Here is a 72,089-nt window from a genome sequence, read left to right as displayed (position 1 = left end):
AGCACTAGTTCAAAATAAGTCAATGAAAATGCATGTGGAATGCTGATACAAATTATCATACATATTATCATCATCTATTCAAATATTTATCTTTTCTGGGGACTCTATGCCTGTGGGGATTGGTAATGAGATACTGAGCCTTTTGCTGTTAATATTGTTTCAAATTGAGCCCAGCTTTACAAGGAAAAAAAACATTGTTGTCATCTCAGTTTTCACTGGCTGCTCTCTGTGGAGAAGCAGGAGGATGTGGTCTGAACTGACTGGGGCAAAATTGCAAGTCAAGGTTGGCTTTCACTCTCATTTCCTCAGGATCTTCCTTTTATCGCCACCCCACTCCCTGCTGCCACCCTGCCTCACCATTCCTGAGAGTTCACAGTGCGCTGTCCTAACAAGGGAGCCCTTGCCAGGACCTCCATCTTCCTTGTCTCCCTCCTTCCATCAAAATATGCTCTCTGTTATTTTTTATTTTGTTTTTTAAATAATGCTTAACAGAAGAAATCAAGACCTAGCAATGAGTACCAGGCCACCTCTTAGCACAGCAAGACTTATCATACCAGGCCACTTGGATGTCAGGAGCTCCTAGTTAGCTAGCTATTATCTATAGCTATCTATTTTTCTATAGTTCTATCTATATCTATATATGTATCATTATAATTTGTGAATATATAAAGTCTTAGATATATATGTATATATATATAATCTTATACATATACATGTATGTATATATGTACATTTTTTAGTATCTACATGATACATGATGCAAATATGATATGGGTATAAATATGGTATGGCTATATAATAGATAGACAAACAGACACAAAGTACCAGTGATTCCTAACTGGGGGTGATTCTGCCCCCACTCTCCCCCTGGCCAGGGATGCTGCTAAATATCCCATAAGGCATATAATAAATTTACACAACAAAGAGTTAGCTGGTCCAAAAATGTCAATGTCTGTCCTTTTTGAAGCCAAGAAACTGAGGAAAAACAAAATCTCTTTAGTGTGGCTGTCATTGTGTCCCTCAAAACCTTAGAAATGAAGTTGCTTTCTCAGAGTTAAACTATACATGAATTCCTAATGGATCAGAGCAGAGATTACTAAGTACCTTAACAGGACTAAATGGTTCCCAAGGCAGTAAGAATGGACATTAATCAGATGGAAACCAGTAAAATGTATCTAAATGAGGACAAGGGAAGGTTTGGTCAGCCAAGGAGTTAGAAATCACTTGTCAGAGACAAGACTAACTGTGCCCATCTAAGTAATAGTCGCATATGGGGACACTTCTTACTGTGATCCTGCATGAATGCCACCAAATATCCAAATTGTAAAACTCCTGCCTCCCACATGCATGCATGCTAAGTCACTTCAGTTGTGTCTGACTATTTGTGACCCTATGGACTGTAGCCTGCCAGAGCCTCTGTCCATGGGATTCTCCAGGCAAGAATACCGGAATGGGTTGTCATGCTCTCCTCCAGGAGATCTTCCCAACCCAGGGATGGAAACAGTGTCTCTTACATCTCTTGCATTGACAGGCAGGTTCTTTACCACTAGTACCATGTGGGAAGACCCTCCCACTTGTACGCCTTCAGTTTATTCCATCCTTTGCAAACAAGTGTCTGATAACTGTTTCCCTGTGTGGCTTATCTACATGGAAAAAAAATTCATTGATCAGTCTGACACAAACATTCAGCATGAAAGTGAAAGTGAGAGTCGCTCAGTTGTGTCCAACTCTTTGCAACCCCATGGACTGCACACTCCACAGAATTCTCCAGGCCAGAATACTAAAGTGGGTAGCCTTTCCCTTCTCCAGGGGATCTTCCCAATCCAGGGATCAAACCCAGGTCTCCCACATTGCAGGCAGATTCTTTACCAGCTGAGCCTCAAGGGAAGCCCAAGAATACTGGAGTGAGTAGCCTATCCCTTCTCCAGCATATCTTCCCAACCCAGGAATCGAACTGGGGTCTCTTGAATTACAGGCGGATTCTTTACCAACTGAGCTATCAGAGAAGCCCTACATTCAGCCTGTCTCATGCTTGTATTTCACATTAAAAATTAAAAGCAGGTACCCTAATTATAGGGCTTTCCTGGTGGCTCAGTGGTAAAGAATCTGCCTGCAATGCAGAAGACACAGGTTTGATCTCTGGGTCAGGAAGATCCCCTGGAGAAGGAAATGGCAACCCACTCCAGTATTCTTGCCTGGAGAATTCCATGGACAGAGGAGCCTGGTGGACTACAGTCCTTAGGGTTGCAAAGAGCAACATGGCTGAATGACTGAGCACAGCACTGCACACCCTAGTTATATGACAGTGCAGGGTAAGCTACATCATCACCTCTGGGATCCCAGGAAGCTTCTGAGAGTGCCAGGCTGGTATCGAAGGGATATCCCAGGGGGACCAGTCCACAGGGGTCACATGGTCTGGAATTAAAGGAAATCCAGATTGCGTGCTGTTATGATTTGAATTGAGTTCCCGAGAAAGATATGTTAAAGACCCAGCCCCCACCACCCCCTCCACCCCACCCCAGTGCCTCAAAATGTGATTTTATTTGGAAGGAAGATCACTGTAGATGGAATTAGTTGAGTTAAAATGAGGACATAAAGAAATAGCGCTGGGCTTCAATTCAGCATGCCTGGAGGCAAGATTGGAGTGATGCTATCACAAGCCATGGACCACCTGAGGCTATCAGAAGCTGAAGCAGCAAGGAAGGATTCTCCCCCATGGGAGGAACACGGCCCTTGATTTCAGATGTTCAGCCTTTAGAACTGTGAAGAATGAGATTCTTTTGTGTAAAGCCCCTCCGCACCCCAGGTTGTGGTCACTTGTTGTGGAAGCCCTGGGAAAAGTGCACCTATTTAAGGAGAGAGGGAACACGGTGGCTTCACAGACCCACGGCGCAGGGAGTGATGTGTTCCTGGAGGAAACAGTCCCTCAGGTCTGGAGCTGGGTCCGAGAGGAAGTTTGAGAATAAGAGGGCTTGAGATGGAGAAGTAGGGGAAGTCAACTCTTAGAAGTAAAATCTCAAAGCATGGAACTCAACTGGGCTTACATTTACCATGACTGAATACAAGAAGAGAACCAGGAATTGGAACTTTTAAAAAATTGGAGTATAACTGATTTACAATGTTGTGTTAGTTTCTGCTGCCCAGCGAAGTGAATCAGCAGTAAGTAGACATATATATATATCCCTTCCCTCTGGGACCTCCCTCCCGCCACCCCCATCCCACTCATCTAGGTCATCCCAGGGCAATGAGCTGAGCTCCCTGCGCTACACAGCAGCTTCCCTTTAGCTTCCCTAATAGAGATTAGCTATTTAATACGCTACACATGGTAGTGTATTTACAAAGTTCTTAATATCTGTCTATTTTCCCTTTGTAGTTAGCAGTAAAATCCTTCAGAGCTACAGAAGTAGCAAGAAAAGTAGGAGGGGCTATGGTCTTGAGAGTTAGGTAACTAGAAAGGCTATTGCATCCTGTAGCCTGGTTTGAGGGGGAGGAATTCCAAACAAAAGAGATCATCTGAGATAGGAAGGGAAAATTAGGTACCCGTCTCACAGTCTCCCCCTCAGCTGACTTCCTTAGCAGGGCATCACGGAAAACCAGTCAACAATTACCACTTCAGTTGCCTCATGGGCAATCTTTCCTTAACTTCACACGTCTTACATAGGCCTCTAAGTTGCGTGACTACTCCCTCCATCTCTGAGAAATCTAGGAGTCATCCTTGATTCCTCCCTGTCCTTCATTCTCTCATCCCCATTTTTCATGAAATCCCAGAGTTTACCTCTAAGTACGTTTCCTTTACTTATCATCTGTCCTTTAATCAACATCTCCACAACCCCGCTTTTACCTGATTTGTAACATTATTTGCCTGAACACCACAATGCCCTTGTCCCCACTTCTACCCTTCCTCCTCTAAGGCTGCACACAACAGCAAAAGTGATCTGCTTAAAACAAAAATCTGATTATATAATTCCCCTGCTTAAAACCATCCGTGTCATTAAGAATAAAAATCCCAATTTTTCACAAAGGTTTACAAAGCCTTTTACTATTGAAGCATGCATCTCTCACCACCGTTCCCTTGGTTCTAGATGTCCTGTTCTCTCTTCAGTTTCTCCACCTGAAAGTCATTTCCACCTCAAGGCCTTTGCACATGCAATGTGCAGAATGTTCTACCTGCAGTAGCATGGCTAGCTACAACCTATCCTCAGTTTTAGCCTAAATGACTCCTTGGAGAGGCCTTCCTCAGTGATCATTCATGTCTGTTAGTCTTTATCTCAGCACCCTATTTGTTTCTTTATAGTAGGTATTGTAACTTCCTATTACTTCTCTCTCTCTTCTTTGTCTCTCTCTAAAAAAATGTAAGCTCCATAAAATTAGGGATTATGATTGTTTTGTCCATTGCTGTATTTCTGTCATCTAGTTCAGAACTATAGTAGGTACTCAATAACTATAGTCTTCCCTGGTGGCTCAGAGGTTAAAGCATCTGCCTCCAATGCAGGAGACTGGGGTTCAATCCCTGGGTCAGGAAGATCCCCTGGAGAATGAAATGGCAACCCACTCCAATATTCGTGCCTGGAGAATCCCATGGATGGAGGAGCCTGGTAGGCTACAGTCCACGGATTCGCAAAGAGTCGGACACGACTGAGTGACTTCAATTTCACTTTCAATAACTATGGTAGGTGAGGGAGGTGGAGAATGGTCAGAACCATTCTCTGGGAAGAGGATATTTTATAATGTGCATGTGGTGACTAATTTTATGTGTCATCTTCACTGGATCAGAGAATGTGCAGTTATCTGTTTGAACACTATTTCTGGGTGTATCTATGAGAGTGTTTCTGGATGGGATTGGCATTTGAATCAGTAGACCGATTCAAGTAGATGACCCTCCCCAATGTGGCTGTGCATTGTCCATCCAATCTGTTGAAGACCTGAATAGAACAAAAGTTGGAGGAAGGAGGAATTTGTCTCTTTTTTCGGCCTCACTGCTTGAGCTAAAATTTCTCATTTTCTTCTATCTGTCAGCTCCCCTGTTTCTCAAGATTTCAGACTCAGATTGAATTACACCACTGGCTTTCCTGGGCCCAGCTTGCAGTTGCCAGATCCTGGAACTTTTCAGCCTCCATAATTGCATGAACCAATTACTCTTAATAAATTTCCTTTACATTCTATTGGTTTTGTTCCTCTGGAGAACCCAGGCTAATAAAGTACATGAAGTGTAATTTTGCTCAGTATGACAATAGCTATATTTGTAATCCAAAACTCTGTGAAAAAATATTATACCCAAATATATTCATTGAGGCATTACTCATAATAGCAAAATGTTAAATAATCTCTTGGCTACAACATAGAAAAGGGCATATTTACTAATAGTCACCATATAGGACTTTGAAAACTGTCAAAGGAGATATATAGAAGCATAGCTCAGTGTGATCTTTATTTATGATACTAATTTGTCAAATAAAAGGTCAAGTTTTGTGGGGGGTTTTTATAGCTTAATAGAATAACATTTGACTTTGGTTAACAAAAATATTGTTGTACATTTATCCTGATGAAACCTAAAGAATGGACATGTCTTTTACAAAGAATACAAGTGGACTCAGAAGTTTTCAAAGGATATTATAGTGGCCCAAAGACGCTGCAACTGATTTATTAATATAAAAAAGGAGAGCCCCATGGCTCTTTCTAAGATAGCCTTAAGCAGAGATTCTCACCAGCAGAAAGAGTAAATTGTTAGGCCCCCTTCACACAAAAACGTGAGGTGGAGGAGGTCAGTAACCTAGGTTTTAAAATTTCCTCTGAGTCATTCTGATGCATGCTAAAATTTGTGCACCTGCAGTAAAGCATCAGTCCAATGACCAGTTTTCTGTTTACTGAGATCTGATGAAGCAGTGAAATTCTGGTCTTGGGCAAAGAACAGGCCATGCATCCTGATTGAGTAGAGCAGCTCCACACGCCCTTCTTCACCTTGAGCAGGCCCAGAATTCACCAAGAGTGGGGAGATTCTCTGCCCTTTAAACCTCCCCTTTTAGTCAGGGGTCCTCCCCTTTCTTCCTCACCAGGTCTCAGGAGGATGGTTATCAGCAACACAACCAGCAGTGCTTTCTCCTTGTTCTGTGAATGTCTGTGTGTGTGTTGGTCGCACAGGTGTGCCAGACTCTTTGTGACCCCATAGACTGTAGCCTCCCAGGCTCCGCTACCCATGGACTTCTCCAGGCAAGAATACTGGAGTGGGTTGCCATTCCCTTCTCCTGGAACTCTTTCCGACACAGGGATTGAACCCGGGTTTCCTGCGCTGCAGGCAGATTCTTTACCACCTGAGCCACGAGGAAAGTTCTGTCTTGGGGTAAAAAGCCATTTATTTAGGAGAGAAATCTGCTTTTAACACCTCCTCTGGAACTAGAAAACAAGTTCTTCATCTAACACTCACCCCACACCTGCATTTGGATTAAATTGAACAAAATCAGCTCTAGAGTTCCCCAGAGCTGAAACAGAAACCCCCCACACTCCCACTGTGCTCTGTAACTAGGGAGGGCACAGAGATCCGGACAGCTTGAGTCTCTGAGATCACACAGCTTGTAAGAGAGAGACCTCAGACTAACTCCTGTGGTTGCTGCTTGTAACTCCAGATTTTCGTGGCTCTTCTCAGTCTAGTTCTCCTTCTATTCCCAGACTTACCTTTGGGTTTACTTTCTTTCCACCTCTGTGGAGTAGGACTTTAGAAGCAGAGCGACTATGAATGCTCATACAGTTCTGTACTGATCCAAAAAGGCCCTGCTGAGATGTAGGAAGCAGAGCATTACTGGAGCCAAACCCTGCCCCTGGCTGGGGACGGCATCCACCTAGTAAAAACCCTTTGCACGGTTGGAGATCTCTTCAAATACTAATGTCAGAGCCACACCTTGGACCAATTAGATGAAAACTTCTGGAAATGAGGACTGTCACATATGCACTATTTAAAAACTCGTCAGGGGACTCTCCTGTGCAGCCAGAGCTGAGAACCACTGTTCAAAATTATCTCCAGGCTTCCTTGGCGTGCATGGTGTGCTAAGTCACTTCAGTCATGTCCGAATCTTTGCAACCCTATGGACTGCAACCCGCCAGGCTCCTCTGTCCATGGGATTCTCTAGACAAGGATACTGGAATGGGTTGCCGTGCCCTCCTCCAGGGGATTTTCCTGAGCTTGGGGTAGAACTTGTGTCTCTTATGTCTGCTGCATTGGCAGGTGGGTTCTTTTACCACTTGCACCACCTGGGAAACCCAAGTCTAGCTTTATTAGCAATAAATTCATATTTTGATCATCATTTGACTTCTGAGTCTGCTTCTGAACTAATTCAGCAGAAGGATGTGACTAATAAGCCCCCTTGAATTCTAGCAGTTTCATCTACATCCCCAAAACGACCCGTTTGACTCTGATTTTTCCCTTTTCCACAAAAGCCATGCTGTGAAGTGGCACTACAAAGCACTTGCTGTAGATTTATGACTCCAGCTTGCAATCAAGCCAGTTGGTTTTGGCTGAGAGAAATGATAGTGGATTACTAGAGACTGGGAAGAATTGGTCATCCGCATTGTACTCCTGTGTTGATGATCTGAGGCTGATTAGTTCACTGGAATGCTTCCTTTGTAGTTTTTGTAAGTATTCTAGACTGAACACAGGAACACATCCTGAATTGATTTATAACTCCCACGAATTGACAGAATTAGTTTGCTGTTTTTGGTTTGTTTTCTGTTTTTTTTTGGAATGGGGTAGATAGGACTGGTATAGTCAGGAATTTATAGGAGCCTTCATAACCTTCATGGTCTGACTTTCATTATTCTTGCTCTATTGGAAAGAAATGGTTGCTACCATTCTTAGAAAAGGGCTAGGATACAGAAGTTCTAGGTTTATTGACTAAAATAACTAATTCAACCATTTTTGTGCTGAGATGTTTGCAATTGTAAAATGAATTTTTATTGGCCGAGTAATCTTATAATCATGGCTACCATGGGACTTAAATTACTCATAGATGCAAAATTAGTACTCTAATAAAACTCTGTGCCCCAAATTCAAAGGAATTTTAAAACAATGTATAATACACTTAGATGCTCTAGGTACAGAAATAGATTGCAGATACTACCTGTATTCTAGAGAAACCATAAATTAATATTTAAAATAACAATTCACTTTCATTTTAAAGAAACTGATGTGATCATAATGTTTCTAAATGATAGTAGGCTCAAGTTTGAATCTTACAGTGAAGTTCAATTTCTCAGATTTTGATTTCTGAGGATTTCATTCTGGAGAAAATTGGATGTTTTCAGCCACAATAATTGATCAAAAGAAATTTCTGGGAAGAGAATATATTAAAGAAATTATGTAGCCAAAGATTTGGGTAAATTAATGGGCAAAAGACTCTTTAATGTCCCCGGCCTACATGATTAATAATTGAGAGTCAAATTTAGGGCACTCCACCAGGAAAGAATTACATTATCCAATTTCTGTTCTATTATCCTGAAGTGTAAGCAGCAAACTCATTAAAAATTAATGATGTAATCAGACAAATTCTATGACTATGCGTGAGCTTCTCATTAATGTTTCACTAGACAGCATTAAGAAAGACTAAATAGACTGCACTAGATTTAGAAGTAATAAATGGACTTCAAAAGCAAAGCAACTTAATGACCTTCCAGTAAACACAGACTTGAAACAGAAAGGATGAAGGATTTTAGCAACCTATCAGCTTCACTTTTTGACGGCATCCACAATGGAAAAAGGAAATAGAGCATGATCAATTACCTGCTTAATTTGATGAATCAAGAGGCCAGGTTTAAATATTACTCTGGAGCCTTAAGTAACCGATTGGACTATCATTAACCATTTAAAGCGCCCAATTTTCCCTTCACTAAGTACTGCTGGACTAGAGCACGGTTTCTCAATAGCAACACAACTGACATTTTGGCTTGGATAATTCTTTGCTGGGGAGAGCTTTCCTGTGCATTGCAGGATGTTTAGCCACAGACCGGTGTCTCTCCACTAGATGCCAATCACAACATTCAGCTGTGATAACCAAAAACGTCTCCAGACATTGCCAAATGTCCCCTGAAGACATTTGTACTCCACGCTTGGTAAAGGGAGTCAAGCCTGTTAGATAAAGGCCGAAAGCTCTGAGAGTACAAACAGCATGTTTCCAATCAGAGTGGGAGGATCTACACAGCATTAAATGAAAGGATTAACTTGCAATTATTTGGTCAATTTGGATTTCGCAGACAATTAAACTAGTTAATTCAGATCAAAATTTCTTTTTCAGATTCTGACTTATCAGGATTGGCACCTACATTAATTTAATTAGTGGACCAATGGTTAGGCATGTTTTTTATTTCAGCTTCAGATTTCAAGCTCAGAAATACTTTGAGTGCAACAATCAGGGCTAAAAAGCAAATGGAACAGTACTCATCAGTTTGATGATATTTCCTGGGCCTTGTAACTGCATACACATACACACATACCTCTCCAAGGGTTCTTCCCCCCAGCTTCTGGCTGCCTGGTTCTTGCTCTGGTATTTGCATGGTCTCTTCCCCCCACCCCCACTCCCTGACTGCTTCCTAACCTTAACTATCCTAGCTTGATTTACCAGATAGCATGATACTTAAAAGTATGTGGTTTACAGACAGACAAAACTGACTTTGAATTCTGGTTCCATGATTTACCAGTCCCTCATCATGTAAAAAAATAGGACTGGGGACCTCCCCGGAGGTCCGGTGGTTGGGACTTCGCCTTCCAAGGCAGGTGTGGGTTCTATCCTTGATCAGGGGTGCTAGGACCCCACGTGCCTGGAGGCCCAAAAAAATCAAAACAGAAAACAGAAGCAATATTGTAACAAATTCAACAACGAGTTTAAAAATGGCTCACATGAAAAAATATTTTTTAAAAAATGGGATCAGTCATAGTAATACTTCCAAGGTTGTTGTGACAGTTACATAAATTGATTAGGAGATTAATACTTCTGCCAATAAGAAACTTGAACCACTTAATTTGTCATGTAGAATTCCCATGGAGGCAGCCTGAACTGCTATGGATGCCCCAGGAAGTCACTAGCAACCATCTCTTTCTTTATTTCTTCCCTTTTTTTTTGAAAAAAAAAAAAAAGTTTTTTTCTTTTATTTATTTTTTATTTTAGTTTTGGTTGCACTGGGTCTTCATTGCTGGACACAGGCTTTCTCTAGTTGTGGCAAATGGGGGGCTACTCTCTGTGGCTGTGCATGGGCTTCTCTTTGTGATGGTTTTTCTTGCTGTGGACCACAGGCTCTAGCCATGCAGGCTTCAGTAGTCGCAACACACGAGCTTCCGTAGTTGCAGCACATGGGTCCCATAGTTGTGACTCGAAGGCTCTAGCCAACAGGCTCAGAAGTTGTGGCACATGGGCATAGTTGCTCCTTGGCATGTGGAATCCTCCTGGACCAAGGATCAAACCCATGTCCCCTGCATCGGCAGGCAGGCTTCCATCTGCTATGTCACCAGAAAAGCCTAACTTCCTGTATTTCTGCACAGCAATCTTTAGTAACCTTCTGGGTTAAAAGATGGTTGTTGGATTCCAGATGTCATTCCTGGAAGGAAGAAGGAAAAGTTCTAGAACAAAGGAAATTTTTCAGAAGTGTTTCTCAGCTTCTTTTTATTCTCATCCACCATACACATGTGAGAAAGATCAGGTAATGTATTTTTTTTCAGGCCAGGTACAATTGCCTTCAATAACATAGTTTTGCTAGTGAGAAAGAATGAATATTAGACAGACACAATCATACTCCCTCTCTCTCTTCATTGGATCATAAGAATCCAAGAAGGTATTTGACTCTGGGAAAACAAGAAGGGCCCTGATTTTATGATAATTGCCATCTTTCTTTTTTTCTTTTTAATTGCCATCTTTCTTGAGGCTTCTTTAACTACATGCTCTGCTACCAAGTAACAGTGTTCTGGGTGGGATCCAAGACTGCTGCCACAGAAATCCATTGGCTGGAGGCAGTTCTTCAGACTACAGTGCTAGAGATCCAGTGTCCATGGGGCATCCATCAGGTGCCAAGTCACCCCCAGAGTGCTGGGTGAGAGTGGATCCCACACCTTGTAGAAGTTGCAACCCTGTCCCACCACCCTACTCAGTCTGATGGAATTTAACTTTCAAGGTAGGTTCACTTGTCTCTCCCTCAACCCGCAGAAACCTCTCTTTCCCCAATCCAGGATAACCTAAGTCTGAAACCCTTATCAGCTTAGATTTTTGAGAATTCAGGTCAAACAGTTCTTCTTGAAGCTAAGGAAATTAAAACCTTCAACACAGGAGGCTGAGTTGCTTAATTTGAGGTGAGAGGAGTGATGCTTGCAACAGAGCACAAAAATGTTATAATTGAGGGGAAAATAAAGGGTAATTTTACCTTGACCTGTTCATGTCCTTAGCAGTTTAAATGGAACATCCAATGAAAATATATCTTCATCTATGTGGGAGAAATGCACATTATTTTATGATTATTTGAATTTTAGAATAATTGGATTTTTGGTCCTTTCCCTCAACACTATTGTAATGCTAAATGTCTAACACTTAAAGAATACTGGTACAATCCTTTTATTTTCTACAACTATAGGTATAGAATGAGATGGTTATATAGCATCACCGACTTGAAGACATGAATTTGACCAAACACCTGAAGACAGTGGAGGACAGAGGAGTCTGGCATGCTGCAGTCCATGGGATCACAAAGAGTCAGACATGACTTAACAAATGAACAGCAACAAATAGAAATGAGTCTCTGTGTTAACGCTTAATGATTCATTGTCCAATCTCAGGCTTGTCTTTTGCCCTTTAGAAAGAAAATGCTATTTAAGTAATCAGTCAGATATCATGGAATTTCCCAAGTTTTCACTACTCAGGAAAGCAGTTGTAAATCACTGTGTTTCATAAAACAGAAAAAGGATGGCAGATGCAAACCTTTATCTATCCAATAGCCATTTTCCCACTGCCTGACTACCTCCTTTCTTCCTTAGTAGGAAAACCCCGATCTTGTAGAATTACCTTCCCACACACTCAGCCCCAGAAGGGAATCACTTTAAACCACTTGTAATTCCATCACTCTTGCTAATGATTGGTTTAAGCACGGACATGTGACACCCCGTGAGTCATCTAGGTGCTTTTGACCCTGAAGGGACACAAATGAGAATTTACCCTTCCAATGTCTGGATGTTGTAATGTGAAGTCATGGTGCAGCCATCTTTTGAAGATAAAGAAAGATGTCCACTCAGTCACAACTCTTTTGTGACCCCATGGACTGTAGCCCACCAGGCTCCTCTGTCCATGGAATTTTCTGGCAAGAATACTGTAGTGGGTTACCATTTCCTACTCCAAGGGATCTTCCCGACCCAGGGATTGAATCCACGTTTCTTGTGTCCCCTGCATCTGCAGGCAAACCCTTTTACCACCTTGCCACCTGGGAAGCCCTAAAGAAAGATACTGTTGATATATTATGAATGGCATAGCAGAATGATGGAAGGTGTTTGGGCTTTGACAACATCCATGAGCTTCTCAACCAGCCTGACTTAGTTTTTAAGACAAAATTTACTGTTTCAGCCACTTCAGTTCAGTCACTCAGTGGTGTCTCACTCTTTACAACCCCATGGACTGCACCACACCAGGCTGTTAAGCCACTTACTATTGGATATTTGGTTATGTGTAGCCAAAAACATAACCAATAAATGGCATAAAAGGCTATGCTGTGGAAGGGAGACTGCTAACTACCTGTATGGTATCTGTTGTCCATTTTTGTTTCAAATGAATAGAACCCTGATTATATTCTCAGTAACAATTTCACACATTTCCCATTTCTCTTGAGGCTAGGACTTCACTGAGAAGTCAACAGAAATTGATGGGTGTGTCTTCTGAGATTGCTCCCTAAAGAGCACTAACTTGGCCAAGATGCTCTCTTTTCTTTCTCCCACTCTTCACGCTCTTTCAGTTCAGTCACTCAGTCGTGTCTGACTCTTTGTGACCCCATGATCTGCAGCACGCCAGGCCTCCCTGTCCATCACCAACTCCCGGAGTCCACACAAACCCATGTCCATTGAGTCGGTGATGCCATCCAGCCATCTCATCCTCTGTCTTCCCCTTCTCCTCCTGTCCCCAATCCCTCCCAGTATCAGGGTCTTTTCAAATTAGTCAGCTCGTCGCATCAGGTGGCCAAAGTATTGGAGTTTCAGCTTCAGCATGAGTCCTTCCCATGAATATTCAGGACAGATTTCCTTTAGGATTGACTGGTTGGATCTCCTTGCAGTCCAAGGGACTCTCAGGAGTCTTCTCCAACACCACAGTTCAAAAGCATCAATTTTTTGGCACTCAGCTTTCTTTATAGTCCAACTCTGACATCCACACATGACCACTGGAAAAACCATAGCCTTGACTAGACCGACATTTGTTGACAAAGTGATGTCTCTGCTTTTCAATATGCTGTCTAGGTTGGTCATAACTTTTCTTTCAAGGAGTAAGCGTCTTTTAATTTCATGGCTGCAGTCACCATCTGCAGTGATTTTGAGTCCAGAAAAATAAAGTCAGCCACTGTTTCCACTGTTTCCCCATCTATTTGCCATGAAGTGATGGGACTGGATGCCATGATCTTAGTTTTCCAAATGTTGAGCTTTAAGCCAACTTTTTCACTCTCCTCTTTCACTTTCATCAAGAGGCTCTTTAGTTCTTCCTCATCTGCATATCTGAGGTTATTGATATTTCTCCCGGCAATCTTAATTCCAGCTTGTGCTTCCTCCAGCCCAGCATTTCTCATGATGTACTCTGCATATAAGTTAAATAAGCAGGGTGACAATATACAGCCTTGACATACTCCTTTTCCTATTTGGAACCAGTCTGTTGTTCCATGTCCAGTTCTAACTGTTGCTTCCTGACCTGCATACAGGTTTCTCAAGAGGCAGATCAGGTGGTCTGGTATTCCCATCTCTTTCAGAATTTTCCACAGTTTATTATGATCCACACAGTCAAAGGCTTTTTGGCATAGTCAATAAAGCAGAAATAGATGTTTTTCTGGAACTCTCTTGCTTTTTCGATGATCCAGTGGATGTTGGTAATTTGATCTCTGGTTCCTCTGCCTTTTCTAAAACCAGCTTGAACATCTGGAAGTTCACGGTTCACGTATTGCTGAAGTCTGGCTTGGAGAATTTTAAGCATTACTTTACTAGCGTGTGAGATGAGTGCAATTGTGCAGTAGTTTGAGCGCTCTCTTTACTTGCCTGGAATATACATGTAAATTGTACTCCAACAGCGATTTTTGACTGTGAGAAGACTTTAAAGATGGCAGTGTTCATGAAGATGGTAGAGCAGAAGGAAAGAAGGAGCTTAGTCTCCAACTGACCATGGAACCACCATGCCAGCACTGAACTGTCTGTCCCTTTACTTTTTCTTGTTTAAACTGCTATTATTTGCCATTATTGATGTATGCAACCAAACCCAATTGTGACTGTTGCAGCTGCTGAAAGGCATTCCAAGTGATACTTTCTGGAAGAAACTAAGTTAGCAGAAGAAGCCTTGTTTCTTAGGAGACAGGTCAGTTCAGTCGCTCAGTCAAGTCCAGCTCTTAGTGACCCCATGGACTGCAGCACACCAGGCCTCTCTGTCCATCACCAACTCCTGGAGTCCACCCAAACTCATGTCCATTGAATCGGTGATGCCATCCAACCATTTCACCCTCTGTCGTCCCCTTCTCCTCCTGCCCTCAATCTTTCCCAGCATCAGGGTCTTTTCAAATGAGTCAGCTCCTCACATCAGGTGGCCAAAGTATTGGAGTTTCAGCTTCAGCATCAGTCCTTACAGTGAACACCCAGGACTGATCTCCTTTAGGATGGACTGGTTGGATCTCCTTGAAGTCCAAGGGACTCTCAAGAGTCTTCTCCAACACCACAGTTGAAAAGCATCAATTCTTCTGCACTCAGCTTTCTTAGGAGACAGATTCTTTTCAAATTTAAATGTTGCTGTTGAGTTATTTTGAAAGAGCAAAGAGCTATTCGAATTGTATTTAATAATTCTATTATGTATTTTTCACACAATCATCCTAAAAAATGATTATCTTTTGAATTTGATTGAGAAGGCAAGAAATAGAAATTATTATAATTTGTCACTATCTTTCTGTGAAAGCCTAGAAAGGAATCCAAAATCAGTCCTATGATACATTTAGTCTGCACATATTTATTGAGTAAATAAAATAATAGAGGTGCTCTATGTTAGGCACTGTGTGTATGTGTATGTGTTTCTGTGTGTGTGAAAGAGAGAGAGAAAGAGAATATTATGTATAGATCCTGCATTCATCAAACAGACTGTTTTCTGGCAGGAAACAGTATGAAAAAGATAAGGCCAATTTTATAAAAAGCAAAAATTAAAAAAATACAAATAGTTGCCTAAAGAATAGAAAGATATAAGACAAAATGCTGAGTTTATGTCTTATGAACATAGTTTTTTCCCCTTTGTATATTCCTCACGTTTCCTATAAAGAATATGCAGTTCTTAGTCATAAAAAAGTTTATTAAAATTTTTATTGTTAAAAAAAAGATGTAGCTGTTACAGGCAAAGCATTTAGAGCCAAAGTCCTCCACCCGTTTTGTCCCGGGAATTCTTGGCTTTTTGCAGTTCACTTCCACAGCTGCTTAAAATTCTTCAGTTGATCATAGTGATTTTATTTGCCAGTTTGAACCAATTAAAGGGCAGATACAATGGAAGGCCGATATTTCTTAATCAAGAATGTTTATGGGCTTTTACAAAATAAAAACTCCTGGTTCGCATTCCTAACGATTCTGATTCACTAAGACTGGAATAGAACCAAACCATGTGAAACTTTACTCCCCATGTGATTCTGATGTGCACTCTGGTATGAGGACTATTACTGTAGGTCGTGATCAGTTATTTGAACCTTCGTATAAGTGATAATCCAAAGAAAAGGTTGAGAGGGGGTGAGGGGCCGTGAAAGGATAGTAACAGATGTGAGGCCGTCAGCTTTGGAGAGAAGCACTAAAGCCTGCAGCCTCACCATTCTCCCAGGACCCTGTATGCAGAGGTTATAAAGGAACAACATGTATGGAAATATACCCTCATGATATTTCAGCTTGTTGGAACAATGAAACAGCCAGGCTCAGAGAGGTAGAGTACAATAAAGAGAAAGAGAGAAATAGTTTGGATCTTCTGATAAAAAATGTGAAACCATCTCAACTGGGTCTCAGTTTTGAAAGCTTAAATCAGTATCAAAGGCCAGGAGACGGTCACTGGAGACACATCCAGAAGGTGTGATCTGGGTGTCTCTGGATATCACTAAAGAATTGAGAGATGATGTTAAACATAGGACACTGCTTCCTAGGCAATTTAGGGGACTCAGCTGGGGTTCATTACAGTTTCAGTGTGGAGCCAAATTCTGCTCCAAGCTTTTCATAAATGACTTTTGCCATGACTGGTGTGTTCACATGCCAGGATTGGTCCAAATCTTTGTCTTTATCACTGACAGAGGATGTAAAATATAGAAATAATTTTTCTCTCATGTCTTGCCAGAACAAAAGAAGATCCATCACCGACCCTAAATAACCAGTTGTTTATACTGATAATTTTTTGAAAGCTCTTAAAGTTTTACATTCCACTGTGTTATAGTCATTTCTTCCTCAACTATTAATTAGACTATCCCTGCTTGAAAAATGAGAATATTTTTATTGCAAGTAGAATGATCATAAATCTTATAAATTTAAACCAGGAATAAAAGCCCCATTGAGTTAGGAGGAAATCAAAGGACTGTAAAATATATTTCATTCATTTTCCCCTGGGTGGCCTGATTCTTCCAATGTCAGGATCTGCCTGCTATCTTGTCATAATATGAAGAACTGTGCTGATATTCGAGATGAGATATTACACTGTACATTACTAATTATACACATAGACTCCTGATAATCACAAATGTTTAATGCTTTGAAAGGGAAGAGACTTTATTAAAGACCTTGTTGTTCATCCACTTTTCTAACTTATCTTTTGGGGTTTAGTTTGGAAGGACTTATACAATTAAAGAATTGTTTTCTTTTTTAAATAAAGGAAACTAAAGAACTTGGCAAATTCCACATAATGAAAATGAGAATTCCTTGTAGGAATGGAGACTGATTCCTTAGTGCGCTGGTAAGCCTACACATTTTCCTTTAACATCCCTAGAAATAAAAGAGACTCATTTCAGAAAAAAAGCAGTCATTATCCATTCTATCCAGAGAAGTAATTGCCACAGTGAGTATTCTCACAGCATAGAGCTTCGCAGTATTGCTGATGGGTGAATATTTTACTTTAGCCTCAGTAAAAACTAAAATCTTCCTCTTACCAGAAGTACCAGGCCAAGTACTTAAAACAATCACAGAAAAGCTTGTCTTGTAAGTCCAAGAAAAAGAACATTGTGTTATAGATTTCTAAGCAATACTGAAAATGGTGATTCTTTCTCGGGAAGAACAAAATGTAGTTTCTCCAGTGACAGCTCTTCCCTACGAAAGAGAGGCGAAGCAAAGGCTGTAGTCTTAAAATGAATCATTGAACACTAATACCCAATTACAGGTTTTATTACCGTAATCGCAAAAGGCCAAAGACCAAGATCATTTCCTATCACAGCTGAAGCCAGTTAACAACCTCTTAGAAAAGAACACACACCAAAATAATTGACGTCATCTGTGAAAAGGACTCGTACTCCGAAGCTTCCATCAGCAGTTCTGAAGCTGCAGCAGGTTATAAATAACCCCACTCAGCCTACACTGCCACTTTTGTCTGTGAAGCAAACTAGACTCCACTAGATCGACCTTCTAAATAATGATACCCAACTTCACTTACATGTTAGAAACCATTGACACACTTTAATTGTTCATCAAAAACTGCTAAGTACGTTTCTTTTTGGAGCTATGGCCAATTTCTAATTTTCAAGGTGATATTGAATTATGAAATTGTGTCCCCCCCCTTCCCCAATTAAATAGGTGTGTCCCAAGGTCACCCAACCTCATGCTCTATATGCCTAGCAGGGATACCCTGCTGGGGTACAAGGGCTGGATACCTTGTTCAATAAATACCACTGATTGATGGATTGTTCCATGACTGCATGTGGATTAACCCGAGTGGATGTCTAATGCCAGATGAAAGATAGTGACCCTACTTTGAACCCTCATTGGCAGCTCACCAAGGAATTTCCGTTTCATCCATTCTGATTTCTGCAAGTTATAATGCAGCACTTTCTGAAACTCATTAAAGGGAGGAAATCCTTGATTTACCATGGCCAGCAATCTCTTCCTCCTTTGCTTTCTTTTTTCTTCCCTTCCTTCTTTTGTACTCCCGTTCCCTTTCCCTTTCTATTTACACCCAGAAGCATTTATTGCTGGCTACTGAGCTAGGAGCTGGGAGACATTCCAAGAGATGTGCTTTTTCCTCCAACCTGCTTCAGAGAAGCTCCCAGTTTAGTGGACTATGTTATTGTACATCCGCTTCATTTCAGATGCATTTTATCCATTGTTATGTTTTTCTTTCTTTTTCTTTTTTGTAATTTAATTGGAGGCTAATTACAATATTGTGGTGGTTTTTGCTATACATTGACATGAATTAGCCATGGGTGTACATGTGTTCCCCATCCTGACCCTCCCTCCCACCTCCCTCCCCATCCCATCCCTCAGGGTCATCCCAGTGCACCAGCCCTGAGCACCCTGTCTCATGCATCGAACCTGGACTGGCAATTGTTACGTTTAACCCTTGTAACAGTCTTGAGAGAGTCATTTGCCCACCACATTTTACAGATAGGGAAGAAGCTTAGAGTGGTTAATTAACTTGCCAAAGGTCACACAGCTAGTAAAAGACAGATTTGGGATTCAAATCCTGATTTATGTGGACCCGGCTTCCCTGGTGGCTCAGAGGTTAAAGCATCTGCCTGCAATGTGGGAGACCTGGGTTCGATCCCTGGATCAGGAAGATCCCCTGGAGAAGGAAATGGCAACCCACTCCAGTATTCTTGCCTGGAGAATCCCATGGACGGAGGTGGGCTATAGTCCATGGGGTCGCGAAGAGTCGGACACGACTGAGTGACTTCACTTTCACAAAGTCAATGTTTATTCCATGATAATATTCCGTTCCTAGAAAGATAAAGATAAGCTCCCCGTTGGAGGTTATTTTCCACCACATTGAAGAGGGATCTCTCCTCTCTGAGGTTTCTCTGAAAATGTTTACATCTCAGTTTGATTATAATTCATAAAAGCACACATTTAAAACACATAAGGTATTTCAAGCACAAAGATTATGACTTAGGTCAGAGCTACTTTAAGCCTGATTTACAGACCAGTGGTGATACGGGAAAAAGATTGAAGGCAAAAGGAGAAGGGGGCAACAGAGGATGAGATAGTTAGATAGCACCACCGACTCAATGGACATAAATTTGAGCAAACTCCAGGAGACAGTGGAAGACTGAGGACCTGACAGGCTACAGTCCATGAGGTCACAGAGAGTCCAACACGACTTAGTGACTGAACAACAACAACAAAAAAAACAGACCTGTGCTAGGTGACCTATGTCTTATCAGTCTGTGATGAGTTAAATACAGAAATGGAAAGCAAGCATTTAGGAACTTTTTAGCGGTTTGACAGAGTAATAATAATTTTATTATAATACAAAATAGCATAGTAACTGTAATAATACATAATAATAAATCACATGGCATATTTGGTGGATTTTTTAAATTTAATTTTTCTTGTAGTTCATTTTTTTAAAAAATATTTTACAAACGTATCTATCCACACGAATTGTGTCTGTGTGCTTAGTCCGTCAGTCATGTCCATCTGTTTGTGACCCCATGGACCACAGCCCCCACCAGGCTCCTCTGTCCATGGGATTCTCCACTGGAGTGGATAACCATTTCCTTCTCCAGGGAATCTTCCCATGCCAGGGATAGAACCCATGTCTCCTGTGTTGCAGGCAGGTTATTGACCATTTGAGCCACCAGGGAAGCCCCTGGAATGATTTTTCTGTAAGCACCACTAGGATACCCAGAAACAGATCTTTTCTCCCTCCTGTACTGATAGACTGCTAACCAATTCCTGGGTCTGTTTCTGAGGGACTTGGGAGCACTGCGCCATGCCAGGGAGCACGTGTATGCCCCCAAGCTCCTCTGGCCTGCTGCCTGGAACAAAGGGAGTTGCAGGAAGTGCTTGATGAATGTTAAATGGAACAATTAGTGACCAGTGACCCATGAGGTAACGTTGCTTCTGAGTTTTAATTCATGGTGCTTGGTGAAAAAAGAATTAAGTGTGGACATATCATTGAACCTTCCAGTCATTTTGATCATGGCCCTTAGTTACAGACGTTGAAGATGCTTTTAAGTGGTGCGATTTACACAGTGTTGATTGAGAGTGGTGCTCTTTACCCTGCCTCGCCAGAGCATTCCAGTGAATAATGCAAGGCTGTAAGATAAGCTCAGGGCTCTTCTGTGGGCAGAAGATAGACATATAATCTGGCACTTGGAAGAGACATCCTGGACAATTTATGTACCCAGGAATCAGAATTGGCTTATTCATGACTTCCAAGGGAAGACATGCATTTAACGAGTAGGTTATTGCAACTGGTGATAAAATGCTGCTGCTGGCAGAAAAATGTTATTTTATGAAAGCTTTTAAAAGAAATCTTTCCCCCACACCCTGAAGGATACTGTATTTAAGATTTCAATGGCATGTGTCATTTCCTTATTTTCAGAGCTGTGTCCAGGCCATGAAAACATCTTCTGCTTATAGTGACACCTTAACTGACGTTGATAGGGTTGATTTTCTGCTGGTTGGTGACAAGCATGAATCCTTCGTGGAAAAATCGCAGGAATCGAGCTGTGTGGCTGGCTCTGCCCCCCAGAGACCCGCTGCGTGAGCACAAGACTGCTCTTTTATCTGTGACCAAAGAAGCTAACAGGATGATTCGGAGGCCAGGGGAAAACATGCTCTAGGGATTTCTCCTTTCAGACTCTAAAACGGGAGGAAGATTAATGGCTGGCAAAGTCACACTGCAGATTATAATTCTCTTCAGGCAGGTTATAAAGGTGCCCTGACACCCTCTGTGAGGTGGGGGAGATGAGGAAGGGGAGGGCCACACAGCTGCTTTCAAAGCCATTTATCAGCAAAGAATGTATCTCTCAGTAAAATGACACCATGTCTAAAAATCATTGCCTGGCATCCCTATCTATTTTATGTTGGAGTGTGAACTAAATGTGTCTTCATGGTAATCAGAAAATAGAATTTATGCATGTGAAATACTTAAATATTAGACACATATGTTTAATAAAACAAGCTGGCTTGTTCAAAACTCTGAAAGGAATCAAGGTTAAAATTTCATATGTGGGTTTGCTCATCTCTTTGATGAATTACACAGACTGGCAGCTTTATGAATATCATAAGTACCCCAGCTTTCTGATAAAATATGGAATATTTATTTTGTTAGATGGCAGGATCTCAATATTATTTTTAAAACTATATGTATTAGAGAGAAAGAGACTGAAAGAGAGATGTTCCCCTGGAAGAGGTATTTATTAACAAAGATACATTTATTTGTTGGTTATAATGGGGCTCAGGATATGCTACTCCAAAATTTGTCACCTTGCTATGCTGAATATCTTCAGCTGAAGGAATGTGAGAAAAGGGCAGAAGCGAGAAGGTCACTCTGACCTTACCACCTTGTTTTTCTTCCCTAAAAGCAGGAGATAAATCTCCCATGTGAAAGGTACCCTCTCTGTGCCAAGAGGAAAGAAGGCTTTCTTATCACACTAGAGCCAAGAATCTGGGGCCTAGAAATCTGTACAAAACAAACCTTGTTAAACTAACCTTTACTAGTTATTTCTTCACTATTTACCACCCCAATCCCAAATCCCTTTGCCTTGTCAATTATTCATTGCTTCTTTGTTTAACAGGAGTCTCCAGCCTTCAGGATCTAATGCCTGATGACCTGAGGCGAAGCTGATGTAATAATAGTAGAAATAAAATGCACAATAAATGTAATGTGCTTGAATCATCCCCAAACCATCCCCACCCCCACCCCCAGGCCATTGAAAAATTGTTTCCCATGAAATTGGTCCCTGGTGCCAAAAAGGTTGGACAAGGTTTATACTTTGTCTGAAAGGTATAAAAGCCTCCTCTTCTGGTCACTTTTTTGGGTCTTCATTGTTTTAAGAAGTCTCCCACATATATAAAAATTCAGTAGAATGTATATGCTTTTCTCTCATTAATCTGCCAGCTTAATTTTCTGACCCTGTGAGGGAACCTAAGGAGATGAAGGAAAACTTTTCCTCCCCTACAGGTAGGATATAACCTTTAGCAGGATAGTTCGACCATTAGCTGAGCGGGCATGATTCATTCACAAACCAAACATAAACTTGAAGTTCCCATCTGATAGCTTAAGAAACAGATCAATGCCCAGTAACACTGAGTTTGAGAACGATCTTCACCAAACTGAGAGAAAATTGTTTTCTTTCCTTCTGTTACTGACCCTCCAGAGTCAGGCCCCAGCTGCGGCCCTGCTGCTCGCTGTCGTTCGGTTCAGTAGAAAAAGATCGAATAGTGTTCAGAGGCAAAGGAAAGCTTTAGTCTTTTTGATTTAACAAAACAAAACGGAGAGGTGCCAGTCATAGTTCCAGGGCACACACACTCTCCGGACTGGCCATGGGTGGACTGCTTTATGGGGATCTCATCTGTGGGGGGAGGGATGAAGGTCTGTGGGCAGGGCAGGCGCAGGTGTGTTGCTCAGGGATCCAGATTGCAGCGCCAGGTGCAGCATCTCTGCACACCGCTCCCTGTTGCCATGGTGACTGAGGTGTCAGGTGCATCACCTCTGCACACGGCCCGCCAAGGCACGTGCCAGGTGCTTCAGTTCTGCACTGAGAATGCTGATCTCACGTGTGAGAATGCTGATCCCACGTGTTAGGCGCAAGGTTACTGCAGGTGCCGCATGTAGGTAAGTGAAACCAAACTAAGCACAGAAGAAGAGGTTAGCCCTTATCCTATCCCCCACCCCTATGCCAGTGGGCTTTGCCAGTGACACTTTAGGAAACCCTGTGAAGTAGACTTAAATTTTATTTCTGGGGAAAATGACCAGTGTGTTCATAGTGAGTTAGTGCTTATTCAAAGTGGGAGAGTCAAACAGAAAAAAGAAAAAAGACGAAAAATTATTATGGACTAAGGTCTTATTCTTGAGATTCCTATTATGAAGTCTATAGGGTAATGTCAACAACAAAATCAATCGATCCAAGAAACAGAAAAAAATTTTTAGGAGTGTAAATTTTTCCAGTTTTACTAAGAAATAATCAACTTACATCACTGTATAACTTTAAGGCATACAGCACAATGGTTTGATTTACATATATTGTGAAATGATCATCACAATAGGTTCAGCTAACATCTGTCTTCTCATATAGATTATAATTGAAAAAGAAGAGAAGAATAGGGACTTTCCTGGTGGTCCAGTGACTAAGATTCTGAGTTCCCAATGCTGGGGGCCTGGGTTTGATTTCTAGTCAGGGAACTAGATCCAACATGTCACAACTAAGACTGGGCACAGCCAAATAAATATTTTTTTAAAAAAGAAGAAAAGAATAAAGGAAAAAAATTTTCTCCTGTGATAAGAACTCTTAGGATTTGCTATCTTGCTTATTTACTTATTTTATTGAAATATAGTTGATTTTACAATGTTGTCTTAGTTTCAGGAGTACAGCAAAGTGATTCAGATATACATATATATATTTCAGATTCTTTTTCCATATAAGTTATTATAAAATATTGAGTATATTTCCCTGTGATTTACAGTAGGTCCTTGTTGGTTATCTATTTTATGTATAATACTGTATATGAGTGTATTATATATAACACTGTATATATGTTACTCCAAAATTCCTAATTTATCCCTCCCCTCACCTTCCCTCTTTGATAACCTTAAATTTGTTTCTATGTCTGTGAGTCTCTGTTTTGTAAATAAGTTCAAGAAATGGAAAGTATTATTTGAGCCAAACTGAGGATTATAACCTGGGAACAGCCACTCAGAAAGGTCTAAGAACTGTTTCTCAGAACCTAAGAACAAGTTTGGGGCCAAAGAACAGTTGTATAAGGTTTTGAGACAGAGAGCTGTACATTAAGTGATGTATTATTGACAGTTTATACAGTCTAGTGAGTAGTGGGTCATTGGGGTCCTTTACAAGATCAAGAAGAAATGTTATCTTTTAAGGAGTTGTCTTACTAATAGTGGAGAAGGGAACAGTTATCCAATCTAGTATTCTGGCTTGGAGAATTCCGTGGACTGTGCAGTCCATGGGGTCGCAAAATGTCACACATGACTTATTAATAACTGGCCTGGAAAATCCTATGGACAGAGGAGTTTGGCAGGCTATGGTCACGGGGTCACAAAGAATTGGATATGACTGAGCAGCTGAACACGCAGGCACATACTTGCTGATACTAGGAGAATGTTGCTCTTTATGTTGAGCAGGTATTTCTGCTGATGGGGAGGTTTGGTCAATACCTAATATAGATACACAGTGCACAGTAGCGGGGAGAGAGGAGGTCAAAGAGAAGAGAAAACTTTTTCACGTTTAAGTTTTTAGGGGCTTCCCTGGTGGCTCAGTGGCTAAGACTTTATGCTCCCAATGCAGAGGGCCCAGGTTCAATCCCTGGTTAGGGAAGTAGATCCCGCATGCTGCCACTAAGAGCTCACATGCTGCAGCTAAAGATCTGGTACAGTGAAACACATTTTTTTGAAGTTAATAGTACTTTAAAAAGTTTGTTTCTCGTTGATATAAAATATTAATTTTATTTCATAGTAATAAATGTATAACATACTATATGTTATCCAATGTTTAATAGTAAGAAGTAATTTCGGGATTTCATACTCAAGCTTTGCTTTTTTGAAATAGTTTTCCATTTTCTTCAGGCTAACCACAAAAATCAAGAACTTTTTGGAGCCAAGGTATATCTACATAGCAAAGAAACTTAAGCAGTTGTGCTTTGGCTCCAAAGTATGAGAACATACTTTTATTTTCCAACTTAGCCAAAACATTATAATGTTTTAAAATTGTGGAATAGATAGCAAATCACAGACTAAAGGAACATATCCAAACCTTCTGCAGGTCAAAAAAAAATCAATTTTACATGTAAAAATATGTAAAATATTTAAAAGGAAGAAATCATAATTTTCTAAATTCAATTAAGTAGTAAAAGAAAAGGTTGAAGCTTTCAGGAATTTTGAGATAACAAATGACCGGGCAAAGCTTTCTTGTTCAGCTAGCCTCTACGCAGAGTCCATGCTAAATAAGAGGCTTTTCATTCAACCTGGTAATGGGAATCATCCATCACCTTTGTCTCTGAGTCCAGCCTTAAACCCTTCCTCTAGTGGAGAACATTATTAAACGTTTAAAGAAAACTGAAGTCATAGAACGACATTTCCCCAGCTTATGATAGCATCGTTAATCAATGAAGACAATTTGTACATTATCTTTGGAATGTGAATGTAGAACGGGTTTAAATATTTCAAATCCTCAGAGCCCACTTAAAAACAGATACTGATAACACTTTCTCCAAGCTGTTTATAAATGACTTTGTTTGCAGCTGTGGTCAATATGAAAGTTATTTCACATGCATATCACAGAGCAAGTGCATAATAAACATTTGTTGTACAAATAAGTGTTAAATAACATACAAACAATCAGATCTGCTGTGTCACTTCTGCAGCATTAAAACAACATTTAACCAACTCCAGAGTAATCTGTTCTTCTGTATTTGTAATTTGCTTAATATAAAAGTGAAAGTGAAAGGGCTTCCCCTGTGGCTCAGCTAGTAAAGAATCCACCTGCAATGCCGAAAACCTGGGTTCGATCCTGGGTTGGGAAGATCCCCTGGAGAAGGAAAAGGCTACCCACTCCAGTATTCTGGCCTGGAGAATTTCACGAACTGCATAGTCCATGGAGTCGCAAAGAGTCGGACACGACTGAAGTGAGTTTCACTTTCACTTTAATACATATATAAAATCACATATATTTAGTTTACATTAAACTATCAACTTTATATTATTCATACCATTTAATAAAATTTAATATTTACAATTGTGTATATTGATTTAATTTGAGAGTTTATTAAATGTCCTTAATGTACCTTGATAATATTGTATACATTGTAGGGAATCAGTTGTGCCCTTTTAATGAAAATTCTGAGAGCTCAGAAGTAGTTACAATTATCTTTTTATAGACCTAAAAACATAACACATTAAGTACTCTTATTTTATACATTGTAAGATATCTGTATCATCCCAAGTCTTTCTGCATTGTCTCCTCTTTTCCATTCCTTTGCCCTTTACATTTTTCACATTTGTTTAAACTGAACTACTACATTGGGCAAGAAATGGTATATTGCTCCTTCTTGCTTATTACTGTGAAAACATGCCTTTTTTGATAGAGAGGTCATATGAGCCAGCTAATGCATTGGCATATGAACTAGCTTTTACTGCCAAATGAGTCAGCTGAGATAGGAACATTAATTTATTTGAATGGACATGAGTTGACAGGGCCATAAAGAGATATTGGTATAGCTTAATGGAACAAACTGTCAAGAAAACATAGGCTGGGTATGGTGTACTTTGGCAAGCATCAGAATGTTTCAAAGTTCACAAGTTTCTGCCTTTCTTGATTTGAAATGTTGTCTCATGGATTTCTACACTAAAATGCAAATACCTCTAGAGAAATGACACATTAAATTATTATTAGGTGTTTATATTAGACTGAAATTGATGATATTCAAACATTTTGACCTACATAGGTAGTACTTGTATCTGAGTCAACATCATACCTTCATAGGAATAGTTTATCAGATTGCCTTGTTACTGAACTAAAACGAAGGAGAAGGCAGAGATCTTTGCTAAAGGGAAAGATTTGGAGTGTAAAACACTACCTAGAGTCTGCCATATTATCAGGGCCAGATAATACCTCCCTCATTCCAGACATATTAATTCTGTGATTGCCTCCAAGTTTACATTAGTTGTTCTGGTGGCCATTTAATATTCATATAAAGTTTATAATGCACTTGTGTAAGGCTCACTGTAGACAGAAATCCCTCCAACTTTTTCATTTAGGTTGATTCCATATCATGTTTTCTATGACTTGCCCTTGAAAATTGATTTTTGGCATCTATATTCTAGGACTTAATGTTCATCTCTGTAAAAATTCACTTGAATTCAGCCATCCATTCTGATTACTGGTCACTGAGAACTGGTTAAGATTATGGATTTTGGAGTCAGGCAAACCTGAATTCTACTAAATCGAACTGCCTTTTATTAGCTGTTGGAACTTCAACAAGCTGCTTAATCTTTTTGAGCCTCAGTTCCTCATCTTTACCTTGCAATAATACTGCTCAGGGTTGTTTAATGAGTTCCATGTGGATCAGATGAGTCATTGTGCTAATTCTGCACAGTCAAAGGAAAGACTAGCCCTTGTCAAGCTACTGGGAGATAACCTCTGAGCCCTTGGTGTATCTTGCCTGACAAGGATGCTTCCCTGTACCTGAGACCTTAGGCTACACTGAATCAGTCTGACATCTGGAAGGCCAGAGACTGAGCCCCTAAGGTTAGTCATACAGGCACTGCATGTGTGTGTTAGTTGCTCAGTCGGGTCCGACTCTTTGCAACACTAAGGACTGTAGCCCACCAGGCTCCTCTGTCCATGGGATTCTCCAGGCAAGAATACCGGAGTAGGTTTCCATTCCTTTCTCCAGGGGATCTTCTTGACCCAGGGATTGAATCCGTGTCTCCTGCTTTGCAGGCAGGCTCTTGACCGTCTGAGCTCTTAAGGGCTCTTAACTGAGCTCTTCACCAGGGAGGCCACAGGCCCTGTATCCCTACATAATTGATCCCCAGTTAAACTCTGGTACCAAGTCTCAGATGAGCTTCCCTGATGGGCAACACTTGACGCATATTGTCACATTTCACTGATGGGAGAGGTAAGAGCTGTCCTTGGGACTGCACTAAGTGAGGACATCTGGAAGCTTGCGCCCGCTTCCTCCTGGTGCTTTCATTCCATGTGCCTTTTCTTTTTCCTTATTTTAAACTGTATCCATTTTCTGTAATAAACCATAATCATGAGCATTATAGCTCTTCTGAATTTTGCTGGTTCTTCAAGCAAATCCAGTCTAAGACTGGTCTTGGGGACCCCTGGCACATTCACTTTATGCAAACTATATATCCTCAATGAAATTATCTAACCTCATTTAGTTTCACTTTCCTCTCTGTAAAATAATAACACCTGCTTTGCAGTGAAATTCTGGCAGCCAGCCTACACTGTATTTTCTTCGCAAGCATAATTTGAAGAGTTACTATAGAAAACTCCAGGAAAATGTAAAGTACCAGCATAAAGCATAGGTATTCAACAAAAGTTAGTTCTCTTAAGCAATATTGTTTGTGAGTTCTTATATCTCTCCTCTCTCCCCACCTCTAGATGCAACTGTCTGGACTAGGAGATTTAATTTCAATGAGTACAGTGATGTCCTCTTCCAACCCTTCTGTCCCCCACGGACATCCTTCTCCTCCTATCAACTGATTACTCTTTATTTTCATCCAAAAATCATTCTTGATGGAGAAGACAGGCGAAGTAGAAACTTTGCTTGACCTTTATTATTTATTGGCCTCAAGCAGTAAATATATCTCTTTCTTGATCTTCTTTAAAAGTTCCATTTTATTTTCCTGTCTCTGGTATTTTTTTTCCTGTTCCCAATAAACTTTTCTGGCCTTACTCCTACATATTTGTGGTACTTTCTCATATTCATCTTTTATTATCTACCCTTTTAAAAAAATTATTTGCCTAATTAAAAAAATATTTTATTGTTACATGTTTTTCCTAATTACAAAGAAATGTATAGTCAAAATTAAAATAATTAAAATACTTATTTAAACTTTCTTAGAAGTTCTACTCTAAAGAAATCACAATGTATTTCTTTTATCTACTTCAGCTCACAGCAGAGATCCTTGTGCTACTGGTTTCTTTAATTATCTTACCATATTCCTCCCTATTAAGACAATTCTTGATGCAATAAACAGAAGAGTTTCTTTCTGGAGAGTTTCCGGCTCTCTCAAATTTCATGCAATGAAACATATCCATCTTTTCTCTAAACTTTAAAAATCTACGCTTTTGTCAAGTCCATGGTATAGATTTGAGCTTTCTCTTTTGGGTATCAGGAGCACATTTTAAAATGAAAGACTCAGGTTATATTCTCTGTACGTCCTCATCAAGTACTATTTTCTAAGATTCTGTCTCTATAGAAAGTGGCACAGATGACCAACAACTGCAGAAACTTTTGTAAAGAATAGCTCTCTCAGGCATTTGTGCTTAAAGCAAGAACCCGAGAAGTGCCCCGGCGATGCAACCAAGGCAGAGCCAGGGACAGATTTGGAATAAAACCTGAAAGTCTTGTCAATTTTTAATTGCTGTTAATTAACAATCCTTCAAGGCACACGGGTAGGTGAGGACAGCATGGAAGCTTGTCTAGAAAGTTGGAGTTTTATATAGCATTAAGTAATCTTATTTTTCTTTGCTTCAGTTCCACACATATAAAATGGAGATTTAAAAATTGAAGCCACATGAGATAAGCTGCAGGGGGAATATACATATTTTTTGTGTCCAGCACTCTACTTCTCTGGGAACTGGTGCTAATTCTCCTCTGTCTACACGGTTTCTGCTGAAGCTGTCATGTTTATTCATTCCTTTCTTCAACTACTATTTATTGAGTGCTACATCTGACACTAGCTCAGGTCCTGCAGATACAGCAATGAATAAAACATACAAACATTTCTCACAGAGCTTACGTCCTGATGGAGGAAATAAGACAGTAAGCAAAATAAGTAAATATTTGGTATGTCAGATAAAGCATGCTATGGAGAAAAAGCAAGCAGGAAAAGCAGCAAGGAAAGTGCTGTAGTTGAGGAATGAAATTAGTGAAGTGCTATGTTTGGTAGGTGGCCAGAAGTGGCTTCATCCAGGGTATTTTTGGAATTGGATCAAAACAGGATAGTCTGAATCAAGAATGTAGAGTAAGGAGTAGGGGGGGAAGTCTGTTAGAAGCAAAAGAGAAGAACGAAAAAGATACAAGAGAGTAGCATGAAAGGAGAATGTGGGGAGAGAGGGACAAAAAGAACCTCCAAGGTTCTGCATAATATTCTGTACACTTCTGATTAACTTTTCCAAAACAAATCCTTCTGATAAATTCCAAGCTGAAACGAATCAGTTTTGGTCACTCTCAAATAAAGAATCCTAACTCACACATATATTAAAATAACTTATAAATGCAATGCTCACCCAAAGTGGGAGCTGCTGGTTACTTCAGAAAATTAGAAGTTGGTGCTTCTGATGACAAGAATGAAGATGTGATACAGAGTTGAATTAATTCTCCTGTTCCCTGCATATGCAAAGTCACTTCAGTCGTGTCCAACTCTGTGCAACCCCATGGACTGTAGCCTGCCAGGCTCCTCTGTCATGGGATTCTCCAGGCAAGAATACTGGAGTGGGTTGCCATGCCCTTCTCCAGGGGATCTTCCTGACACAAGGATCAAACCTGCATCTCTTAGGGCTCTGGCACTGATAGGCAGGTTCTTTACCACTACCGCCACTTGGGAGGCCCTCTACTGTTCCCTGGCATCCAGGAAATAAAATGTACAAGAAACACTTATTTCGTTGTTTTCTTTGAATCAAATTACCTCTGATCCTGCACTGGGCCTGTGGAAAATTCAAATGAAAGTGTTATTTTTCACCCCCAGTTATGACCTCCCTCTGCTCCCCCAACCCTAGAGTCACAACAGAATTGGAGAAGCTTACTGATGTCTAGACGACTAGTATAGGCTCTCTAATCTCCACGTCATCATTGTACAAGCCTGCTTTATACTTTCTCTCAAAGTCCCTGACTCTCCGCTTCTACGCCAAGAAGAGAGAACAGAAACTTTACAAAGGTCGAAGAATGCTTTCCTCCCTAAGTTGTAGCCATCCCATCTGAAGTCAAGCAAACTTTCTGAAAAAGGGAAAATCCTGAAGGAGTCTCAGATGTTCACTAATTACGGGACCTGTCAATCTCAGTTTCTCTCTTCTGATTTTCAAAACAATTCTCTTCTTTTCTGGCGTCCAAGGTAGACTGCATACAATGTTTTCATTTAGCTTAGGTTTTTATAGTAGACCACAAGAGTAAGTAAATTCCTTCTAGGAATTTCAGCTTTCCACCCTACAAAAACTCTCCCTCTTTCTCCACTCCTCCTCAGATATTGGGTTTTTTTCCTCCTTTTTTTTTTTCTGGTATAATATATATCATAAAATCTCCCATTTAACCATTTAAAAGTGTACAGTTGTGTGGCATTAGGTACATTTACATTGTTGGGCACCCCAAAGATTTAATGAGGGTCTGGTGATCTGACTGAAGCAGGGGAGGGTTGGAAATATAGGAAGAAATAACTATTGTATTTTAAACATTTTTTTTTCCTGTTCTTGAAGGAATGGGACAAATTCAAATGAGATCCCATAATGGGTGATTCTGAGTAGCTAAGAGGCATCATTAGGATTCTAGACACTAATGGGAAAAAAGATGATGCAGAGAAAGGGTGATTGTAAGGAATTTTCTAAGAACAGTGAACACAAACTTGATCTGTCTCACAATACTCATAATACCATTTAATGTATCTGGGGAAGTAAAATGAAGAATTTTTCTTCATTTTGCCTTCTACCAGGATCAGAACAGTGTTCCTGAATCTTGTTTGGGAGTGAATAACTTCGAGAGGTCTCAAATCAAAAGGAAAATTTAATTTTATGAACTGCAATAATGCCTAAGCAATGTGTTACTAAAGAATGCAATCCATAGAAGAATTACTATTAAATGTCTTAGAATTCTTAAGAATTGAATGTGAGTTGCAGGATTTAAGGTGTGGAAAGGCTTGCATGAAGGGCATCAAAATAAACCCACAAGATTTAGCACTGGCTTGGCCTTGAGTTTTCTTTTAGGAATTTGAAGAATTCGTATCCATTTATGTGTTCCCAAATATTTAAGTGCCTACTCTGTGTGAGGCACCGAAATACAACAGTGAACTAGGTAAAAAAGATTCTTTGCTCTAATAGAGCTTACGTCTAGGTGTATTTTAATTCTGAATTATGAATCCAAGAGCACAATACATTGAATAAAGCAGTTAACCACGGGAACCGTAGTTCTTCACAAGCTGCAGCAGAAGTCAGCATTTTATTAGTAAATTTTCTGTTCCTGGATGCTGGGTCTTCTTAATTCTTAAAAGGGATAGGGGAGAGATGTGAAGATATTTCTCGCCGAAAATCTACATAGGCTTGGTGTTTGGGTTCGGAAACTGGGACTTACACCTGCGGCACCGAATTAACCCTACTTAACAAGCAAACAGGATGACAGAAGGAAAACTACTCCATCAGAGCCCTCGGACGGGTCAGCGACTCCCAGCCAGCACGAGGAAAGCAAAGACTACAATTCCCACAAGCCCTTGCGATTCCACCCACCCGGGTAGCTTCGAAGCAAGGGAAAGGCCGGGGGGATGTCGGCCGCACTGCTTGTTGCGTCATTAGCGTGCGACTCCAAGCTACAAAACCGGTGTGGACTACAAAAGCATGGCAGCTGCTGAGGCGGCGGCGGTGGTGTTGTCGTCCTCTTTGAAACCAGACCCAGCCCCAGTTCCCGAAAGTGCAGGGACAGCTGCAGCAACGGCCGCCACATCCTCAGCGATGGCTGCAGCCGCGGCGCTTGCGGCCGCGGCCAGGACCGGATCCGAAGCCACGGTCTCCAAGCCCGCGTTGGCTACTAAGCTGCTGTCGCTGAGCGGCGTGTTCGCTGTGCACAAGCCCAAAGGGCCCACTTCAGCCGAGTTGCTGAATCGGCTGAAGGAGAAGCTGCTGGCAGGTACTGCAGCCGGGTGGGGACCAGGCGGAGGCCATGCGGTCTCCGTGAGAGCGGAAGCCGCAGGGAGCACGCTAGGCTTTTTGCCCTTTCAAGGCTCACGTGATAAAAGGAAGGGAAAGGGAGAACGACCGCTGTATAAACTCTGGACAGAAATCTGGAGCGTCTCCGGCTAAGACTTGTCCTAACGTAAACTCCTGTAGCCTAGTTGGCAGTTGTCTTTCTCAAGGGGAAAAAAAAAACAAGAAAAAACAAAATCTACGCACCCACAAATAAACCTCTGCTCTTGGGCATGCAGTCCAATTTTCTATAATCGAATCCCTCAGAAACCTTTTGTTTGGCTCACGTAAGTGAACTGTACCCAAATGAATCACTGGCTCTCTACACTCCAAAGCTGCTTTCTTAAAAATGTTGGAAATGTGGATATTACTTAACCAAGACTTAACACAGTGTTTTTCACAGAGTGGACATGAGAATTATTTAAAGTCCCTTCCCTTGCACAGATGCCGATGCCGATGCCTAATCCTTACCCTCTCAGAAATAGTGATTCTGAGGGTATGGGGTGTTTTTAGGAAACTCCATCTTTAAACTGTTGTTCCTGGTGATTTTGGTGTAAGCAGTCTATGGACCACATTTTATTGAACACTATAACTTGGTCATTTCTAGAGCATTCTTTTTGTTTGTTTCTTTATATACACTGGGAGAATATTAGAAAATTCTAAAGGATCTCACAGCTTGTCAATCCAGTAGTTCGTTTCATACAGTGAAATCAAGGAACTTTTAGTTTTTTTTTTTGACACCTGCAATAAGCCAAATCTGAAAGACACCGATTCCTCCTTAACTGAGCTCATAGTAGTAATTTCTGTAGCCTTTGGTGATAAAACTATTTAACTAGCTTTTCAAGGCCCTCTAGAGTCTGGCCCTGGCTTATTTTTCCATCAAATCAGTACAGGAAATTTCTTTGAATAGTGTCCCCTGGCAAATGTTACTGCTTCCCTTTTTATTGCAAAAACAAACTCTTCTGGTAGGAATTTGTTAATTAAAACTGACACAGGTTCAGATGTTTGTTGGTAAATTCCTGAAGATATTTAATACCTGTGTTATATCTGCTCATTCTTTTGTTATACTTTCATTATACTTTGTTACCTGTAAGGATGTTGAAGGAAGGAATTACATCAGGGACAAGCCTTGTGGTGTCATCATGGAGTTGATTCCTTCATAGAATTGCTTTCCTTTGGCCTTCTTTGTTAGCTAAGCTATGGCATTTTTGTTCCTCAAAGTAATAATTTCTGTTCTTTCTTTCAGATGGGTTTCTCACAGGATTAAAGCCATAGCCTGGCTTTCTGGTTAGTTGATCTCCAGGAACTGAAATTTCTTGTTGAAACTTAGTTAAAATTGATGGTTTCCAAGCTGTTGCTGAACTGTCTTCTGGAGGCCACTCACTCAGAAGTAGACATTCTCATCACTCTCCATTTCTATATTGCTTGTGATTGGCTGATTCTATATTTATGTTAGCTAGACCAGGGCTTTCTAAATGCTGTTCTGACTGGTTGTCAGAATTTACCTGGAAGGTTCTCTTAAAGATACAGATTCCAGAACACAACATTCTAATGCCAGCCGGGTTTGACAATCGCTGATTTAGGCCACAGTTAGTTGTCACGGCCTCTATTAATATTCCTTGCTTTTCTTTACATTGATTCATCTGGCACTAAAATCTCTGCTCTTCTGTCTTTTTGAAACCTTCAAGGCCTAAAACATAAAAGAATTTTATGGCTATAAAAGATCTTGGTAAATATTCATCATCCATGATGCCAGTGGGGTGAACCAGATTCCAACATAGTAGAGGCCAGGTGTCTTCAAACTTGGAAAAAGGGAAAAGCACAAAGGGAAGACAGTAAACTTTAGGGCCTCCATTCTCCAAGCACCTTTAAGTTAAAAATGCAAAGAGTTCCCAAAATGTTTCTATAAGTACAGTATGAGAGAGCCATAATGGGTTACAGGTGAAGGTGAAGGGTTTGAAGTCTAAGCCTAACCTTACAGGTTCACGTTAAAGCGTATCCTCATGTCTTTCCAAACATGGTGATGTCGTAATCAGAGAGTAACATTAGGATCATGTCCCAGACACTGGAGTTCTAACTCACTAAGGTGATAATTAAGTGGTGATTACAACCCAGCGCATCCTTTTGGCCATTTCAGCTGGCTTCTCCACTGTGGCTCTGCCTTCTCTCCTTACCTTGCTCTGTCCTTGCGTTTCAGTTTCTTTTACTCTGTTTTCCATCTTCTCTGTGTCCGTGGTAATGCATGCATGCTCAGTCACTTCAGTTATGTTGGACTGTTTGCAACCCTATGGACTGTAGCCCACCAGGCTCCTCTGTCCATAGGTTTTCCAGGCAAGAATGCTGGAGTGGGTAGCCATTTCCTTCTCTAGTGGATCTTCCCAACCCAGGGATCAAACCCTGGTCTTTTACATCTCCTGCATTGGCAGGTGAGTTCTTTACCACTAGTGCCACCTGGCAAGTAAGGAAGGTTTTATGGATTTGGAAAGGTACAGATCAAGACGGCTCTTCCTGCTTCTCTCTCCATGCTCATTTGAAGTCTGGTGGCCAGTATTCTCTCAATATGTTGTTATTTACCATGATGATGATGATGATAACAGCATATTGGTATAGAGCTTTGAGTTTCCAAAGCACGTTCAGGTAGCATTATTTGATTTTATTCTTTACAATAGGAATATGAGATAGGCCAGGCTAGCATCTTTTGTTTTTTTCCTTTTCTCTTTTTAAAATCTAAATGCTTTGGCGTGTAAGTGGCATCTTAAACTGTTACCTTCTTCCCATGTAACCTTTTGTTGAGATTAGCTTCTTTAAGGAATTGGTGACTTGATTAGGAGAGGAGGGCAGATATACAGATAGTCTGGGGACTTAGTATTCTCAGAAGTAACCCTGTATGAAATATACTCCAGATGTTTAGGTAGCTGGAGTGGCCAGCAGAGAACACCAGGGAACAAGAAAGATTTTAGAGATGGAATTGAGGACTTTTAAAACTAGCTTCCTATGTAAAAACTTCTTTTCATCATCCTCCATCTACTAGCCTACTACTGCTAGGAATTTACTAGATCTTTGTGGATTAGTGTGGATATTTACCCACTTAAAAAAATTTTTTTTCCCTTAGAAAATGGGTTCTAGTTTTTCAACAACTAATTTGGGAATACTGTTTCTTTGTAATTTAGATAGTGTCTGTATATTTAAAGTCTGTTCTTCAGTAATGTTGTAATCAGTTCAGTCACTCAGTCGTGTCCGACTCTTTGCGACCCCATGGACTGCAGCACGCCAGGCTTCCCTGTCCATCACCAGCTCCCAGAGCTTACTCAAACTCATGTCCATCGAGTCAGTGACACCATCCAACCATCTCATCCTCTGTTGTCCCCTTCTCCTTCTGCCTTCAATCTTTCCCAGCATTAGGGTCTTTTCAAATGAGCCAGTTCTTATAATCTTAATATATAAAGTTTGTACAATGCTTTTTATTTGTTTTGAGTATTTCATCCACGCCGCCTCATCCCATGGTAATGGAATTCTACTTTGTTTCTCTCAGTAATTACTTTCTTTTTTTTTTTTTTTTTAATCCCATTTACTCTTAAAGAAGCTGGAATGCCTTCTCCAGAATGGACCAAGAGGAAAAAGCAGACTTTGAAAATTGGGCATGGAGGGACTCTAGACAGTGCAGCCCGAGGAGTCCTGGGTAAGAGATTTGAATGGAAATTTGATGTAACTGCCACTTATATAGAAAGAAATATTGATTAAGAACAGACAAAATTGACTAAAGCTATGCCATTTTCAGTCTACTTGGAATATTTCACATCTACTAGATTCACAGTGCCATCTTCTCAAGAAGCCCTTCTACAAGGTATAGAAGGCTGTTAGAAATAGCCACTTTCATGTGTGGAGTGTGGATGGACCTTGAGAAAGGGTGTGTATCAGTGCAGAAAAGAGTTAACACAGCAAGCCTGAGTCCACTATCTTTCTGAAGGCCTGCCTGCATTTGGGGACCTGGATTTGGGGTTGAACCCATCCTTCCCCATCCAATAAGTGCAGTTTGGTGTGCCTCAGTGGTTTGTGTAAGCAGTGTGATTTATGCTGGACACCTGCTCTCCATCTTGGAATCTGTAATTTTTGTCCCACCATGCAGTGAGAGGGTGCCTGGATAACCATTCCTCTCATCCCCTCCAATAAAAACTTTGGATGTTGGGTTTCCAATGGGCTCCCTTGAGCAGGAACATTGTACACATGTTATTCCTTTTTCGATTATGGAAGGATAGAGGATGCAGCTGTGTAACCTTAGGATGTCACTGTAGGTAAATCTTAGCCATGGAAGAATCTTTCAGCGCGGGATGGTCTTGGGGACTCCTGACACAGTATATGACTCTTTTTGTTTTTTTGCCTGTATCTTCAGAAGATGAACCTTGTAGTTCCTCAGAGGAAGTCACTTTCTCTTGGGGACATTAGTTAAGTGTCTTACTACATGTGGAGGAAGATTGATAGAATTGATTGAGGGAAGAAGAGTCATTTGTCTTTTTTTCTTCCACCTTTTTAATTTGTTTGGGGTTTTTTTGCATCTAGTAGAGGTTCTAAAGGAACACCTCAGTGGCTCTATGGTAAAGAATCCGCCTGCAATGCAAGATCTGCAGGAGATGCAGGTTCAGTCTCTGGGTGGGGAAGACCCTCTGGAGCAGGGAATGGCAGCCCACTCCAGTGGAGAATCCCATGGACAGAGGAGCCTGGCAGGCAACAGTCATAGGGTCGCCAAGAGTCAGACACGACTGAGATGATTTAGCACACATGCAGAAATCCTGAAGTCTATCTTTTTAGACTGCCAAAGTGTGTATCCGCAGGATGGGGTATGTTTTTAGACACCTTTTTATAACTGTATCCATAGTCACAGAAATACACATTTGGAATTCTCCCTATTTCCCCCTGCCCCACATACTAGAAACAAACTTTTATGGAACAAGCCTACGTTTTTACATGCCCTGGTGTTTTTTATTTTACTCTATTCCATTTTTTTTTACAATGTTGATCATAATCCCCTAAATTGATTTCATGCTGCCCTAATGGAATGTGACTCATGCTTTGAAAAATACTATGCTAGAGCATCCAATCCATTTTATTTGAGCTAAAATTAGATGCAAATAAAAACAAACCTGATCTAAGCCAGCCAAAGGAAATGAATGCTTATTTAGAAGAAAAGGATAAAATTGGTGAATAAAATTATATTTTTCAAGAAAATTGGAAACTATATGATTTGCATTTTCTAAAATTACAGATTTTATGTGGTGCATGTTGGCAGAAACATCTTTACTTGAGGTTAAAACAGGAAAAAACACATGAAAATTCATTTTCTGAGTTAGAGAACTTGAATAGGCAAATTTTGACACGTTAACTACTGTTTCTTACCATAATAATTGATAATCACTTATTGAGCACTTACTGTGTGTGAGGTCCTGTAGTTAGTGAGTGGTGAGATCAAAAGTTGAACCTGGACGTGCTAAGTGTTAAAGTCTCTGCCCTAACCTGGGATGGCAAATAGCTGGTACTCCTGCCCTTGTTCCCCATGTCCACAGCAGAAATTACTAATCAGTCAGCATTCTTTACCATTCCTTCCAGAAGTGGGTTCATGATTCTTGTCAGTTCAGCTCTTCTTAAGCTCTCCCATCTTCTAAGGCGTCCATGCGTGCTCAGTCGCTCAGTGGTGTCTGACTGCGACCCTATGGACTGTAGCCCACCAGGCTCCTCTGTCCATGGGATTCTCCAGGCAAGAATACTGGAGTGGGTTGTCATTCTCTCCTCCAGGGGATCTTCCTGACCCAGGGATTGAACCCATGTCTCCTCTGTCTCCTGCACTGGCAGGTGGATTTGTTACCACCGAGCCGCTTGGGAAGCCCCTTTCTAAAGCACAGGAACATAAGTCCAAGAAGAAAGGGAATAAAATGTGCGTTTATTTATGAATAGACCAATTGTATTAATGTATGACTGTTGTTATTCATTGGCATGCAGAAAATAGTGATATTCAAGGCACTGGGTAAAGAAGTTTATTTTTTACCCTAAAATCTAAGGGATCTTGTTGAAAGCTTCCATTTTAGTATTGTGAAGGGGTGGCATTTGGCAGAGATTTGTGTGAGTGGAAGAAATTGTGTTGGAAATAATTTTCTTTTTTTTTTTTTTGGAAATAATTTTCTATTTAGAGGGTTAATTTGTATTTGATCACACATGTCCTTCAATATGATATAGTGTGTTCGTATGTCAAAATTATTAATTTTTTTCCTAATACCTGTGATTTCTATTGAGAAATAGTTTTTTAAAAAGTAGATATTTAGTTACAGAATAAGGGAAGTTTGTTGTCTAAATTCTACAGGCTGTTAAGCAAAGTTGATTTTTGGTGTATGGTGAAATGAACACTGGGCTGTAATCATCATGGGTTGTATACTGGCTACTTTATTTACTAAGTACATACACCCTGAGCAAATCCCATAACCTCCCAGAATTTCAGTTTATCTCTTAAAAAGTGATAACATCTACTGTAACTCTCAGAAGGTTTATTGGAATATCTTAGGAGATGTCTCAGAGAAGGCAATGGCACCCCACTCCAGTACTCTTGCCTGGAAAATCCCATGGACGGAGGAGCCTGGTAGGCTCCAGTCCATGGGGTCGCTAAGAGTCGGACACGATTAAGCAACTTCCCTTTCACTTCACTTTCATGCATTGGAGAAGGAAATGGCAACCCACTCCAGTGTTCTTGCCTGGAGAATCCCAGGGACGGGGGAGCCTGGTGGGCTTCTGTCTATGGGGTCGCACAGAGTCGGACACGACTGAAGTGGCTTAGCAGCAGCAGCAGCAGGAAGTGTCTATAGTATCCTGATATATACTCTACCCTGTGAAGAGCTTTGTTAAAGGGCTTTTTGTCTTATTGTTGTTGTTTTTAACAAAACTGGACCTAGTGGAGAAATATACTTTTACTTTCAACATTTTAGGCTGTTTTTGCTGTTTTGAGGGGGAAATATTGATGGTAAAGATTTAAGAGTTTAGCTGACAATTTAAAATATAATCTGAAATTCAGGTTTATAATTCTATTAGCCTATATTTTATATAAGTACTAGAAATAGTTATAAAATGTTTTCAAATGTTAAATAATTATTACATATAATACATATATATTATATATAAAGCATATATAATTCTATAAAGAGGGCTTACAAAATTCTGAAAAACTCTGTGGTAAGCAGAATAATGACTTCGCTGAAGATGTCCGTGTCCCAGTCTCCAGAACCTATAAATATGTTAGATTACATAACAAGGATGCGTTACAGTTGCACGTGGAATTAATGTTGTTGATCAGTTGACTTTAAGAGACATCCTGGCATATCCTGGTGGATCCAGCGTAATCACAAGGGTCTGTAAATTGGAAGAGAAGGCAGAAGCATGTCAGAGAAGATGTGGCGATGGAAGCAGAGGTTGCAGTGATGCGGTTGCTGGCCTTGATGAGGAAGGGGGTCCTGGGCCAAGGAAGGTAAAGAGCCTCCAGAAACTGGAAAAGGCAAGGAACCTCCCCTTGGAAGCCTCTAGATAAAGGTTCTCCCCTCAGGCCTCCAGAAAAGAAGGCAGTGTCTTGACCCCTTGATTTGTACCATAGTAAAAGTCACCTCAGATTTCTGACCTCCAAAACTGTAGGATAATAAGTTTGTGTTGTTTTAAACCACTGTGTTGGTAATCTTGCACAAGCAGTAGGAAGATGATATTCAGTATAAATTACTTAAAATGGAACTAAGTTTTGATATACTATTTTGAAGTTTAACTTTAAAACTTAGAAAATTATGGTGAAAAAAGTTAGAAAATACAAGAAAACATAAAGTGTAAAGTAAAAATTATCCATTTTCCACCTTCCAGCAATAATTTTTGTCAACATTGTGGTTATATTTCTCCCTAGCTTTTTGTCTATGCGGATTTTTTTAAATTGAGCTATAATATATATACTCTGGGCTTTCCCGGTAGCTCAGCAGGTGAAGAATCCACCTTCAGTTCAGGAGACACAGGAGACGTGGGTTCAGTCCCTGGGTTGGGAAGATCCCCTGGAGGAGGAAATGGCAGGCCACTCCAGCATTCTTGCCTGGAGAATCCCCACGGACAGAGGAGCCTAGTGGGGTCGTAAAGAGTCAGAAACAACTGAGCCCTTGACAGAGGAGACTGTATACATGTACAAGCTGGGTTACTCTAAGATGCCTTCTTGTTTCACTGTGGATCACTGAAGCTACAGAGAAATCGTCATCCATCCAGCCTTTTAACTATGATAGAATCAGACACATCAACCTGCTCTTAAGACACCTTGCACTCTGGCTGATAAACCCACTGTGCTCATCCTTGTGTCTGAGAATTTGTCAATTTGTTCCTTCTTTAGAACACACTTCTCTCGTCTGCATGTTCAAATCCTGTACATTCTTTAAGGCCTAACTCTGAATGCCTCAGTGAAGCATTCTCTGGACTCTGCGGCCATGTAGAGTAACCTCCTACAGTAGTTATCTGTGTGTTCATTTTGACACATCATGTATGGATGTATTGTTATTTAATGTTATTCTCTCATTAATTGAGGCAACCTTTTTTTTTTTTTTTTTTTGAGCACTTGCAGTTTCCCTTGTCTGTATTGTATTTTTCCCATGAGATTATAAGCCCTTTCAAAGTCAGGATATGTGCTATTCCATTAAAAGTGTTCTTGGGATGGAGTGCCTGGTAGCTGCTTGCAAAATATTGATTGGGGTTTCTTGAATGGAATGAAATTGAATTGAATCTTTGTTATTATTATACAAAGTTTTTGCCTCAGCAGCAGGTGCTCTCATTTGAGCTCAACAGAGGATCCCGAAGGCAGAGAGTGTTAATGTTAGCCCTTGAACCACTATGACTATCAAAGAAGCTGAGAGGGCCTTTGGGATAGACTTTATGAAGGAATGGGGATGTGAGCTGTGTTTCAAAGGATGGACTTTAAATACTTTACCAAGAAGTTGGTGCTGTAGGCATTGGGACCCTATTGAGGATTGTTCAGGAGCTTTGTGCCGTGGAGTTTTCGGAAATGGTTGTGAAATGGTATGAATTGGAAGAAGAAGAGATACGATATAGAACAGGGAGGTTGATTTGGGCTGGTGGCAGTGAGAGGAAAGCCTGGATGAGTAAGTTGGCAGGGGGATGAGGAGAAGAAGGTCTGCTGTTAGTCTGGTTGGAATTTTAATTCCAGCATGTACTGGTTGTGAGATACCGGGCAGAGTTCTTAGACTCCTATGCCTCAGTTTCCTCAGCTATCATAGAGGGATAATCGTATCATCTTGTTTTAAGGATTAAATGAGCTAATGAATGGAAAGCACTTAGAGTAGAATTTGATACATGGTAAACTCAGTGGATCATATCTGCTATAAATATTCATGATAATTCATTCAACTTGCCAGTCATTTCTCTTTGTTTCTTATAATTCTGAATTGCGACGGTTATATTGTGTGTGCTTTTACAAAATTGTATCCACTAATGAGAAATACTTCCATTCTTATGAAACTTTGCTTGCTGTTAAGTGAAGAAATGATTACATCCTCTCATCTTTGGCTGGTGAAATGTTTTGTTACAAGGATAATGTTTGAGGAGACATGTGGGCCATTGTACTTTTTATTTGGTCCATGCAAACATATACTCTCCAGACTCACATTTTACCCTGTATTATTCTTTGTGTCTGGTTGATATGTTATGTTTCTATTTTCTTGATTGTATACTGCTGGGCACAAATCATCTTTAAATGGTTCATTAGTTATGATAATAGCTTTTGCTTTGTTTAATAGTGGACTCTGTCAGAGAGTTTATCATACCAAGATTAACTGTAGCATTTTTTTTTTTTCACTGATGCCCATATAAAATTCCAGTGAGTCCTTGGAGATTTTTTCAAAACTTTTTGTTATCTAATTGTCTGGATTGAGGTTTCTAATGTTATGTTTCACACTTAGAGAAAGAAAGAAAGTCTCTCCCCCACCCCCACTTCAGAATTTCTTACTTGCATGACAAGTTCAACTGATTGGAATCATAGGAGCCCTGACATTATGCTAAATAAATGCTTTTTCTAACTTTACATATGCCAGGAAATTGTGCCCAATGTATGTCATAAAGCATATTTTTAAAGCCTGGTTTTCACAATATGATGTCATAGTATCTCTTTCTTTAATTTGTAGTGGTTGGAATTGGAAGGGGAACAAAAATGCTGACCAGTATGTTATCAGGGTCCAAGGTAAGAATACTGGAACGGTTCTGCTTTTCTTGAATGTTTTCTTAATGACCTATGTGTTGGATTTTATCAGTTAAAAAATAAACTGTATAACTTGCTTGAATGAGTGTCAACCCTGGGTATTAATCACAGTGTCTATAATATTTGAGATTCAAAATATTGAGACTGTAAATTCATAATTGAAAAGTAAATTTGACTTATCGAAGCAAAAATTTTGTGGTACCTATAATTTAAAAATAGATGTGTTTAGTGTTTGTGAGGGATTTTTTGGTATGTTTGTTTTTGTTTGTATAATTATATTTCTTAAAGAAAACTTACAGATCATAAATTCTGTTAGAAGATTTTTTTTAAACCTTAGAATTTTTGTAGAAACAATGTCATTTTGTAAGCCATGCAGTTTCCAACAAAAGACATGTTTTGTTCAGTGTTTACAGGATGTTTACTAACTAAAAGAATGGGGCTTCTTAAAGATGATGTTACATCATTCCTTGACTGCATCCAAAAGCATCTTTAAGGCTTTGAATAGGAGAGGGAGGAGGGATTAAGCAGGGACAGGACAGGTTCCAAACCTGGGCTTTAGGCCTTGAGTGAGAACCGTCACTGAACTGTCAAGGTGGAAGGAGCCCAGAGACATGTCTAGATGTCAGTGTTTCACCTCTCTGGGCCTCTTCCGGCTTTAAGAGAGATAATAATATCTGTATTCTAGTTAGCAGCTAGATGCTGGTTATAATAGCTTGGACTTGGGACCAGTGAAAATGGGGAAGATAGGAAATGTGGAAAACATGGAAGGAAGATTAATATGCCATTAGGAAGGGGAGAATTTCAGCAAGTTCCTGGACTAAACTTTTTGTTTGTTTTAAAACCCTTGTTGCAAGTGGGTTATAAATAGTTGGTAAAGTGCTTTCTGTCCAAATTTTTCCTTAGAAGAGAAACTGTGGTCAAAGACCATTTAAAAAACTTACCATTTCACTGCAGACTTTTATTAAAAATATAATTAATATCAAATTGCTAAATAAGTTTCTAAGCACCTTCATTTTCTGAACTTATCTCATGGTGGGTACTGGCCCTTGGGCCAACTGTTGAGGGCCAGGGGTCTAAGTAAGTTTTTCTTAAAATGAAAAGCCCTGGAAAGCCTATTGCCTTTAACATCCCATTTTAGTTATTAGTTGGCATAAAAGCCTGTCTTTCAGTTGGGAAGGATCTTCATACCTTAGATAAGTGGAAGAATCTCCAAAATCACAGAATGTAACAATTGTGTTAGAATGGAGGAGTTTGACGTTGTACAGTAATTTGTACAGTGTATTTAAATACTGACACGTAGAGGTTAGAATCTGTTTCTGGTACAGAATTTTCCAATTGCTTAATATATGTTTAATTCTAAAATATAGACCATGGTTATTTTGATACAAGATTATGGATGATTTTATTTTCTTTTTTCATACTATTTGGTATTCTTCAAAATCTTTACAATGAAAAGTCACTTTTTAATAAAACAAAAGGTATATTTTACATTAAGGCATTTGTTTGTTTGTTTTCCCCACCAAGATAAAATGTTAAGTTCACTGAAATATTCATTATCCACCCCCCCCCCAAGAAACCCATAGGTACATGTAACACATTATATGTTTTTGAAAGGTTTTACATGTAAATTCCAGACACATTTCCAGAAGTATGATGACTGGAAAAATACATACATCATTGGCTCTTGTTTAAATTTTATTTATCACAAATCATTTTGGTATTCAGCTAGGAAAGCTGAATGTCATACAGTGAAATCGCTGATCTTCAGATGACTGTAATGTAAGTAGAAAACTCCAGGTGCTTCTTATTATAGAGACCTAGCTCTTGGGTACTTCACCTTTGCAATATAAGAGTTGTTATTATCTTGGTAGCTGTTTGTATTTCTTACACTTTTAATTTTAGATTATGTACTTGTGGTTCAGCCAGTAAAGAATCTACCTGCAATGCAGAAGACCCGGGTTCGATCCCTGGGTTGGGAAGATCCCCTGGAGAAGGAAATGGCAACCCACTCCAGTATTCTTGCCTGGGAAATCCCATGGACAGAGGAGGCTGATGGGCTACAGTCCGTGGGGTGGCGAGAGTCAGATGCGACTTAGCAACTACACCACCACCACTCCTTATATGCATTCCTGCCCAGTCAGATCAGAGCAAGGTTTAAGAAAGAGCCTTTCCTTGTCTTTATCATTAGCTTTCTCTTCTGTCAGGCTTTGCTCTGCCAATGATCAACTTTATCTTGAGTCATTTTTTTCTCGCTGCATTCTCTTTTGGGATTCTGAGTGTATTATGTAAAAAAAGCACATAGGTTTTCTGCATAGTGCCTGTTATACAAAAGTTGCTCAGTAAATACTGTTATTACTGTTTCCACATGTTTCGTCTATCCCCAAATCTCTCTCTCCTGAGTTACAGGCCTGTTGGATCGCTCTGACTACAGATGCCATAGACATTAATTTTATTCAAGCAATTTCTGTTGGAAATCTTGAATGCAGTTAATTTCATTCCTTTTATTTCTATCTCTGACTTTTTGATGGCCTAGGCAAAAACATGACATTGATGAGAAAGAGGAAGCATGCTGGTTATTTAAGGAAGAGACTTTACTCTGGGTATTAAAGTCAGAAAGAAATTTTTTACAGTAAGGGAGATTGAATGATAGATAGTGGTTCTCAAAAATAGTTCTACAACATGTGTATAAGTGGCTCTGCATTGAAATACAACAGGTAGAATGATTCTAAGGGAGTTAGGTGAACACATCCCTTTGACTTAACTTGATCTAAGTATGGAATATAGCTTACCCAGAAGAAAGCAATAGATTCACAGTCCCTTTACTGTCTTCCCTAAATTACACTTTCTTTGAGCCAGTCATTCAGGAGAATCTGGATGGCAGATGTACTTTGAAGTAACAGGCTTTGATGAGGTTTTGGAGTGTTATCTTTATTAGCTTCCTATATTGCTGATTAAAAGTTGGTTATTTATATGTGCTTTTGAAACCAGATGAGCCATGGAAGGGTTGATGTTCTGTTATGAGATTGCTAGTGCCATGAAAATGCTCTTAACTAGCATTTTCCAGGTATAATGCTACTCGCATATCTGTGTGGAGGTAAACCATAGTGCCTGTAGGCAAAGCCAGCATTTCAGCAGAAAGCAGCTTTGTATCCCCTTCAACTATTGAATGGGTATCATCACTGGGGTATACAGATGTTTCCCCCAGATGTGTTCAGAGGACAGTAATTTCCCCCAGGTGTACACAAGCATTTTTAGGTTACCTAATCAGTGTCAACTGCAAAGTGTGACTTTAATAAAGCTCCTCCTGTGAAACTTAGCAGCAGCTCTCTTAAGATTGGAGCATCTCTAATCCACTTTCTCCAGAGGTTCGTCCAATTTGTACCTTTTCTTTACACTCTATTAATATTCATTATATTTCATAAGTACTATATTCAAAATTTTGAAGGACTTAACATTTTATGTGCTGTATAGAGCTGTTCCTTGTTAATGAAGATATTCAAAACCATGTTTCGGTGTGGTAGCATAATAAGCTTATCATTAATAAACTCATATTTCTGCAAAGTACTCCATCTTAAATTGCTCACATAACTGCCGATTCTTTTCAGTGAGAATTCTGTTCCTTGCATTTTTCTCGCTAATTCCTGTGATCCTCAAAATGAAATTTGAATTTGACCAAACGAGAAGAGGATAAAGAATATGTAGTACAGTGTGACCCAAGATAGAAAGCAGAACAATCCTCAGTTAACTAGGAGTGATCTAATTCTTCACTTGTGAGTAATGAACAGTTCTGAGAAGTGACTTTTATCCTTTCAGAGAGCTTAAGACGTAGCCATTTCTCCTTACAAGAAACACATATGTACATTATCTCTGCTATACTAGTTTTTATGTATTTAGCTTTTGTTTAAATGCATAATCAAATTCCTAAGACTGAGCTTGGTATTTCATATAAGAAATGATAATTAAAAATTAATTTTAATTGCATGTGGAATAAAATTATTGCAGTCCATGGGGTCACAGAGTCGGACACAACTTAGCGACTGAACAAAAACAACAGATTATTGAATCCTGTGATGTTAAGTAGGGGATTATTGTACCATTATCTCTACTCCTAGATATATTTAAAATTTTTCCTTCACAATCTACACTGCCCAGTAGAAAATTGATTTTTTTTAATTTTTAATTTTTTAAAGTAAATTTATTTTATTTTATTTGGAGGCTAATTACTTTACAATATTGTAGTGGTTTTGCCATACATTGACATGAATCCGCCACAGATGTGTTCCCCATGTGTTCCCCATCCTGAACCCCCTCCCTCCTCCCTCCCCATCCCATCCCTCTGGGTCATCCCAGTGCACCAGCCCCAAGCACCCTGTCTCATGCATCGGACCTGGACTGGCGATTCGTTTCACATATGGTAATATACATGTTTCAGTGCCATTCTCCCAAGTCATCCCACCCTCGCCCTCTCCCACAGAGTCCAAAAGACTGTTCTATATGTCTGTGTCTCTTCTGCTGTCTCACATATAACTGATTTTTTAAAACTTTTTGTACAGTGTTGGATGGCATCACCAGCTCAATGGACATGAGTTTATGCAAACTCCAGGAGATAGTGAAGGACAGGGAAGCCTGGCATGCTGCAGTCCATGGGGTAGCAAAGAGTCAGACACAACTTAGTGACTGAACAACTGTATATTTATAAGCGATGATTATCAATAAAATCAGGTTTTTCCTTGCCATATTGGCTGGTTTGGAAAGTTTGTGAATGTTCCTCAATCTATACAGTGCTTCCCACATATCAAAAACTAACCAAGCAGTTACAGTCTATTGATTTTGCCTTTTATTTTGTATCAGTTAGGTTTATTAGTAAGGTTCTGTATAAGCTTTAAGACATGCATAACAGTTCTTTACCTTATGGCCTGTTTCCCTCTCTTGTGTCTCTTCCTCTAGAGATATATTGCCATTGGGGAACTGGGGAAGGCTACTGACACGCTAGATTCTACAGGGAAAGTAACAGAAGAAAAACCTTATGGTATGAAGCTCGTCATATGTAGTCCTTATTCCTAATATTTAAAGAAACTTTCTCTGAATTTGGAATTTAAAAATAAGTCTCTTATGTTTCCGGTGATTTTAATTGTCAGTACATTTCTTTAGGTTAAAAAGGTTGGAAATTGTTTATTACATTGTTGCTTATATGGTATGCCTATTAGTAAAGAATTGCAGTAATTGACTTTTCCTATAATCAGTATTTTTTTCCCAATTATTTTTATTAGTTGGAGGCTAATTACTTTACAATATTAGAGTGGTTTTTGCAATACACTGACATGAATCAGCCATGGATTTACATGTGTTTCCCATCCTGAACCCCCCTCCCACCTCAATATTTTTTTAACGTGCAGAATTCTTCCAAATAACTCCCTTGGCAAAAACCACATATACAATAGATACGATTTAGGACATTTTTCCTAGTCCTAGGTGAAACAAAGCAGAGAAATTCTCTTGCTCGATTTTACCTGCATCGTGTCATTGTTGTTGTTTTGGTTTTGGTGTATATAATTATCCCATAGCTGTTGAAATAAATGTCCTAGGTTTAATACGTTAAAATTGATCATATTCCTGTGCTTTTGGAGTATGCAAAAAGATATAACAAAAGAAAAGCTATTTCTCTGGAAATAAAGAGAACTCACTGGGGCGCACTTTAATTTTTCTACCATCCCTTCTTTCACTTCTTTAAGAAAGGATGGATAAATGAAATGGTTTCCTAGCAACTCTCATAGTGCTTATGCTATTTATAATGCAGCAGTTGTGGTTTTCGTACGGACAGTTCACCTACATCATTATGTCATCAACTGAATTATTTGTAAGCTTTCTGTTCTGTTTTGTTTTTTTGCCCGTGCTTAATGTTATCTTTTTTAATGTAGCTTTAGGCAGTCTTAACATCTGCTTCCCTGTGTTTTTGTGTTGAGTGGTCTTAATGTATATTACATATTCCCCCAGTAGAGAGACCAACCTTCTCCTTGTTCATAATGGCTTCTCTTGTCCTGTTAACGTTTGTATGTGGCTTAGTATCTTGCATGATTAATCAAGCACCATAATGAAAAGAAAAATCAACCAATTTATGTTGAGTCTTTTAAAAAATAGATGTTGAATTAGCCTTGAAATCTTTACTATTATTATTATTATTATTATGGAATAACAGCATATGCCCACTTAATGGAAACCCAACCATAATCTTCAGCCAGAATGCTTGTGAAATTAAAGAGGCCTAGGAGGATGTCAGAGATTTCCAGAGTATCCTACATTATATGTCAGTTTATATATAGTTAAAAGAATTGTGAGGTGGTAAAATTGGTGAGACTCATTGGTTGGATGGGGACAGAGAGGAAGTTGTTAAAAAAAAGATCTAGGTTTCTGGGTTTTAAAACTGTTACATGACGGTGCAATTCTTTGAGTAGGGAATATTACAAGAGGACCAGGGTAATGAACTACTTGAACATACACTGATGAGAACGACTACCCTGAGGCATTTTGGAATTTTTAAAAACTCTACTTTGTATTTTATCATTTACGACCTTACTTACGTTAAGGAAAGTATGTTAGTGTGTTAAAATCATCTCATTATAATCTTGAAATCTGAGAATCTGAGAAACTAAACAACTTTCTTTAGGCCCTGAAAGGGAGAGCTCCCTATAGTTGACTGAACACTGTCGTCCCAGAAAATGAGAGCTCAGAGAGTTTTGCTGATTGACATGATTTTTCTGTATGATTTTGGTAAGTCAGCGTAGTTTGTCATCTGTTTAAGCTGCACAGCAGGTGCCAAGGGGAAAATAAATATAAAACCTACCTTGTGTCCTTAAGAAACTCGTGTCACATGGAGAACTAGGACCTGTGTTCTCAACCCTCTGAGGCTTAATCCTAAGGCCTATAACCAGTATTTTGTAATGCCTTCTTTATTATGCTGAAATAAAACTCAGAGTTTTTCTCCCCTGCCTACACATTAAAAAAAAAAAAAATCAATGTACTATAGTAAATGGACTATAAAGAAGAAATAAAGGTAATTTATAGTAAAATAGTTACATCAGTATGTAAATGCACAGATATTACTACACTGAAAGTCTTCATGAGGTAATCAGATACGTATATATATCAGATACTTACACATCAATCACTGTGAATGCCACAAGTCAAATGCAGGCTGACAGGTGTGTTGTGTTGATGACTCAGTATTGGAAAGTTCAGTATCTCCTTGCGGGAGCAACTGAAGAAGAGAATTATTTTGGGGCTTCCCCGGTGGCTCAGTGGTAAAGAATCTGCCTGCAGTGCAGGAGATGCAGGTTTGATCCCTGGGTCTGGAAGATTCCCTGGAGAAGGAAAGGCAACTCTCTCCAGTATTCTTGCCTGGGAAATCCCATGGACAGAGTCAGCAGGTGGGCTACAGTCCATGGGGTCGCAAAAGAGTCAGACGCAACTTAGCAAATAAACAAGACTGTACAAAAAATTCTGTATTTAAGTGGAAAATGGACTTAGATTCTAGCCTAAATGAAGTGAACGTTGCTCAGTTGTGTCTGACTCTTTGAGACCCCACGGACTATTCAAGCCATGGAATTCTCCAGGCCAGAATACTGGAGTGGGCAGCCTTTCCCTTCTCCGGGGGATCTTCCCAACCCAGGGATCGAACCCAGGTCTCCTGCCTTGCAGGCAGATTTTCTTTACCAGCTGAGCCACAAGGGAAGCCTGGTCCTAGCCTAAAGTAATTCTAAACAGAAGGTCACCCACTTGAGCATCTGGCAGATGTCCAGAACTCAGGCAGAGCGTAGGACAGCTCCTCGCTGCGCTGCCCCTGGCACATCCCAGGACGTCTGGCATTCCTAGTCCTCACCTATTAGGTGCTGCTGCCATCGCCACCCACCAGTCATTACAGCAATAAAAAATACAGCTTTTAATTGACCTGTTGAAAGCAACCGCCATCTGGGTAAAACAAGGGGTTATGCAGTAAACGGCATGTGAGGGACCTGAGGTCACTATCCCATCGAGACAAATTACTATTTTTAGCCATACAAAATGAGTCTAGCTCAGACTCAGCGTTCAAACCCTATTAATAGGGCTCTTTTATTCCCTATCCTGACACCTTTTGTTATTTCTAAATAGTATTTTTTGCCATTTATTTAATAAATTTTTGTACATTAATTCCTAAGCTTGGCTGAGACCGTGTCTCTCTTGGTTTTTGGTGTTTAGAGCAATGCGTGGCATATAGAATAAAGTATTTAGTGGGTATGACTAAACTAGGCTGGTGATAGAGGCGTTGAAAAGACTTCAGGGAAGTCCCAGAAAAGGCATAGCATCTTCCTCTCTTCTGCTGCTCTTTTCTCATCCACAGTGAGGTGTTACATTTCAGGTACAGCTGCCGGTGTCTCTGAGGATACACGGCTCCAGTGTGCTCATCTGCTCAGGACATTGAGGCTGTGGGCTTCCCAGGCTGTCTTGGATGTGAGCCAAGCTTCTGGGAAGGCCTTACTGCTCTGGTGATGGGAATAGCTTTTTTCTATGCCTCCTGTGGCTTTATTACTGGGAGGCAAGAAATATAAACTGTAAGTGCCATCTCTTGCTAATCCTCTGTTCCAAACACCACCATCTCTTGGTCCCGTAATAGAATGTTGCCAAGTCTTCTCGAATGGATGCCACTAACGTATCTGATGCGAGTGGCTCCTCCTGGATTGTGGTCTGGCTTGCCCACATTTCCTAGAGGAAGCTGAAAAGTTGAATTGGGTCTCCAGTTGTCATTTAAACAAATAAGGCACACACTATATTGGGGCTAGGGTGTAGCTGGGTATCAGTCATCCCGTGGTACCTTTTGTTTATACTGAAACTTTTTTCTTATAAAGTATCATGCAAATAAAGGAAAGTGAAGAAAGTATAAGTTTACAACTTAATGAACTATCACACAACAAACATCCATGCGGCTCCCAGTCTAGTCAAGAAATAGAGGGGCTGCCCTGGCGGTCCAGTTGTTAAGAACCCACCTTGTGGTGAGGGATCACCTGTTTGATCCCTGGTCTGGGAAGATTCCACATGGCATGGGGCAGCTAAGCCCTCGCGACAGAACTACTGAACCCACACTCCAGAGCCCATGAGCCGCAACTACTGAACCTACGTGCCTCAGCTACTGACGCCCACTCGCCCTAGAGCCCATGCAACAAGAGAAGCCACACAGTGAGAAATCCACGCACCGCAGCTAGAGAGTAGCCTCCATTTGCCACAACTAAAGAAAGCCCGTGTGCAGCAGTGAAGATCCAGCACAGCAAAAATATAAATAAATTTAAATCCTTAAAAAAAGAAGAAATTAAAAATTCTTAGAAGCCCCCTTCCTGCCCCATCCCAGTGACTACAACATCTCTTTTTTCTAAATATAACTACTATTCTAATGTCCAACGCTTTGCTGATAATCCTAAAACTATAGTATAGCTTTGCCTGTGCTACTGTGTGGAAAAAGTATATATATGTTCGTGTGCTGAGTTGCTTCAGTCGTGTCTGACTCTGTGACCCTTTGGACGGTAGTCCACCAAAGCCTCTGTCCAGGGGATTCTCCAGGCAAGAACACTGGAGTGGGTTGCCATGCCCTCCTCCAGGGGATCTTTCCATCCCAGGGATTGAACCTGCCTCTCTTACATCTCCTGCATTGGCGGGTGAGTTCTTATACCCCTAGCGCCACCTGGGAAGCCCGTATATGTACATATACATTTATGTGGGCTTCCAGGTGGCATTAGTGGTAAGCCACCTACAATTTCAGGAGACATAAGAGACGCAGGTTCGATCCCTGGGTTGGGAAGATCCCCTGGAGGAGGGCTTGGCAACCCACTCCAGTATTCTTGCCTGGAGAACCCCCTGGACAGAGGATGCTGGTGAGCTACTGTCCATAGGGTTGCAAAGAGTCGGACACAACTAAAGAGACTTAGCATTCACACACTCATACATTTATGTGCATCTGTATAAAATATGTAGAGAGATGTGTGTGTGTATACATACATATTCTTCCGTCATGAGACATTTGTGTTGACTCCAGATTGAGACTTTATGAATAAAGCTGCTATGTGTATTTTATGCTTGTCTTTTGGTAGACATGTGCAGTAATTTCTCTTTGATATATACCCAAGTGGAATTGCTGGGTCATAGGGTAAGTACATATTTTACTATACTAGAAATTGTCAAGTAATTCTTAAAAGTGGTTGTACAACCTTGCATTTCTACCAGCAGTGTATAAGCATTCTACTTGTACCACATCCTTGGCAACACATGATAATGAGTAGTGTTTTTAGTTTTGGCCATTCTGATCAGTAGGTCATGGTGTTTCACTGTGGTTTTAATTTCATTACTAATGAGATTCAGCTCAAACCGTAAAGAATTTGCCTGCAATGCAGGAGACCAGGGTTTGACCCCTGGGTCAGAAAGGGTCTCTGGAGAAGGGAATGGCAACCCATTCCAGTATTCTTGCCTGGAGGATCCCTGGCAGGCTGCAGTCCGTGGGGTCGCAAAGAGTCGGACACGACTGAGCAACTAACACACACAGTGAGATTCAGCAGTTTATCATATGTTTTTTGGGTACTAAGCCATCTTTGTTTATTGTCCAGGTCTCTTGCCCATTTCTTTGTTTTGTTTCTTCTTTCCCTTGCTATTGAGTCACTTTTTTTTTAAGATTCATTTGTATGAGTTTTATGGGAAAAAAAAAACCCAACTCTGGATATATGCTCTTCTGTTTGATCATGTGTGTTACAGATACTGTCTTCTCTGTAGCTTATCTTTTACAAAACTCTCTTTGCTGCGTCTTTTGGAAAACAGAAGGTCCTAGTTTTACTTTAGTCTATGGTTAATTTTTTAGCGTCCTGTTTAAGAAAACTTTTCCCATGCCAAAAGCATTAAGATATTTTTCTACATTCTGGCAGCTTTATTGCTTTGCCTTTCACATTACATCTAGAGTCTTACCGTTTTTTTCTGTATGAATATCCAGTTCACTCAGCACTTTTCCCCACTACCTTGTTTCTTGGATCACAAATCAAGCATCTTATAAGCGTGGGCTTGTTTAGAATCTATTTTGTTCCATTTGGTCTGTTTATCCTTGTGTTAACACCAAACTATGTTAATTGCTATAGTTTTAGAATAAGTCTTGTTATCTGAAAGAGCAATTTTTGTACCTTATTTTTATAGATTTTTTCTATAGGCTTTTTAGTTTTCTTATCAAAGTAAGGAAATTGCTTTCTATTCCTAATTTGCCATTTGTTTGTTTTTTTAATCATGAGCAACCATTGAATTTTATGAAAAGATTTTTTTGCTGCATAGGCTTTCTGTTTGGTGATTCAAGCATCAAATAAATGATTCCTAGGTGACTAGGAATGCTCTTTTGACCTTGAGATTCTATTATTCCTCAGCAGATTAAATTCAACAAGAATGTCTCGAGTACCATCTTAATTGTGTGCATTATATAAGAAGAAAAGCTATCTTTGCCTTTTAGGAGATTAGAATTCCATTGGTGAGATAATACCTACACACACACACACACACACACACACACACACATAAAATAAATAGCTGTTAAAAATTGTGAATGATTAATTGCAGAATGAACAGCAAAACCATACATGCCTAGGATCTTAAGTCAGAGAAGGCGACACCATGGCAGGAGTAGAATGAGAAAGAATACATCTCGTCACCTTGTGTGGGAAAATTTCAGTAAAAGAGAGTCCCCCAAGCAGGACAGGGGAATTGGCCTTGGCAGAAATGTTAGTAAAGAGACCAGCTTGGTGGAACTAGAAAGCTGTTTGGTCTTATTTTTTAAATGTATGGATGACTAAATTATGAACTGTAGCAATTTTATCAGCAGTGGCATTTCTTTGAGCAATTGCCAGCATGGTGGTAGCATTGGCTGTCTAGATTTGGAAGTCTTGCATAACTAAAATATCACCAGTAATTGTGTCTTAATGTTTCAAGAGAGTAAACATTTTTCATGGAAAAAAAATCCTCCTTCATATCATGAGATACATCTGTTTGTACAACAATTTGAACAAAAGGGGCATTTCAGCTCTACCTGTATGGAGCTGCTAGGTGCTATTCTTTTGAGTCGTATAGCTGTTCTCTGTTTGAGTCTAGTAGATTCTGGTCTTTTGTTCATGTTTAGCTCATAAGGATCAAGGTCACACAGAGATTAAAGCTCTCTTGCTGCACTGGTATTAAAATCTGGACAGTGTTCCTTGCTGTCTTTTAATTTTTATTCTGGTATTAGTACAGTAATTCAAAACACAGTAATTAGTTTTTGTTTAATATTGTTTAAATAAGAAGATCAAATACAACATGTATATACCAGGATAAAAAGTTCAAGTAAATTTCCTACAGAGTGAAAAAAAAGACTAATTTCTTTCCATTGACTATAACTTATACAAGTAATAGAATGTTTCTGTAACCTAGTTTTTTTACTGAATATGAAATTTGTATAGTTATCTATATGTGAAAATCCCAACTATTGAATTTCAGTGTGTTAGTTTCCAGTTGTTAAAATTATAGAGCAGTATTTTAATATTGCATCATTTTGTTTGAAAGAGTATCAAACAAAAGCTGAAAACATGACTAAGACAGATAAAATCTCTGTTATGTGTTGGGTTGGCCAAAAAGTTCATTAAGATTTTCCATGATATCAAAACCCAAATCTACCCAATATATTTCCTTTCTTACACTGGCTTATTTTTGAGACCAGACTCGGGATTGAAATTCTAAGAGCAGTGAAGGGAGGGAAGGAGACAGATAAATACAGCTTTATTTGGGGACAAAGTTAACATGTTGAGTGTAGAAAATTCATACCATGCCATACATAGAACAGTTTTGAAATCTATCAGGTAAAATTTTAAATGTGATTAGTACTTGATAGCTTTCAATAACTTATTTAGTTATTTATAATATCTGATCCCTGGAGAAGCTTAGAAATAGCTTTGTGGGTATTTTTCTACTTACTTTCTAATCACCACATTTTTGATCACTGCAGGACCATTTCTGTAGCTAATGCAGCATTTTTCTCAGGTTTTCTGAAGGCCCTAGTGAGATTGTAGTAAATGCACATAAAATGATTGTTTTCTTTTTAATGGAGAAAAAAATGAAGCATAGGAAGTTGAATTTAGTCTTAATATTGGACAGTATAAGACTTTCCCCCTTTTATCTCATTATTGTGTATTTTATCCATCTCAACAAGGTAGAATTTGACCTGTAAAATGTATAATGTAATAAGTGCTTTGTTGAAAAAAATTTTTTTTTTAATTTTCAGAGTTGTCAGTACTGTGAAAATAGCACATGTACTTCTGTGATTGTTTTAGTCACACTTTTTTTTGGTTCATTTTTGGCAGATAAAATAACACAAGAAGATATTGAAGGCATTCTACAGAAATTCACTGGGAATATAATGCAGGTACCTCCCCTGTAAGTTCAATTGTTGAATTTGAATAAATGTTTAATTTTATTTTCCAGTGGCTGACATCGCGCTAATGAAGAAAAGGAGAGTGGCTTCCTTTTACTTTATGGCAAGGCATGTTTTAGACCTAGCAACTGGTCAAGAGAGGTGACCCTGATTCAGATAGGATACAGAGCCTCTGGTGTCTTTAAGAGGAGACTGGTGGGCTCCAGTCCGTGGGGTCACAAAGAGTCAGACACGACTGAGCACAGCGCATACACACACGGGATGTAGTCTCCTTTGTCCCTGGATATTGCCCCAGCCTGACATCTGTGCTCTTCGAGGGTTTGTTGGTTTTTCTGATTCCACCTGTAGTCATCAGGGCAGTTCTGGAGAGCAGCAGACATGTTGCTTGTCCCAGAATAGCAGGAAAAGGGACCAGTCCCACCTGGTACAGGCATCAGAGGTATGCTTTAGAGTCCAGTTGACACTTCCTGTCAGGTGTTGGGACCATTCTTTTTGGGCCCAGAATCTTATATTTCGCAATTCTCTGCAACAAATGAAACAGATGAGAATTATAACTTATTAAAAGTATAAGTATATTGATTTCCCACCTAAGCCATATTTTTGTGCACATTAGAATTTCAAGCAAATTGCTTCCTTTTTTTTTAATGGCATAGAATGTGTCAGGATATGTTACTAAAACTTCTTTTAGAATTTTGGTTTTTTAAAAAACTCTTAATTTTTTTAAGAACACTGAAATGTCTGTGGGAAATGTTTCTTTATAATTTTGCCTCAAATGGGAAGACTTAAAAATTGTAGCAGGATCTGAACAAACATTATTTTGGATCGTTATTGTTAAGATATAGTAAACATTTATGTTTATAAGAATCGTCTTAGGATTTTCTTCCCTGTGATTGTTCAAGGATTTTTTTTGTGGACTAATCATACTTAATCACACAAAGTTAAGTGCTGTTAAGTAGATTATTTGCTTATTTTTTCTTTGGAAACAGTTTGGTAACTTTTATGTGAAAATGAATATAATTACAGTGGAAATACATTGTTTCAAGGAAATAAAGCTGAGATCATTGCTACCGGATGCCTTGTTCCCTTTACCCAGAATGAGGACTAGTGAAGACATGAATAGACCATCTCCAGGAAGATGGTTAAAGAGGAATATTTGACAACATTGCTCCCTGAGTGCCAGAATGAACTGTATTAGCCTCCAAGATATTATATTTAGAAACTCTGTCCCCGATACCAGTGTGGAATAGGTTAGAAGGAAAAAAAGTTCATTCCTGGAATGATTTTCAGTTGAAAGGGCTGCTAATCATCTTTTCTCTTCATGCTGTAATCTGGAATTATTCTCTGTCACTTTCTCAATCTCTCTTTATTCTTGCTCCCTTCTTCTCTCTTTGTCTCCCTCTTGTACTTTGCAAGCTATTCTGCATTAAAGAAAGATGGCCAGAGACTTTCAACTTTGATGAAGAGAGGTGACGTAGTAGAAGCGAAGCCTGCCAGGCCAGTTACTGTATACAGTCTCTCCCTTCAGAAATTCCAGCCACCATTTTTCACACTAGGTAAGATGGAGAAATCGGAAATCATCTGTATTTACATGTGACTTTATTTTATATTTGGCTACTTTTCTGTAACTTTAATGGATCCCGAGGATATTGGAAATTTTTTTAAATTGGACTTTAAAGAAGGTTAGAATTTGTTAATAACTTTCTGACAACACATATGATGAGAATACCTATGGCTATATAGGGGTTCAGAGTTGTCCTAAGTCATCTGAGTTTCTTATATTATCTTACTATAAAATTGTAAATAACATACTTTGGATCTCTGTAGAGAAGAGTAGGTAAGGAATACATATTTTCAAGATTTTGTATTTTCTATTTTATTGTCTTATGAATACTTGTTTCTCATTTTGGCTAGTACCTGATAGTTTACACTCAGTTTTTTTATTGACATTTATTTGTCCTTTTAAAACAGTGCATTTCAGTCTGTGAACAATAAATTCTAAAAGTTGAGTGATTTTTCTTTGTCACCAGCAAATTACTGCTAAAGATCATGAAAATATAGGAATAATGGGTAATGCAGAAATGTATTCCTGGACATGTAGTAAAGTTTAATTCAAGTTAACAATTTGAATTTATCTATAATCCATATTTGAAATAAATTTAAAACCCAAAAAGACTTTTTCTATTGTTTGAAAATTTTATGATCTCCTAGCTAAAGCCCTGAATGTGTAAGAGTCTTGAAGAATCAAAAGCTGTATTTCTTCTTAATCTTCAGTCTCCCTGAAATTGATCCTGCTTCCTGAAATTGACGCTGCTCTTAATTTCCTGGTGCATTCTGAATAGGATGACTTTTAGAAATAATTTCCCAAATCTTTTTTTTCTAAACTTTGTTGCTCTTTTTTCTCCTTTTGACGTTATTATTTAGTGTAAGTTCCTGTAGGTTGTGGGTTTTGTACAATTCTTTTAGGAAATCACTCCTTAAGTTTCCTGATTCTAAAATATTAGACAAACAATGAAACAAATATGCTAAAAAGTATTTTCCTATGTTCCATGAAAAAGCAGCAGCTGTGTTGGCAAAGCAGATATTATCTATGAAAGTGAAAAAAAAAAGAACAAACCTCAAATTTTTCCAGTTGCATTTGTTCATTAGAGTTTATAGTAGGCCACATTTGACTCTTTTCATCAAAGTCAAATATAGTGCAAGAATGTAGTACCCCTCCATTGGTCCTGGTGCTCATTTTTTAAAATCTCAGCAGTGGCTCCCAACCTTGAGCTGATGGGGGAAAAAAGAAATTAAAATACCCAGGTGGGGAGTTTTGATTAATTCCCTCAAATAACTTTATTTGTATGCTAAGCTAGAAACAGGTGGAGTATAGTCTTTTTGTATGGAAATACAGTTCTTTTCAGGATGTCTTGTGGATGAATAAAAATAATCCAGAGCCTTGCTCTTAACCAATAAACTTGTATTATACTGGCTAAGCTAAGAAGATGTTTAGACATGCAGTCGGTAGTCAGTGGTACATTGCGTAGATTTAAGTTACTTCATGATTATTTTTAGGAATATTTCCGAAAGGACATTTAAATATGCTGAGTTTTCTGTGTAATATATTACCCCAAACATAATTCCTGTCACTGAAAAGGGAATTTTTGTTTGTTTGTTGTATTTTTCGAGTATGTAAATCTGGAAATATTTTAAAAATCTACAGCTTATTATAGCAAGGCTGAGATATCTAACCATTTGAAACCTTTTAAATGAACAAGATGTGCAAATCTGAAAAAATTTTTTTAAGTCTGCAGCTCATGATAGCAAAGCTGAGATTTCTAACTATTTAAAACCTATTAAATGCACAAGGCTGAAGTATTAGAGTGATATGACTTCCCATGTAATTTAAGACCTGCTTGTGAGTTTCTGCTATTTGCTTTCTCCACACTCTGACTTTTCAGTCTCACACACACATATGCTACTAGATGAATAATTTATGTTTTAGCACATAAATATTTTATCACTCGATTGTTTACATAGTGCATTTTTACATTTGTTTAGGGGCATCATTTCTATGTAAAGTGGATTTCATAGGAGCTTAGCAATTTACCATGTCACTGTTAACATTCCAGATGTCGAATGTGGAGGAGGTTTTTATATCAGAAGCTTGGTCAGTGACATTGGCAAAGGTAAGCATAAATATGAATTACGAATTACCATTTAGAGAGTAATATTCCTTTTTGATGGGAAAAAGGAATTTTCCGTTTTTCATATCTCTGAGTACTGACTGGCCTTAGGAACTGTGCCAGTAATGAAGCCTGTGCTTTCAGCCTTAAAAGCATTCTAGGTTTATGGCAGACAATTAGCAGCATCCATAGCTGCAGTGAAATGCTTGTAATGGGAGAGAAGAGAAAAAGAGGAACAGAAAATGAAGATGTGAATAGTGAATCTAAGGACCAGCATTTTTTTTTCAAGCATAAAATGTTTTAACTCAAAGTAGGTACAAGAAGAAAAGATTACTCCTTTAAAAAAAAATTTTTTTTCATTGCTATACGTCAGATTTTTTAAAACAACCTAGAAGCCATCGTCTTACTAACAACCGGGAAATTGGAGATCTGGCCCTGCCATTGGCTGGCTGTGGTGACATGGGACAGGCCTCATGACCTCATCTGCAAAGTGAGAGGAATAGTTACTCCGGGGGTTGCTTCATGGGTTACATAAGGAAAGTGAGTGCCAGTTCCATCTAGACTTTAACCAGTTTATTAGATGAGCTATTAAATATTATTTGGCTACTTAATCATTTCTTAATCTCAAGGCTCCTGGTTATTATTTTGGATTATTACAACTTTACATTTAGGGTAGTTTTGAAAGGTTTGAATTGAGTCCCTCAGTCATTTGAAAAATGGTAAGACTATGAAATACTAAATCATTTATCATGCATTTTCTTTTTCTGTTTTGTTGCCACAGAACTTTCTTCCTGTGCCAATGTGCTAGAGCTGACGCGCACCAAACAGGGACCTTTCACCCTGGAGGAGCATGCCCTGCCCGAAGACAGATGGACGATTGATGACATCGCACAGTCTCTCGAGCAGTGCTCACCTCTTCTCCCAGCAGAGCTGGCACTTAAAAAATCAAAACCTGAGGAGTCTAATGAGCAAGTTTTGAGCTGTGAGTATATAACTCTGAATGAGACAAAGGGAGAAGATGATGTAATTAAGACACTTTAAGACTGGCTTGGGATTGTTATCATTTCCTGGTTGACATTTGAATCCTGTGTGCGGAATGACAGGCTACATGCAAAAGACAAATGATACCTCTGGGTTTTTTTCTTTTTTTGCATGAAGAAAAATGTCCATCATTGATGGTTTCTATGGTACACAATTTATCTGCTGTACATTATAAATAGCCCTGCAGTTGTTCATTTCTTGCTGTACTGTAGAATGTTGTCATGCTGTTAGATCGGATTCAGGAAAAGCAACTTTTTGATTTTGATCTCTCTTAAAAAGTCTTTTCCTATGAAAAAGTTGACCATATTTTCTAATCAGAGGGGAAAAACAATGAGCTACATGTTTCTTTGGTGTCATGAAGTGAATGTATATTTGTTTCTTTGACTTTATTTTGGCTTCCTGGTGGCTCTGGTTATTGAAACTCCTTAACTATGTTTGAAAAAGCCATTATTTAGCTCTTATGTCTTAGAGAGTTGATGATTATTAAGAACATTTCTTTAATAATGTTATACTTATCTTGGTAATAGCTGTGTTTGTTTAGATCTTGGAAACTAATAAACTTTTATAATAAATATTTGTAACTGAACCAAATTATTGCTGCTACCACTAATGGAATGTAAAGAGAAGACTAAATGTTTAAATAAATTCACCTCTACTTTACTATTAGCATAGGACAGCTCCTATGGCTTATGTTTTGGCAGCTATGAGATGTTTTCCTGGTAATCAGTACAGTCGACCACCCTGTGCCAATATACTAAATAACCTAATTTTTAAAAATTAAGCTAAAGAATGTGTCTTCAATTAAAAACTTTTCTTTATTTTTTAGTATTTATTTACACCTCTTTCTAGGGTATCAAGCCCCTGGTATTTTGTTTGCAGTTTGCTTTTTTTTTTTTTTGCAGTTTGCTTTTTCAAGTGATGTTTACAAACTTTGAGTTTTGCCCTGTATTTGCAGTTAATCCCGTCTTTTTAAATGTTGAAAAACAGTTGTTCTCGAACATTTTCATTCAAATGGCCTACTGACAGGTCCATGTCCCTCTTTACCATAGTTTTGAAAACAGTCACATTCCAAAAGAGTAAATTTCATGTGTAATGAGTGCTTCATATTTTTGTTATGGGAAAGCAATATATAATGCAGCCAGTCTGTTGAAATCCCACTGCATTTATTCAAATAAATATAATTTCAAAGTTAAGAGTTGTTAAATTTTCATCAAATAAGGATTTTTAGATTTTTATGGATTGTCTTTCTTGCAAAGATAGTTGTTACGCAACCTCCAACCTCTAAATTTTAAATATGTAAAGAAAAATGGTCGTATTTGTGGTGAACATAATATGAACTCAGTCTAAGAAGTTACATGCTTCAGTAGAGCACTTTCAGCGTATTGTCAACATTTTTAGAACGAAAATGTTAGCACTTTCTTAAATGACACAGAAAATTGTAAGGAAAAGAGCTAGTTATCATAATGCCTTAAATAAAACTTCAGACATACAAAGGTGTGAATTGAAACTTTTACTAGTTTGTGGCTAGGGCCTGCAGTTCGTGTCATCAAAGGTGGCCGTGGTCGCCTCTTCCTGTTGGAATGGGACAGGGTCCGGGACGCCTTCACACACTGCCTGGTAAGGGATGGAAAGCGCCTGAGGCATCGTGGCTCTGTTCCTCACTTACATTTTGGCATGTATAATTTGCTAATGGTAAAGAGTGTAAATGTTTTGAAAAGACAAGTGACTTTCTGAAATGGTAGCCGGTCGTTTTCTTTTATTGAAAACACTGAAGAAAATTTTGCCAAATGGAAAAGTCACCCATAATCCTCACCACCCTGATACAGTGACTTCAGAACACTCATTTTGTATTACTCTTTTTTTTAACTATTTTTTAATTTCATATTATTCGCCTATTTGTATTTAGTTTTGATAATGATTATTTAATCTTTTTACTTTAGTTTATTTAAACCATTTCCCTATTGCTAAATTCTTAGGTTATTTTCAGTTTTATTAGGATAAGTTCCTGGAAGTGGAATTATTAAATGAAGTAATATAAACAGTTTTATGGTTCTTAATAAGTTTGCCTTATTGCTTTCCCAGAGAGTTGTAACATTTTACAGTGTTACCATTTGAGTATATCAGTTCACCAGAAGTTTACAGCTTTGGGTGGGGGTTTTATACGTTATTGTTGCTAATTTAGTAAGTTATAAGAGTTCAAAATTGCCGATTTACCTCTGTGTGACTTTTTCATATACTTTGTCACTTATATAAATAAATGTCTTAATGGTTTCTTTATACATTTGTGTGAGTTATTTGTGCAGTAAATACGTGGTAGAAGTATTTTCATGGTCTGTTGTCTTTTTTATTTTAGTTTCATTTTTCATTTTTACTGACTAAATTTGCTAATTTTAAGAATTCTTTTATAGTTGCCAGATTTATGAGTATGAAGAGTTAAAATTTATTAAAAATTAAAAACATTATTAACTTTCATAAGCAGCTGTAACTGATCAAGATGCTCTAAAAAGTTTGACTCATCCATAAAACAAATTAGTTTTCTCCTGAATCTGGTATTTAAGTACCAATTGCTTTATTTTTTTTACTTTAGTCAAAATATTAAAGAAATATCTGTGCCTGTGTATTTCATGTCATAATAAAGTTGTCTTATTTGTAAGAAAACATGTGTTAGAAATTTCTGAAAATGCTTCCACCTGGAATATACAGATCATTTCATTTTGATATTTAATTTTTTTATATTTCTGGAAAATATTGTCTGAAAAGTCAACAGACTTGGCCATAGAATTATTTTATTATAGCTTTAAGATCCATGACCATTAAAATAATATAATTTTTCTCTGATAATTCAAAATTATAAAATTTGAATAAGAACTAAACTTAACACTTTCCTATCCTAACTAGATCTTTTCTTCTTTAATACTTAAATTAATACCTATTCCAGATCCACCATCAGAAATTATTCATTGTACTACATAAGAAAAGAATGCTTTATATCAGATCTTTAGTACATTTTCTGTCTCTCTGACCAGTTTGAAATTTGTATCAGACTTACCATGGGCATTTAGAGATTTAATTAGTTCTATTTCAAAGGAAGAAAGTAATTTACCTTATATGTTGATGCATATAACAGAAAAATTGTAATTCAAAAGCACTCTAAAATGTTGAAACATTTAAATAGAGGAATATGAAAAATATAAATTTTATGGGTTGAAATGATTATAATGGTCTTGTAGTTAAATTGAAATAGGAAATTTATCTTGAAACTATTTCTTTAAGGCATATGTAGGCAGCAGTAGCCTGGCCTAATCATTTATTGAGTATCACTTGTTAAACACTTACTGCATGCACTTGAATCTATAATCTCTTCATAGTTTCAACTTGAGTTAAATTCTCTCTGTGAACAGTAATATCTCATATTGCTATTATAAATGATGATGCCAGTAGGAAAGTTGAAGTCAGAAATTACTATTTTGTTCCTCTTATCTGTAAGTAAGCCTTAAACTATAACATATTAAGATTATTTCCATCTCTACTATTAGCTTTTTGATTAAGGCAAATCACTTAATCTTTTTAGGCCTTAGTATTCTTATCTTTAAAACAAAGGAGACAGCTAGTCTATCTTTAAGAATTTTTGCAGCACTAACACAGGCTTCTAAGTATAGATGATTTGTGTTTATTCTGTTCAGAGCATGTTCTTTTTGAGCCTCAACTTTCATGTTCATCAGTTTTGGAAAGTTCTCATCCTTTATCTCTTTGAATATCACATCTGTTCCATCTAGCAGTCCTGTTAGACTTATGTCTTTCCATTTTATTCTGTGTCTAATTACGCTCATATTTTCCAGCTCTTTATCTCAGTGCTGCTTCTTAGAGAATTTCCAATTTTAATTTACTGTTATTTTAATTTACTGTTTTAATTTACTATTTTAATGTACTGTTTACCTGTATATTTATTTCAAAATTACTGTGACTTTTTAAAGTTTATAGAACATCAACTTTTTTTCAGAATCCCTCTTTTGGTGTGTGTTGTCATCTTCTTTCATCAGGGGTTTAGTTTAAGTATATATCATATATTTATATAGGTATCAGTAAAAGTTAATATATGTATATTTATAATTTTTACAGATATTTAATATCCATACAGAAATTGCATGTATCATAAATGTATCACCCAATAAATTTTCATAAAGCAAGCCTGTGTAACCAACAACTAAATTAAAAAAACAGAAGGTTGCTAATTCACTGGAGGTCCTCCAGAGAGTTCTTTCTGGTCACTAACCCCACCCCACTGCCAAGGGTAACCACATATAACATTACAGATTGTTATTTTGTTTGCTTTTATGTTTTATATAAATAAAGTGAACAGTATATACTCTTATGTCTGGCCTCTTTTGCTCACAATTATATTTGTGAGGTTCTTCCATCGTCTTGTACAGTCATAAATCATTCTCATTATTGTTTAGTATTCCATTGTGTGACTGTACCTACATTTATCCATTTTTCTGAATGATGGGCACTTGATTAACTTTCAGATTTGAATATTTTTAGTATTCCATTATATCTCCCTGTTGTTAATATTACCTCTTTAAAATTTTTTTATGTTTATGATAGATGTCCTTATCACAGATTACCTTCAAATAGTATTATGACACCTCATATATATGGTAGAAATCTTACAAGAGTATATTTCCATATCTTCTATATTTTGGGCTATTTTCATACTTTTACATATATTATAAACTTTACAATATATTGGGTTTTTAAAATTGTTCTTTATCTTTACTTTGGTGCTTTAGACCAGGGGTGACAACTCTTGACACTACACAGAAAAGAATGGATGTAGTTATGTTTCAATAAAACTACATTTACCTTCATATTGTAGCTTGCTGACCCCTGACTGTTAGTTATCTTCTAAACACTTCTAAATCTAAAAAGGTTTTTTAAAACTTTTATATTTATCTACATCCTGGTGTTTTTCATTTTTTAATGTAGATCTAAATTTCTATCTGGTATCATACTCCTTTCTGAATAATTTCCTTTAACATTTCTCACTACACAAGTCTGAGAGCAATGAATTTACTTTTGTTTGTCTGAAAAGTGTTTATTTTACCTTTTGTTTTGAGTTACAGTTTTTCTGCATATATATATCTAGATTCATTAACTTTTTTTTCTTTCCATTCAGCACTTTCGTGTCATTCAATTGTCTTCTGGCTTGTATAGTTTTCTGTAGCTGCCTTCAAGGTTTGATCTTTGATTTGCAGCAGTTTGTCTCTAATGTGTCTAGGTGTTTTCCTTTGTATTTATCCTTTTGAGGGCATCTGAATTTCTTGCATTTTCAGTTTATTTTCATCAGATCCAAATTAATGCATTAGTAAGGCTAAGACTTAGAGGCCAGATATTTTAAGTCGTGACTGTTCTTTTGGCCTGCCGAACTGGCTATATTATCTAAAGGTGTTGACTAGGTGATTTTATTCCATATTATTTAAGTGTTTGCTGTTGTTTAGTCACTCAGTTGTGTCTGACTCTTTGCGACCCCACGGACTGCAGCACGCCATACTTCCCTGTCCTTTCTTGTCTCCTGGAGCCTGCTCAAACTCCTGTCCATTGAGTCAGTGATGCCATCCAACCAGCTCATCCTCTGTTGCCCCCTTCTCCTCCTGCCCTTAATCTTTCCCAGCATCAGGGTTAGTTGTTTGTCAGTTTAAGCATACAATGCCTTTGTCTAGGGAACAATATATGGCATACAGAAGAAGTCTTGAAGACATGGTTCAGGCCTTTAAGAAGCTTTCACTTTACTTCAAATAGGAACTCAAGAAATATACAAACAGAAAGTTATGTAACACCACTGAGCTTCCCAGCTGGCTCAGTGGGAAGGAATCCGCCTCCCAATGCAGGAGATCCGGCTCGGATCCCTGGGTTGGGAAGATCCTCTGGAGAAGAAAATGGCAACCCACTCCAGTATCCTTGACTGGAAAATTCCATGGGTAGAAGGGACTGGCATGCTACAATCCATGGGGTTACAAACAGACAGACACGACTGGGCGACTGAGCATGCATGCATACAGTGCCATAAGACAATACATAATTGTGTGTCAGTGGGTGATATTGCCAGAAAGTGCTATTGACGTTTAATGAAGCTATAATTAATTTCTGCAAACCCTTGCTGAGCTCCTACTGAAAACAGAGGAAGGAGAACATGGACGTTCAGTGACCAGGACCGCTGCCTCAAGAAGGAAGACCTGGGTTGGGCCTTGAACAGTAGATACTATTCAAAGAGGAGACAAGTCGGATGGAGGGGAGGAGTTCCGCCAAAGACGGTGGTATACAAGGCACATTCCATCAGCAAAGAAGAGGATGGTCTGGGTGGAGAGGAGAACTTGTGTATGGAAAAGCAAATTGTCATGATATCATTTGGAGCCTTGAAAGGCAGAACTGAGTAAAACTTCAGAGGAGGGACTGGTTCATATGGAAGCTTTATTTTAAGGAGGTTTATCTAGCAGTGATGTCTGGCAGGAACTAAAGAGGTGGAAGTGTTGTTTAATTGCTAACCATGTCCAACTCTTTTGAAACCCACGGACGGTAGCCCTCCAGGCACCTCTGCCCATGAGATTTCCTAGGCAAGAATACTGGAGTGTGTTGGCATTTCCTTCTCCAGCAGATCTTTTCGACCCAGGGATTGAACCTGTATCTCCTACATTGGCAGGGGAATTCTTTACCAGTCAGCCACCAGGGAAGCCCAAAGTAGGTAGAAATAGACAGAAAGTCAGTTGGAACTGAGTCTAATGCAGTAATCCAGAACTGAGTCTGGATAATAAAAAGTCTGAACTAGAGCCTTCTCAGTTAATACATCTTTGAATGGACAGTTTAAAGAAAAAGAGATTTTATTCAGTGATTTATTAGATAATTGACAGCCAGAGAACTGGAGGAAGAATGATTAGCAATAGTCATCAAATAGGTTTTCTTAAACCAATCTGATTTTTTGCATGAGTGTGGCTCAGATGGTAATGAATCTGCCTGTAGTGCAGGAGACCCATGTTCAGTCCTGGATCATAAAGATCCCCTGGAGAAGGGAATGGCTACCCACTTCAGTATTCTTGCCCGGAGAATCCCATGAACAGAGGAGCCTAGCAGGTTACAGTCCATGGGATGGCAAAGAGTTGGACATGACTGAGGGACTAACACTTTCAAGCATTTTCTTAGGCATTGGATAGTTGGTACAGTTGCCTCTGATAACCATGGCCATGAGTCATCATTATAACAGCCATGATTACTTGTTCCTTTATAACAGCCATGAGTTCTGTGATCAAACAGTAAGCCTCCTGAAAAGAATTATTCCTTTTCACTTCTCTAAGTGTCTGGCATATAGTAGGTTTGTTGAATTTAATCTGTAGTTAGGGGTTCCTAATTATTATTTGAGATATTAACTCATGCCCATCGTTGAAGCAAGGGCTCTGGAGTTGTTAGGTTTACCAAGCTCTACTGCTTATCTTTAGCTATTCACCTTAAGAAAGTTAATTAACTTTCCTGAGCCCCAGTTTCCTCATATGTAAACTGGGGATATCAATGGTGACTATTTGATGAAATTATGAAGTCCAAATTAGGTCATTTTTCAGGTAAAGTGTTTAGCATACTTCCCTAGAACTCAGTAAGTAGTAAACAGAAGCAAATGTCCTATACCTGATTTACATGTAAGTGAAGGATAAACCTGAAATTCTCATGGCTTATGTAGTCCAGGTATATAAGACGCTTTATATGATTCTGTTTTGATGAGAAGAACTCGGCTGAAGAAAGAATTTCCTGATACCAGAGGTTATTAAATGATACAATAGGCTATTGATACAAGTAGAAAAAGTCCTTAGCGAATGTCAATGTTCACCTTTTCTATATTTCATGTACTGATATAGATAGATAAACACACACACATAAACACATATGCCATTAAAGTTATTAATAGTAAACCTTGGACTTCCCTGGTGGCACAGTGGATTGAAATCTGCCTGCCAATGCAGGGGACGTGGGTTCAATCCCTGGAAGACTCCACATGCTGCAGAGCAGCGGAGCCCGTGTGCCACAACTACTGAAGCCTGCGTGCTCTAGGGCCCATGAGCCACAACTAATGAGCCCCTGCGCTGCAACTAATGAAGCCCGTGATTTGCAGCCAACAGGCCGTAACTACTGATCCTGGGTGCCGTTGAAGCCCATGCACCTAGGACCTGTGCTCCACAAGAAGAGAAGCCACCGCAATGAGAAGCCCATGCACTGCAGGTGGAGAGTAGCCTCTGCTCTCCACAACTGAAGAAAGCCCACATGCAGCAATGAAGACCCAACACAGCTATAAATAAATCAGTTAACTTAAAAAAAATCTTTTTAAAGAATGGTTAGTAAACATTTTTCATTTACTTCATCTCATTTGACCCTCCAGCAGTCCTGTGAAGTAGGAAGAATGTCTGTACCTGTTATTTAGGTGAAGGACTTGAAGTGGCGCTGAGGAGTAAGGGACTTGGCAGAGCCTCATCGCTGGAGTGGCAGAGCTGGGTCTCTGTGCTCTTTGGATTCCCAGATGCTGTTTGTGTTACATCTGGAGGAAAGTGATCTGAAGCACAGATGTTTAGTGGGAGGAATGAAACACATGCTGCAATGCCAAAAAATAACTGGGAATCAAAGCAGAAAACAAGACATTTGTTCCTGTTATAATATGACAAAGAGCACGGCTCTTGTGGCTTGGGATTGAATATTCAGGGGGGGAAATGGGGAGCAGTTTAACTTGGGTGCAAACACTCTTGGAACACTGCATCTGGTTCTGGGCTACTCATCACCGGGCTTATGGAAACCAGCTGGACGAGGTTCAAAGCAAAGCACTGAAATGATTAAGGGGCTGAGGGCATCAATGAATAAGGGAAGATTAGAATTAAATATGTATAGTTCAGTTAAGTAAAGACTAAGGGAAAAACCAGCTATATACAAATACTCGAAATGTGTAGACATTAAAAAGGTAGATTAATTATTTAGCATGATACATGGATATAATATACAGTGATAGGATGCAAATTTAAGCTGAGTATAAGGGGAAATTTCCTGATAATCTAAGAAAGCTCTGTGGCATAGTCTTTCCCTAGAAAAGCAACAGAAATTGCAAGGCTTCTAAAACTTTCCTGTGTTCCAGATACTAGATGGTTTTAAAGACTGATCATTAATTTGGTCAGGTGTGATAGTGAATTTGGTCAGTGTGTTTGTATAAGAAAATGCCCTTTTTTTTTGGCTGTGGCATGTGGGATCTTAGTTCTCTGATGAGGGATCAAACCTGTGCCCACTGCAGTGGAAGTTCAGAGGCTTAACCACTGGACAGCCAGGGAAGTCCCTAGAAAGTATGTTTTAGAGTTACTCTGACATATAGGGATAGAACAACATAATGTAAGAGATTTGCTTAACAATACTACACAAAAGAAAGGAAGGAGGAATGGAGGAAGAAAAGAAGGAAGAGAGAGAAAAAAGGAAGTTAAAGAGGGGGAAAGAAAAAGGATGAAAAGGATAAATGAAGCAAGAGTGGCGGATATTGGTAATGTTGAATCTGAAGGAATGTCATATGTGAGTTTATTTTATATATGTTTGAAAACTTTCATAATAAAAAAAAAATCTGTGTTTCCCTGAACAAAACTCAGTAGTATTTTATTAATCCCTGGCCTCCCTGAATACAAAACCTTATACCGATGACATACACAGAGACTTCTGCTTGACCAGGGCCTCTGCTCACCATCTTGCTCTGGGAGGTAGATTGGGCTGGGTTGAAGGACTCTTTGTAAAACTGCGGAAGGAAATCCAGGACAATTCTTAGAATTGTAGGCTTCTAGTGGTGGCTTCAGCAGGTTGAATTTATACAATGAAAGTGCAGAGAGCAAGGTTGTAGAACCGTGAATGACCTCTCTTGCACTCCTGTCCGTTATTTGTGTAAAGTACTGGCCATTGATCAGAGAAGCAGGTGCCTTCAGAATGGCCATATCCTATTCTCTTGAATGAAGAACCTCATTTGTAGACTCTGTAAAGTAAGAAGAGGGGTAACTCATAAGGTAAATGATTTCAAAACCCAGCAAACATCTATGAAACTGAAGTTGTTAGTTTTTCTTTTTTTTTAAGATTTAAAAAAACCAACTGCTCTGCTTTTGCCTCTCAGAGCAGATCTCAGCTTACCTTGAAGGTGAATGTTTAGGGCAGGAGATTTAGGGCACGTTTGAAATGTATGTCCTGACTCTGCTGTTTTGTTAGTTAGAGGAATATAAATATTTTATCTGAATTTCACTGATGGCAATCAGGCATGAACACAGAGCCAGCATTTGAGGATCTGTCATGTCTGAATTTCTCCAGAATGCACAACTAGGCCAGCAAATGGTAGTTGGAGTGAGATTGATTCCAGCTCAGTGTAAGAGTGGATCCTGTAGCCATTGGAACTCTCTGGAAATGTAGCAGAAGCTCAGTGGTGGACAACTTTGGTTGAATCTCATGTCTAGACATCCTTTCTCCAGGCCCAGCATCATTCTATTAGCTCACGCCCTTGTCACCTCTTACCTGGGCTATGCAGCTGCCACAATTAGACCTCTTCACCACTAGCCTCTTCCCTATGCTACTATACTCCACTTTGCCTCCAGAGTGGCTGTTTTGTAACACAACCGATCATGTCATTTCTCTGTTTAAACTCTTCGGA

At 39.1% G+C, this 72,089-nt stretch overlaps 1 protein-coding gene across 2 annotated transcripts; it reads left to right on the top strand.

The window, feature by feature from the left end:
* Nucleotides 1-32,610: 32,610 nt before the first annotated feature.
* On the top strand, nucleotides 32,611-63,721 carry TRUB1 (TruB pseudouridine synthase family member 1). Of its 2 annotated transcripts, XM_043476751.1 has the most exons (8): nucleotides 32,611-32,929; nucleotides 36,566-36,664; nucleotides 43,173-43,228; nucleotides 48,194-48,275; nucleotides 56,623-56,695; nucleotides 58,107-58,246; nucleotides 60,305-60,361; nucleotides 61,140-63,721. In XM_043476751.1, the coding sequence occupies exons 1-8, from the start codon at nucleotides 32,641-32,643 to the stop codon at nucleotides 61,397-61,399; spliced, it is 1,056 nt and encodes a 351-aa protein (XP_043332686.1). In that variant the 5' UTR covers nucleotides 32,611-32,640; the 3' UTR covers nucleotides 61,400-63,721. The 2 variants fall into 2 exon arrangements, with proteins under 2 accessions (XP_043332686.1, XP_043332687.1); XM_043476752.1 differs by lacking the exons at nucleotides 43,173-43,228; nucleotides 48,194-48,275.
* The last annotated feature ends 8,368 nt before the right edge of the window (nucleotides 63,722-72,089 follow it).

This window comes from Cervus canadensis, chromosome 8 (assembly GCF_019320065.1).
Source record: "Cervus canadensis isolate Bull #8, Minnesota chromosome 8, ASM1932006v1, whole genome shotgun sequence".
Classification (NCBI taxonomy): domain Eukaryota; kingdom Metazoa; phylum Chordata; class Mammalia; order Artiodactyla; family Cervidae; genus Cervus; species Cervus canadensis.
This window is presented reverse-complemented; position numbering and strand designations above follow the sequence as displayed.

Coding starts and splice junctions, on each gene's coding strand:
- TRUB1 (XM_043476751.1), top strand. CDS start 32,641: ATGGCAGCTGCTGAGGCGGCGGCGGTGGTGTTGTCGTCCTCTTTGAAA. Junction 32,930..36,565: donor GAAGGAGAAGCTGCTGGCAG/GTACTGCAGCCG, acceptor TTACTCTTAAAG/AAGCTGGAATGCCTTCTCCA. Junction 43,229..48,193: donor GTATGTTATCAGGGTCCAAG/GTAAGAATACTG, acceptor CTCTTCCTCTAG/AGATATATTGCCATTGGGGA.